Raw genomic sequence first — 72,089 nt, forward strand, 5'->3', positions numbered from 1 at the left:
GGGGCGTTCTTTTGTCCCCACCTCTTTTCCTGCGACCTGCCAAGTTGCATGCTCGGATAAGGGTCTGGTATGGATTTTTGGGGGGACCCTCACGCCATTTCTTTTTAGATTTTTGTGCAGGGTTCCCCTTAAAATCCATACCAGACCTGAAGAGTCTGGTATGGATTTTGAGGGGAGCCCCCGCCATTTTTTTTAAATTTTGGTGTGGGGTTCCTCTTAATATCCATACCAGACCTGAAGGGCCTGGTATGGAATTTGGGGGGACCACCACGCAATTTTTTTTTACATTTTAGTTCGGGGTTCCCCTTAATATTCATACCAGTCCCAAAGGGCCTGGTAATGGACGGGGGTGATACCATGCCATTTTTTTAAAGACTTTTATCTGTATTGCTGGGACCGACAATCCATTACAGCTGCGAGTACTTTTAAATTACTTTTTTTCCTTTAGAAATGTCATTTTGTGCAGGGGCTGTTGTAAACACGGGAAACATGCGTCACTTTACAGGCATACTATAGACACCCCCAGGTACGAAATGTAGAGGAATATTTCACTTTTATTGTTTCACTTTAAGCGTTATTAAAATCACTGCTCCTGAAAAAACTTCAGTTGTTAAAACTATTTTTACATTGATACATGTCTACTGGGGCAGGACCCAGGTCCCCAAACACTTTTTACGACAATAACTTGCATATAAGCCTTTAAAATGAACACTTTTGATTTTTCATGTTAATCTCCTATAGACTTTAACGGTGTTCCGGCAGCTTTCGAATTTCCCCAAACTGCAGAACAGCCGAACAACCAAAGTTCGGGCTGAACTTATGCTTGTTCGCCCATCCCTACTAAGCACCAGTAGACTGAGAGGGGGAGATTTAATAAAACTGGAGCGCTCAGAATATGGTACAGCTCTGCATTATAGCCAATCAGCTTCTAACTTCAGCTTCTTCAATTAACTTTTGACAATAAAACCTGGAAGTTGATTAGTTTCTATGCAGAGCTGCACCAGATTTTGCACCAGTTTTAGCAAATCTCTGCCAGAGTGGCCATCACCGAGGCAGGTCAACTGAGCAGTTAACCCTTTACACACACACACACACACACACACACACACACACACACACACACACACACACACACACACACACACACACACACACACACACACACACACACACACACACACACACACACACACACACACACACACACACACACACACAGTGGCCCCCAAAACAAAGTCTGAAGGGTGTGTTGTAGGTTTGTAGAGCATTGTATAATGCACAGCAGTGGTGATCTTAACTGCCCTGGGTTTGGTTTGATCAGGAGTTTGGATGCCAAATGCAAACCCCATTGAAATCAATAGGAGCTAAGTCTATAAAGTTAAAAATGCATATTTTCTGGGCTAATAGGCAAGCACATCCTACAGCAGAATGAAAAAATATTGCATAGAGCCCCCCCAAAATACATATCATCCCATAAAAATCCTTACTAGACCCATATTTAAAACAGGCAGTCTGGCTGGCCAGGAAAAGGAGAGGGACAATTGTGTGCCCCGCCTTCTGAACCATGCCAGCCAACATGCCCTGACAAAAGTATGTTGCTGCCTATGTTGATGAGGAAAAGAGCCTCTTTCCCACCACCCTTACCCAGCGGTTGCAGGGGTCTGCAGGCAGGAGGCTTATCGGAATCTGGAAGCTCCCTTTAATAATGAGGGCCTCCAGATACCAACCCCCCCCCCCCCCCCCCCCCCCACATAGAAAAAAAAAAACAATTGTATGGATCCTAGTAGTGTTGTGAAAAAAGTGCTTATACCCTATTAAATGAGGGGAGGTGCTTCCCCTCGTCTTGTCCAATAAATACAATTTTGTATTAAGATCGATTGCCATTAGTGTTGGGAGAAGTGATGCTGTGATGCTTTGTGATTGATGATGATATGCCTATGTATCATCATTTTCTGGTAAGCAGATTGGATTCACATTTGGGTGTGGTGTTCTTTTCCATACACACTGAAGCTGGTGAAGGGTTCTTTCATATCTATCCCTTCTTGGAAGGCTATTTGAAAATAAGCGCTGCATTTGGACTTTTACATATATTTTACTGTTCTTGCAAAGTTACCAGAACAAGTAGATGAAATTTGCTGGTGACTGTGAAGCAATGAAAGAGTATTTTAAGGGGAGGTAGCTGTTAACACATGGAGATGAGAACTAGATCTCCCTATAGTAAAATACACAATACCAAAACAAAAATTAATAATTTATTGCCTTACAGTCTTAATAAATAGTTGCTAAAATGTACTTTTGCACTGAGATTGTAATAACAGTTACTATTACTATATATATGTTTATTTTGGAAAAATATTATTTTTATTCATTTTTATATACAATATAATTGTGCTTTTCTTTATAGCTAATGAATGTGTTTTTTTATGACATAGCTTAAAAAAAAGACAAATATTATAACAGAATACATTATAACATTTATGATCAGTATTATATTTTTAACAAAAGTGGAATTCTTTTAAGGAGGCACCGTAACTGTGCTCATTCAAGTAAATAGCAGCCTACAGATATTCATCTCTGAACAATATAGAGACCCATTATATATGGCACCACATCCAAAAGAATATGAAAACCAAAAACAGAAAATGTATAGGGCTTTACTGGTTGCCAATTATAATCCCGGTGGGCGTCTCACCTATTCCCTGTGAGGAAGTAGAAGCTAGAGCCAGGATCGGCATGGACAAGTTTAGATGCTAAACACATGAGAAGGCAACTATACATGGAACCATTTGCCTATTTGGGACTGTACATGTTTACCTCAACGATAACCTGGAGTTAATTTCTTACTCGTCTCCACAAGCGTAGGCTTTTCCCTAAGTTGATTCCTCCTCTCTAGCTGCACTATCCCTAATACATACTTCTCCCAGAGCTGATTGTATGTGACCTTTTTTTCCCACAATGCTGTGGACCAGGCACTCCATGTTTCTTCACTTTGGCTTAGTACCAATAGGCTCCCCTAAAGAAGCCTTTGGCTAAATGCGTAGCAATCTATATTGGTTATGCTACATTGATCCCTTCGTTGGGCCTTGTATATGGAAGATTATCGCGCATCCAATTGTTCATCTAACTAGGCTGTGAATACTAATGGGCCATCATAACAGGTTTCTCTGTACAGCCATACACCCTTATATGGCAGAATGTTGTATCAAGGTATTCTGTATATAACTTTTTGATATGCTTTTATGACATTTTACTCATTTTATCATAATACATTTTGTATTTTTTACCCTCATCAGTACTCTCTTTTCCTATTTGGGATTATAAATGCCAACCGGTAAAGTCCTATAGATATTCATCTTTCTCTATTGGTCCATTGATGCTCTTACCTCAGTCACAGGCAGCACTAAAATACCCATGGTGGTTGGTTTAAAAGGAGCAGTGGCCTTTCCACTATCATCATGTGACAGACAGTGCTCATCCCTAGTTACTGGCTGCTAGAACTGAGCTAGAACTGAGCACTGAATTATGGGTTGAGGTCACAACAGGGACAGGAACAGTAGGAAATCATGTGAGGGGTTGGTATCAGTGGGTTGGTGATGGAGGCAGCTTTACACTTTTACTGTGCCACGAATGGGCAAACTATCAGCTTCTAGGTTTTATTGTCAAGGCTTTCCTTAACAAGCTGAAGTTTGGTTACTCCACAGTGTACCTACATTACAGTAAGCATAACGGAATAACTGAACATGAAATTCTTAATAAATTTCTCTGTGATTTGTGGATGGTCTCAATATTTCAGTAAATATATTATCTGGATTATGTGTGGTTGCAGTGGTGGCTGGTGCTCAATAATTTTTGGGGGTGGCAAGCTAACTACACCGCTTCCCTTTGTGCAGGAGATAGACAGGAATACGGCGATCAACTGCCCCCCCAGGGGGGTGGACGGACAGAGACCTCCTTATCTTGAGAGGCAGCTCCGGGGCTATTGCTTCTCCTCTCAGACGAACAGGAAGTGGCTCCCTTGGCTGGGAGTCCTAAGACTCTCTGGCCGATCGGGTCACAGGACCCGCTCCATGATTGGCTGGGAGGAGAATTAGGAAGACGATAGTGAATATTAATTTGCTATTGTCACACAACTGGGTGGGCTCACTGCGCCCTGAACCCACCCTCTTTATAAGCCAATTGAAGCCTTGGGCTCTAATCACGTGCTTTAAAAAAAAAAAAAAACATGCTTGTTGATCAGTATGGACGAACCGCCATTGTGTGGTTGTAAAGCCTAAACTTTTTTTTTTACCTTAATGCATTCCTTTCAAAAAAGGTTAAAACTTTTAGGGTGGTAGTATCCCCCCTTACCACCCATTTATATTTGCTTGAGCCCTCATTTGATCCAGTGCTGTGTCCATCTGCAATGGCTCTCTCCCCCTCACTTCCTGGTCACACATGTGTTGCTGAGGCAATGGGAGCCAATGGCTAAGGGATCAGGAGGCAACAGTCTAAGCCAGCAATGAGGAAATGAGGGGCGGTTCTGAGCCCTGCTATCTGTGTCTATAGAACAGGGCTCAGGAGGGAGTCCGCATGAGTGCCCCCATACAAAGCAACTTCCTATGGGGCATTCATGCCAGAGAGGATGAGTCAAGAGAGGGACCTGAGAAGCAAACTCTATGCAATTCCATTGCATAGAGCAGGTAAGTATAAACCTATTTGTTAATTTGTTTTGTTTAAATTTGCACTTACAATCACTTTAATGGCTATATATGTATATGTAAACATGCACAATATTGATTTCTTTCACATTTTCTGATATACAGTATAGTTCAGACTTAGACATGAAATATAACATTATGGAAGCAGTATGACTAGTTTTGAATTCTATTTTCTTGTTGAAATAGTCTTTTCCAAGAAAGATTTTCTTTACACTTTATTATCCACTTATTGTAGTGATGGGATCTTCATTTAATCCCCATCTGAATGCCAAATGGGGGAAATAGGACTGAACCCAGTTATTCTGTGCTCGCATGGATGGTCTTGATATAGTACAGATCTGTAAGCAAGAAAAAACAGGTTCAATAAAGGATAATTAATATTTGCACTTTGACAACCAGACTTATTTGAAGTGGCTGTAAACCTCAGACATGAAATATGAAGAAAGTGTACATACCCCTCTATAGTGTGTACTTGTCTCAGTCCAGAACACTGAGTGTCATTTCTGTCTACTGCCTCATTCCTCTGTCAGTTTTCCTGACACCAACAGATGAAAGGTGACAGGGGAGGGAACTCCAGCTCTGTTCATGTGAGCTGTGTGAAGGGGGTGTATCTCTTCCCTTCAATCATCTCTCAGAGCTCTCACTGAGCACTGCTGTGTATAATTTTTATCTCACTTCCCACTGCTTTATAATTGCTCAGATAATCCTTATAAATTCTGCAGTTTGAGCTGATGTAGAGAAGAGATGACTGCAGACAAACAGATACAACCTATATAGGATTTGTTTCATCTCTGTGCCTCACCTGAGGCCAGTCACTTGGGTGTATGAAATGGGGTTTACAACCACTTTAAAGATTGTCCCATCAGCTGTTAAGTGAGCTCTATAAAGTCCTAATCATAGAGGAACTACACTATATTGCCAAAAGCATTGGGACGCCTGCCTTTACACACACATGAACTTTAATGTCATCTCAAGAAAAAGAAAGTGGATTTTGGGACAATAGGACCCCCTAATTACATGAAGTGTGGATTAGTGATGGCCGAACGGTTCGCCCGGCGGTCGTTTCGCGGCGAATTTCCGACATTCGCGGTCCGCACGTTCGAACGCCTTTTTCCGTCGTTCGCCGCGGCGGACTTACGTGTTTAATGTATACAAGAACTTTAACCTTTGGTGACACGTTTATCATGTGATACAGGACAGCCAATTGAGACATGACAGCACATGGACACTTGTACATTCCCCCTAACCTATAAATACACCCGATCCGGTGGCCATTTTACATTCTTTCTTCTGTTACGATAGGGACAGGTTCCTGTGTGGAGTAGGGAGAGATAAACCACTAGCTATTTGGTACACAAAAGTTCTTTTCAGGACTGGTATAGGTGTTAGGTGTTGATAGGTTTGCTGTGCTGCTGATTCTTGCAGCAGCCTGAGTGTCTTTTGTTAGTTTAGAGAAAGGGAAAGGACGGTGTATGCTACAGGGACAGCCAGATTAGTCTTTCATCATCATCATCATCATCATCATCATTAGCTGTTACTATCAAGGTCCACAAAAGAGCTGTTCCAGTAACCACTAATCGTTCTCTTTTTTTGCCAATTTGTATAGGGACAGGAAGGAAGCAGTGTTGTCAGGCAGTGAGGGTAATTTTAAAGACTTGCTGTTATTATTAGTTCCACAAAGGTTCTTTTCAGGACTGGTATCAGTGGTACAGTAATAGGCTTGTACATGTATAATATTCTTTCTTCCAAATATAGAAAGGATATTATACTTGACTGCTGCCCTTCTGCTGCAGTCTGCTAAACATTCACAACTCACTTGTTCCACAAAAGTTCTTATAAGGACTGGTAACTTGGTATAGGGTGCTACGGTACATAGGCTTGAGTGCGGTACAGTCTGCTGTTCTGTAAGGACCGCTATCGGTCCACAATAGATAGGGTTGACGTGCACCACTGCTGACCGCTGCCCTATACTGCAGCAGTCCTTCAGCGGTATAGGGACTGACGTACAGTCTGCTAATCACTAACACACAACCTGCTTGTTCCACAAAAGTTCTTATAAGGACTGGTAACTTGGTATAGGGTGCTACGGTACATAGGCTTGAGTGCGGTACAGTCTGCTGTTCTGTAAGGACCGCTATCGGTCCACAATAGATAGGGTTGACGTGCACCACTGCTGACCGCTGCCCTATACTGCAGCAGTCCTTCAGCGGTATAGGGACTGACGTACAGTCTGCTAAACACTAATACACAACCTGCTTGGTCCACAAAAGTTCTTATAAGGACTGGTAACTTGGTATAGGGTGCTACGGTACATAGGCTTGAGTGCGGTACAGTCTGCTGTTCTGTAAGGACCGCTATCGGTCCACAATAGATAGGGTTGACGTGCACCACTGCTGACCGCTGCCCTATACTGCAGCAGTCCTTCAGCGGTATAGGGACTGACGTACAGTCTGCTAAACACTAATACACAACCTGCTTGGTCCACAAAAGTTCTTATAAGGACTGGTAACTTGGTATAGGGTGCTACGGTACATAGGCTTGAGTGCGGTACAGTCTGCTGTTCTGTAAGGACCGCTATCGGTCCACAATAGATAGGGTTGACGTGCACCACTGCTGACCGCTCACCTATACTGCAGCAGTCCTTCAGCGGTATAGGGACTGACGTACAGTCTGCTAATCACTAACACACAACCTGCTTGTTCCACAAAAGTTCTTATAAGGACTGGTAACTTGGTATAGGGTGCTACGGTACATAGGCTTGAGTGCGGTACAGTCTGCTGTTCTGTAAGGACCGCTATCGGTCCACAATAGATAGGGTTGACGTGCACCACTGCTGACCGCTGCCCTATACTGCAGCAGTCCTTCAGCGGTATAGGGACTGACGTACAGTCTGCTAAACACTAACACACAACCTGCTTGTTCCACAAAAGTTCTTATAAGGACTGGTAACTTGGTATAGGGTGCTACGGTACATAGGCTTGAGTGCGGTACAGTCTGCTGTTCTGTAAGGACCGCTATCGGTCCACAATAGATAGGGTTGACGTGCACCACTGCTGACCGCTGCCCTATACTGCAGCAGTCCTTCAGCGGTATAGGGACTGACGTACAGTCTGCTAAACACTAATACACAACCTGCTTGGTCCACAAAAGTTCTTATAAGGACTGGTAACTTGGTATAGGGTGCTACGGTACATAGGCTTGAGTGCGGTACAGTCTGCTGTTCTGTAAGGACCGCTATAGGTCCACAATAGATAGGGTTGACGTGCACCACTGCTGACCGCTCACCTATACTGCAGCAGTCCTTCAGCGGTATAGGGACTGACGTACAGTCTGCTAATCACTAACACACAACCTGCTTGTTCCACAAAAGTTCTTATAAGGACTGGTAACTTGGTATAGGGTGCTACGGTACATAGGCTTGAGTGCGGTACAGTCTGCTGTTCTGTAAGGACCGCTATCGGTCCACAATAGATAGGGTTGACGTGCACCACTGCTGACCGCTGCCCTATACTGCAGCAGTCCTTCAGCGGTATAGGGACTGACGTACAGTCTGCTAAACACTAATACACAACCTGCTTGGTCCACAAAAGTTCTTATAAGGACTGGTAACTTGGTATAGGGTGCTACGGTACATAGGCTTGAGTGCGGTACAGTCTGCTGTTCTGTAAGGACCGCTATCGGTCCACAATAGATAGGGTTGACGTGCACCACTGCTGACCGCTGCCCTATACTGCAGCAGTCCTTCAGCGGTATAGGGACTGACGTACAGTCTGCTAAACACTAATACACAACCTGCTTGGTCCACAAAAGTTCTTATAAGGACTGGTAACTTGGTATAGGGTGCTACGGTACATAGGCTTGAGTGCGGTACAGTCTGCTGTTCTGTAAGGACCGCTATCGGTCCACAATAGATAGGGTTGACGTGCACCACTGCTGACCGCTGCCCTATACTGCAGCAGTCCTTCAGCGGTATAGGGACTGACGTACAGTCTGCTAATCACTAACACACAACCTGCTTGTTCCACAAAAGTTCTTATAAGGACTGGTAACTTGGTATAGGGTGCTACGGTACATAGGCTTGAGTGCGGTACAGTCTGCTGTTCTGTAAGGACCGCTATCGGTCCACAATAGATAGGGTTGACGTGCACCACTGCTGACCGCTGCCCTATACTGCAGCAGTCCTTCATCGGTATAGGGACTAAGAGTTTTGTCACAGGGTCATTTAAAAAATGACAGGCAGAGGAAGAGGCAGGCCCTTCCGCAGGGGTGGTAGGGGTAGGGCAGGAGCAACAGGCTTGAGCCAAAGTGGGAAGTTGCAGAAGGTGCGTTCAATTACTTTAAAGGATGCACCAGACTTGGTTGAGTGGCTCGCTCAGCCTTACTCTTCTGCACCCTCCTCATCCTCTCGATCTGCACCCTCTTCTTCACTCTCTGCTATGTGCACCCCCAAAGACACTACCACCAACAACACGACCACCACCACCACCACCACATACCTTCCGCTTGAGTCACTGGAATTATTTTCCGATCCATATCAAGAGGACATTTCTGATGCGCAGCCACTCTTGGTATTGGATCAGGAAGAGGAGGTAGCAACAAGCGCTACTCAGCAGTCTGACGCCAGTACCCAGATCAGCCCAAGGAGGAGGTTGGTCCCCGGTGTTGCTGCCTACTCCGAGATCTCTACTTATAGCGGTGGGGAAGGTGACGTTGATGATGACGTGTCTAGTGATGTCACGTGGGTGCCCACAAGAGAGGAAGAGGAGGGGAGTTCAGAGGGAGATATGGACCAGCAGATAGGGAGGAGAAGCAGCAATGACTTACATTGCACAGCAGGGACAAAGCAGACTGCAAATGTATCAGGAGCGAGTCATCGACCATGTACGGTCACATCTGGCGCTCCCAGGACACCGGCACATGGCTCCGCAGTGTGGGCTTTTTTTAACCTGTCCGCTGCTGACAATAGCGTTGCCATCTGCAATCTTTGCAGTCAACGCGTTAGTCGCGGTAAGCCCAATACTCACCTAGGGACGACCGCCTTAAGAAGGCACATGAGCAGCCATCACCGAGCCCAGTGGGAGCAACGGAACACACAAAGCCACACTGCAGGCTCTCACCGTCCAGCCTCGTCTTCTACTTCTCCTTCTCCTCTCTCCTCACAATTGTCCTCCACTCCACCTTCCATCACGCCAAGCTCACATTTTTCTGCAAAAAGGCAGGCTTCCGTGGGCCTAATGTTTGAGCGTAAAAAAATGATGACGCCGGATAACCCTCTTGCCCAACGGTTGGCGGCTGGCTTGTCAGAACTCATAGCCCGCCAACTACTGCCATATAAACTGGTGGACTCGGAGGCCTTTCGCAAATTTGTGGCCATTGGAACACCACAATGGAAGGTCCCAGGAAGGAAGTATTTCTCAGAGAAGGGCATCCCAGAGCTATATGGCCATGTTCAGCGGCAAGTGAATGTATCTCTGGCACACAGTGTCGGTGCCAAGATACATCTGACCACAGACACGTGGTCTAGCAAACACGGGCAGGGAAGGTATATCAGTTTTACTGCCCACTGGGTGAACCTTCTGACGGCCGTCAAGCATGTAACCCGTGGCACCCGTGTAGATTTGGTTTTACCGCCACGGATTGCATGCAGGCCTGACTCTTCTTCTCCTCCTCCTACTCCATCCTCCTCCCTCTCCTCCTCAGCTGCCTCCTCCTTTTCCGCTGCTAGCGTCTCTTCCACTGCACCGCCCAAGCTCCCCAGAACCTATTCCACATGCCAGGTGAGACGTTGCCATGCCGTGCTGCGTCTGTTGTGCCTGGAAGCAAAGAGCCACACTGGCCCGGCACTCCTTTCAGCTTTGCGTTCACAGGCAGATGAGTGGCTAACACCGCTCAATTTGACAGTTGGTAAAGTGGTGTGTGACAACGGTGCCAATCTGCTTAGCGCATTGAAACAGGGCAAAATCACGCACGTGCCGTGCATGGCACACGTCTTAAACTTGGTCGTGCAGCGATTCCTTGTCAAATACCCTGGGGTCCAGGACATCTTGCGGCAGGCAAGGAAAATCTCGGCCCATTTCAGAAGATCTTACACGGCCATGGCTCGCCTTGCTGACATTCAGCGGCGACACCATCTGCCGGTCAGACGTCTTATTTGCGATTGCCCGACGCGATGGAACTCAACCTTCTATATGCTTGATAGGCTGCTCCAGCAGAAACGTGCAGTTAACGTCTACCTGTATGAACTCTGCGAAAGAAACGGTTCTGGGGAGCTGGGTTTTTTTTCACCGCGCCAGTGGCTGCTCATGCGCGACACATGCAGACTTCTGCGGCCATTTGAGGAGATCACCAAACTGGTCAGTCGCAGCCATGGCGCCATCAGTGACATGGTACCTTATGCCTTCTTTCTGGAGCGTGCATTGCGTCGTGTCATTGATCAGGCTGTGGAGGAGCAGGAGCGGGAAGATGAGGAAGTCGCAATGCTGGATGAATTCCCAGGGGGGGCTACTCTATCTGAGACAAGTCAACAACAGGAGTCTGATGAGGAGTCAGAGGAGGATGGTGCCGGGGCGGATGAGCAGGAGCAAGAAGAGCATGCTTTAAACCTTTCTGGGATCCCTGTTGTGCGAGGATGGGGAGAGGAGAATGAAGAGGACGACATTATCCTGGATGATGAGCAGGAGCCAGGCCACCACACCGCTTCCACTTTAGTGCAAATGGGGGCCTTCATGCTCCAGTGTTTTAATAGGGACCCCCGTATAAAAAGCATGAGGGTCAAGGACCAGTACTGGGTGGCAACGTACTTAGACCCCCGGTACAAACACAAAATGGCGGAAATGTTACCGCCGTCGCAGAGGGCTGTCAGAATGCAGCACTTCCAGGCCTTGCTTCGAGAAATGCTGCATTCTGCTTTTGCGTGCGCTGGCAGAGGAGCAATTCCCACTCCCAGAGAAGGATTTGCGGGTACCAATCCAACAGCGCCTGCAAGAAGAGGCCGGTTTGAAGATGTGTTGGTGACTTCGGATATGAGGTCATTCTTTCAGCCGACCCATCGACAGGTGTCATCCGGATCCAGCATCAGGGAACGCCTAGACCGTCAGGTGTCCGACTACATTGGGTTAACGGCCGATGTGGACGCTCTGAGGAGTGATGAACCCCTAGACTACTGGGTGGGCAGGCTTGACCTCTGGCCAGAGCTTGCCCAATTTGCAATCGAACTGTTGGCTTGCCCCTCATCCAGTGTCCTGTCCGAAAGGACGTTCAGCGCAGCAGGGGGGATTGTGACCGATAAGCGTACTCGCCTAGCTCACCACAGTGTTAACTACCTCACATTTCTAAAAATGAATGAGGCATGGATCTCGGAGGAATTCAACACATGTGACCAGTAGACCATGTATATGTCTATAAACTATTTTTTTAATCAAGCACACAGACCTTCTTAATTCATTTGGCTCACTTCCTTGACCCAAAAAAGCACACCGTACTATATGCCCCTACCCTCCTCTTTGAAGAGGTTGAGCGGTGTCATATTTCTACTGGGGCTGCTTATGATATCCCTGTGCTGTGCTGACTTCCTCCTGGGGGTTCTTATTATGAAGGGATCACACTATCCCTGTGCTGTGCTGACTTCCTCCTGGGGGTTCTTATTATGAGGGGATCACACCATCCCTGTGCTGTGCTGACTTCCTCCTGGGGCTGCTTACGGTGCTGCTGTCAGTGCTGTATGTCACGGTGCTGCTGTCAGCGCTGTATGTCACGGTGCTGCTGTCAGCGCTGTATGTCACGGTGCTGCTGTCAGCGCTGTATGTCACGGTGCTGCTGTCAGCGCTGTATGTCACGGTGCTGCTGTCAGCGCTGTATGTCACGGTGCTGCTGTCAGCGCTGTATGTCACGGTGCTGCTGTCAGCGCTGTATGTCACGGTGCTGCTGTCAGCGCTGTATGTCACGGTGCTGCTGTCAGCGCTGTATGTCACGGTGCTGCTGTCAGCGCTGTATGTCACGGTGCTGCTGTCAGCGCTGTATGTCACGGTGCTGCTGTCAGTGCTCTGTATTACGGTGCTGCTGTCAGATGCCTCTATCACGGTGCATGTGTCATTCCGGTATGTCACGCTGCTGGTGATCATCTCCTGCACCCTCTTCTTTGCCTACCCTGGTCCCTGACCTTCCCTCTCCTCCATTGCCTTCATTAGCTCCATAGTCCTGAATTGTTAGAACAATTTCCCAAATAAAATAAAAATGCTTGTAGTTATCGATCCCAAATTCACCTCATACATGTATTATGTCATTGTCCAGATGGTGGGACTACGTTTTACCCCCTAATAATTACCACGTGGCCGCAAATTCGACATGAAGGTTTGCAAAGTTCGCCTCCCATTGAAGTCAATGGGGCCCGCGGCGAACGTTCGGTTTCGCGAACGTTTGGGTCCGTTCGCATTTCGCGTTCGCGAAACGTCCCGTCGGAAGTTCGTCCATCACTAGTGTGGATTAGGACCCATAGAACCTCTCCTCGTGTGTGGAGTGAACTGCTGGCTTGTCCTGGCTTAGGTATCCACAAACTGGGGCGTGTCCCCGCCAACGTCATGCATTAATGCATTGGTTACGTGTTTGGATGGAGCAAACAGCCGCCTACGGTGCAGGGACCTCAGCAAGAGTCCATCCCATCCCCCAGGCCATGCGAGATGGAGGGAGCACTAACACGCAACCCAGCGTCAAGAAACATTGTGCGTGTGGCGTGCTTGCATGGCGCCCATGCATCAAGGTCCGGTCCCGCCCCCATCGCCAAGTGGAGATGGGCAGGGGAGGAGGAGCTGGGCGCATCGCAACCCCGGGAGAAGAGAGACCAATATTGACAGGACCTCTCATCCAAATGGCTGGACGAGCCAAGGGTAATAGGTAGAAAATAACTAAATTGCTGAAATGTAAAAAAAAAATGGTAAATAGAGACAGGAATGTAATAGCCTATTATCTAAGGGGAAAAAAATCAATATAAAGCCAAGTGATGATAAGGACTATGGGAAGAGATGCCAACATGTGAATTATCACAGAAGTCTATAACTGAGAGTATGCAATCATTTTGATGTGTTGGGTCTATTTATATATTCATCAATTGAATTTAATTTATTGGATTGATTATTTAGAAATTTCTTTATGGTTACATAGATCTCCCCTTAGGGACTGTGACAGTTAACCTATTTTTAGGTATCCTATATAATTCCACACACATATCCATGCTTCATTTAAAGTCCCAAAATCCACTTTCTTTTTCTTCTACATTTATAGGGATGGAGGCATGTTTATGTTGCATTTGGGTCCAAACAGGTCACTTGCTTTTTATATAATGTCATCTCAGTCTCGCCGTAGGGTTCAATATTGAGTTGGCCCACCCTTTGCAGCTATAACAGCTTCAACTCTTCTGGGAAGGGTGTCCACAAGGTTTAGGAGTGTGTCTATGGGAAGGTTTGACCATTCTTCCAGAAGTGCATTTGTGAGGTCAGGCACTGATGTTGGACAAAAACGCCTGGTTCGCAGTCTCCACTCTAATTCATCCCAAAGGTGTTCTAATGGGTTGAGGTCAGGACTCTATGCAGGCCAGTCAAGTTCCTCCATCCCAAACTCACTCATCCATGGACCTTGCTTTGTGCAAAAGTCCCAGTACTTTTGACAATATAGTGTATATTCTGCTCTAACATCCATAGCTTTGTTCTAATTCCACCTCTGAATTCTTTGATATGGCAGAAAGATGGTATACACATTATAGCTAATTTAATGAAGCTCCTTGAGGATTTGTTTTTCCCCATGAAACAATAGATAAAATATATTCCTGGAGAAATGAGTCAGTTCACTGCTCCAGGTGAGTATAATAATCCACCAGAAAGGAAGGGCGGAGTGCTAGCTCCGGCTCATAACCGTGAACAAGTAGACCAAGTGAGATTAACTGCACACCAACACCCGTCCAAAAGGTTTATTAAAAGGCTGCCACCAGGACTAAAATAACAGACCAAGCGGTAATGCCCCTGTTGAAGACCCTTAGTGTCGAAAACACGTCGGGCCAGCATTTCATGTACCCCACATTGCTTTTATCCTTCAATTTTATTTTGTGATCACTTTCATTTTTGTGTCATTTATATACTTTATGACCATTTCAATAAACCTACTGTTTTGTTTTGACCTGCACCATCCGGATCCCTTTTTATTTTTCTCTTTTTCCCACATATCTTTTCCATGAGTTTTTTTTATAAAATCTCTTTCTCTATACATCCCATCCCGAGTATCTGCTTCTTTGGAGTCCGGAGACGGATAAGTGTGGATCCCCCACCAGGAGTGCCTGTCCTTTTGGAGTTCCAAGCCAGAGAAGTGAGGAACCCCCATCAGGATCCATTCAATTTACATCACAATGCCCGACTGGGACCAATCGGGATCACAAGCTTGACTGACTCACTGTCGTACGACAGGTGTGTCCAACACCAACGGTAAGAGTACCCATTTTTATTTGTGAAAGATTGATTGTCGATACACCTTCAGACAACTGTCCATTTTTGCCGTTTTCGTTGTTCCACACGGTCCTTATACCTGTTTGGTGACACCTCACAGGAAGATTTCCATCTACATATTTGTATTTGCATTTTATGAGGACTGTTTCAGTGGAAGAATTAACGGAAGTCCATTCCTTCAGTACAGGCTATATTTAGTTTTAGTTTTATTTAATTGTATATACCTTTTTGGGGGGATTTCAAACCCCCTTACTATTTACTTTTCCATTTGCTTCTTAGCAACATTGGCACTTTGTATGTACAGCCACACTTTTACACAATTCTTTTGCACAACACAAAAAGGAATGTGGCTTGGAACAGGGCCTGGCAAGAGGGTGAGGGGGCACTATGCGTGCCACATTACTATTCTGTTTGGAGCACCCAAAGGTGTCCCAGGTCTGTTGCAATCTTATAGTGTATACTAAAAAAAAAAAAATGTGTGTGCCGCTAAAGTATACGAGGAATAGGGAGGAATTCTGTAGCCCTAAAACACTTTTTTAACTTGACTGATAGAGATACTTCTCCGTAAATACAGCATGGTATGTGAACATCACCCTAGAGCAGAAAGTGAGTTATAGACAGGATCAACAGGTGAAAATAAGAAAAAACAATGAATGTGGCTACCACATCTAAGGAATGGTAAGCCACAATATATAACATTTTTGTTCTTGGCTTTAGATACACTTTAAGCAGATGTGTCTTATGGAAAGCTTCTCTCGTTTAGGTCACTTACTATGCAAAGGAGGCACCATAAAGTCATCAAGACCAGAGCACAGCCCAATGAGATGAGAATAATGGACCAGAATGGAAGGTCTTGTTGACTGGCTGTAAAGGAGACATTCAAATCACGTTAAAAGATGTTCAGTACAAATAACACACGTACAAGATGATACAATCTTACGATATGAAATTAATTATGAAAAACGTATGTTATTATTGAAATTACTTAGGGATTTATTTATAAAAAGTATATACAATTATTTAAAAAAAAGGAAATAGAAAAAAAGAAATAGAAAAAAAAAAAGATATAAGAATGTATTAATCCTGTGAAACTGCATGCACATTTGTTCTGTGCGATAGAGGGTGAAGCCAAATGTTATTAGGCTATTTTCTTTTCAGTTTGAATGTGTTAATCAGGAAAATACCACATTTTGGCCACTAGATGGAGTTGATCATCATAGTAAATAAATACTGATTTATTATGATCATCAGTTCCATCCAGTGACCATAATGTGTTATTTTCTTGTTTCACTATATTCTGTATGAATGAAAAGTGTTTAACCTGGAGAGGCCTAAGTTTGAGTTTACATATTGTTGTTACATATACTTGTTCACATATACTTTAACCACTTGCCTACTGGGCACTTTCACCCTTTTCCTACCCAGGCTAATTTTCATCTTTCAGCGCTGTCACACTTTGAACGGCAATTGCACGGTCATGCAATGTTGTACCATATGACATTTTTATTGTTTTTTTATATTTCAATGTTTTTATTAAGATTTAGGTGTATCTAGTAAAACATAAAAAGGATAACAGTAATTGCCATACATCAGGTCGTAATAAAGAGTTACATATGGAAGGATATATATGGCAGAGCATAAGTAACAGTCACAGAAAAAACTATTGAACCATTTTCATATTTATTTTCACAAAAATAGAGCTTTCTTTTGGTGGCATTTAATCGCCACAGTTTCTTTGAATTTTTTGCTAAATAAACAAATAAAAACCGTAAACGCTGAAAAAAAAAGTTTTCATTGTTTGTAATAAAGTTTTGCAAACAGGTAATTTTTCTCTTTCATGGATGTGCGCTGATGAGGCTGCACTGATGGGCACTCATGAGGTGGCATTGATGGGCACTGATGGGTACTGATGAGGCTGCACTGATAGGTGGCACTGATGGGTGCTGATAAGTATGGTAACACATTCCTAAGGTTCACATGACCAAAAGCCTAAATTGTTGGTCATGAGATTACACCTTTACAGATTAAAGGTGAGAACTAGAATGCACATTGTGTAATCCTCCCAAGCAGTCATGTGACCAAATGCCTAACCTAGAATGAACTCCAAGGAAGAAGTGTAACTGTAAGCATTTAAAAATGTTGGTCCTTTTGGAACTTTATCTTTTTTTCATTCAAGCAAGGCAGTTCATATTTAAATGTAAAAAATAGATCTGTCTTAAGAACTAAAACAAATTTGTAGAAAAGTAGAGCCTACATTGTACGGTTGGTAAAAGAGCAAAAATTGCAACGACCAGAAAATCCAGAAATGTGTCTTGAAATTCAGAATATTTAGCTACTCTATTTCTGTGACAGACTCACCTAGACAGAGGCTTTTGGAGGGGACTGAATGATAGCCTCTTGCGTACCGATTATGGGCCTTGGCGTTTGGGGGAACTGTGCTCTTTGTGAGCTGAATGCCTGGGGATCCTTGAGGTGGTGTTACTTTAGATTCAAGTCCATGTCCCCCCAAGACACACAGACTCTGGGGACCCTGTATCGGCCATATTATAAATAGTGACATTCATATTGTTGGGGCTCATAGAAGATGCTGATGTCATCAACTCCAGCCATCTGCCTGTTGTCTGTTATAATGTGTTTATTGTGAATCAGGCTAGTGTGGGCTCTAAGAGTCTTTCACCCATTGTTGTTTGTGTTAATTAACTCTGCTATTGTGAGAAGGTTTTCTTGGATTTGCCCAAAGACTATTCTTGGTTGTTAATTCTGAACAATACATGATCATTGAAAGACCTGATCAGATTGCCTTCTGTAGACGGACTGTCTGGTCACCTATGCTCTCTTAAGTGCTGTGTTAATTAACATGTTAATTATATAATTGTCTTTTAAGTTGTTGCTAGAGGGGAGGGGGGAGTATCCATGAGCCAGCCCTACCTCGTTATCTAGCCCCTTGTGTTAAAAGTGTATAAAAAGGCTGTATTCTGTCCAATAAATCATTCAAGATTCTACAAGCTATTTTTGGCTAGACTTGTATTCAATGCAGCTATAATAATATATCTCTCTGATGGTCAGACTGGAGGAAGCGGGATATACTGACGGAAGCACTCAAGCGGAGTGTGGAATAGGATACGTTACAGTTTCCTACTGTTGTTAAATGTTACCATTGCTTTATTATAAAGTGCCAGCGATGACTTATTCCAAAGGCAAAGGCACGGTCATGCAATGTTGTACCATATGACATTTTTATTGTTTTTTTATATTTCAATGTTTTTATTAAGATTTAGGTGTATCTAGTAAAACATAAAAAGGATAACAGTAATTGCCATACATCAGGTCGTAATAAAGAGTTACATATGGAAGGATATATATGGCAGAGCATAAGTAACAGTCACAGAAAAAACTATTGAACCATTTTCATATTTATTTTCACAAAAATAGAGCTTTCTTTTGGTGGCATTTAATCGCCACAGTTTCTTTGAATTTTTTGCTAAATAAACAAATAAAAACCGTAAACGCTGAAAAAAAAAGTTTTCATTGTTTGTAATAAAGTTTTGCAAACAGGTAATTTTTCTCTTTCATGGATGTGCGCTGATGAGGCTGCACTGATGGGCACTCATGAGGTGGCATTGATGGGCACTGATGGGTACTGATGAGGCTGCACTGATAGGTGGCACTGATGGGTGCTGATAAGTATGGTAACACATTCCTAAGGTTCACATGACCAAAAGCCTAAATTGTTGGTCATGAGATTACACCTTTACAGATTAAAGGTGAGAACTAGAATGCACATTGTGTAATCCTCCCAAGCAGTCATGTGACCAAATGCCTAACCTAGAATGAACTCCAAGGAAGAAGTGTAACTGTAAGCATTTAAAAATGTTGGTCCTTTTGGAACTTTATCTTTTTTTCATTCAAGCAAGGCAGTTCATATTTAAATGTAAAAAATAGATCTGTCTTAAGAACTAAAACAAATTTGTAGAAAAGTAGAGCCTACATTGTACGGTTGGTAAAAGAGCAAAAATTGCAACGACCAGAAAATCCAGAAATGTGTCTTGAAATTCAGAATATTTAGCTACTCTATTTCTGTGACAGACTCACCTAGACAGAGGCTGTTGGAGGGGACTGAATGATAGCCTCTTGCGTACCGATTATGGGCCTTGGCGTTTGGGGGAACTGTGCTCTTTGTGAGCTGAATGCCTGGGGATCCTTGAGGTGGTGTTACTTTAGATTCAAGTCCATGTCCCCCCAAGACACACAGACTCTGGGGACCCTGTATCGGCCATATTATAAATAGTGACATTCATATTGTTGGGGCTCATAGAAGATGCTGATGTCATCAACTCCAGCCATCTGCCTGTTGTCTGTTATAATGTGTTTATTGTGAATCAGGCTAGTGTGGGCTCTAAGAGTCTTTCACCCATTGTTGTTTGTGTTAATTAACTCTGCTATTGTGAGAAGGTTTTCTTGGATTTGCCCAAAGACTATTCTTGGTTGTTAATTCTGAACAATACATGATCATTGAAAGACCTGATCAGATTGCCTTCTGTAGACGGACTGTCTGGTCACCTATGCTCTCTTAAGTGCTGTGTTAATTAACATGTTAATTATATAATTGTCTTTTAAGTTGTTGCTAGAGGGGAGGGGGGAGTATCCATGAGCCAGCCCTACCTCGTTATCTAGCCCCTTGTGTTAAAAGTGTATAAAAAGGCTGTATTCTGTCCAATAAATCATTCAAGATTCTACAAGCTATTTTTGGCTAGACTTGTATTCAATGCAGCTATAATAATATATCTCTCTGATGGTCAGACTGGAGGAAGCGGGATATACTGACGGAAGCACTCAAGCGGAGTGTGGAATAGGATACGTTACAGTTTCCTACTGTTGTTAAATGTTACCATTGCTCTATTATAAAGTGCCAGCGATGACTTATTCCAAAGGCAAATAGGGATGTACAGTATGTACATATTGCATTAAACCAAATCAACCAATCAAAATTCTTCTTTCAGTTTTCTTAGTGCACTAAATTGACATCAAATGCTTTTGGTTACACACTTTGTACATCATTTGCATTTTCCACCTCCTCTTTGATAAAACCTAGTACTATTTTGCATTAAGATGTATGGTGTCATTGACGTGATATTTTTCTTACATCTATCACAGAGCACAATTCCAGCCTGAGCAGTGTATAGGACTGGTTAGGTCAATATTACACACACAGGATTTAGGTCATCAGACTGATTAAGGATGAATATGTGTCTTTTGAAAGCATTAAAAGATTATAAGTACTCATGAATATTCAAAAGTATTCACTAAATACCTGGCATGTCTAAGCCACAAAAAGTTTATGCATTCCAATCATATGTATGGTATGAATTTATCATACAGCAATGCCTGTCAGAATAAATCAACAATAGAGGAAGTATGAAGGTTGGTAAATAATAAATGTAAAGAAGATTGTGTCATGCAAACTCATTGATTAGGTAAACCATATGTCTAGGCCAAAGGAAAAAAAAAATATGCAGTACATTTCTGCAATACAGTGGGTGCCGTCGATATTGTGTCAATCTTGCCGCTGTTATCTCATGGTGAGATTGACACCGTGAGCCCTGTCGCGGGAGCCAGCGCCGAGCTATGTCGAGCCCCCCGCTCGCCGCCCCCAATACATTCCTATGGATGTGTGGCATCTCGTGGGGGAGGCGAGCACGAGAAGCACATCACACAGCGGTGATTTCCAGCGCGATCCCATTGCACTGGAAACACAATATTGGCGGCACCTACTGTACATGCACATTCCCTAATGTGTTATATATTAAGGGACCCGAACATACAGAAAAATACCTGGAAGATGGCTGGTTTCTATGCAGAGCTGCACCAGAGTTTTCACTCTCCAATTTTAGTAAATCCCCCCCTTATTTCTTAACCACTTCAGCCCCGGAAGAATTTACCCCCTTCCTGACTAGAGCACTTTTTGCTATTTGGCACTGCATTGCTTTAATTGCGCTGTCATTTCACGTTGCACCCTAACAAAGCTGAAAAAACATTTTTTCCCACAAATAGAGCTTTCTTTTAGTGGTATTTGATCACCTCTGCGGTTTTTATTTTTTGCGCTATAAACAGAAAAATAGTGACAATTTAGATAAAAAACACAATATTTTGTAATTTTTGTTATAATAAATATGCCCATTTTTTTTTTTAAAAAGCTAATTTTTTCCTCAGTTTAGGCCGATATCTTTTCTTCGACATATTTTTGGTAAAAAAAAATCGCAATAAGCGTATAGTGATTGGTTTGCGCAAAAGTTATAGCATCTACAAAATAGGGGATAGATTTATAGCATTTTTATAATTTTTTTTTTTACTAGTAATGGCAGCGATCTACAATTTTTATTGTGACTGCGACATTATGGCGGACACATCGGACAATTTTGACACATTTTTTGGTACCATTGGCATTAATACGGCGAACAATGCTATAAAAATGCATTGATTACTGTAAAAATTTCACTGGCAGTGAAGGGGTTAACACTAGGAGGCTTTAGAGGTGTTAACTGTGTTCCCTGGGAGGTGATTCTAACTGAATGGGGAGGAGACTGACTAGAGGAAGTGACGGATCGTGGTTCCTAGCTAATAGGAACGTATGATCTGTCATTCCTCTCAGAACAGAGCATGGAAGTGTGTGTTTACACAGTATAACTGCGGCTGCTGGTCGGAATGCGGTTAAAGTGATTCTAAAGTCTTGTTTTTTTGTTTTTTAAAAATAACAAACATGTTATACTTACCTCCTCTGTGCAGTAGTTTTACTGCACAGAGGAGGGTCTCCCTCCTCTGGTCCCCCCTCAGGTCCCCCTCCAGCGCTCCTGGCCTCTCCCTCCTGCATCACCGGGTGGCCCCGTCCCCCTCTGATGCTACGGGGAAGCCATAGGGATGTTCCAGTGCTTCAGAGGGGGGCGGGGTTACCCGGCGACATCACTGTGTGGCCTTGCCCTCAGTTATAAAAGAACTGTCACTTGAAAGGATGGTCATTATGGCGGGAGCCTCCCATAGAGGTCGATCGGTGGCGGCGTGCAGGTTTTTTTTTTATTTTTTATTTTTCAGTCCATCGGCGGAGCTAGAGAAGAGGAAGAAGACTTTGTGCGACATTTTAATTTTTTTATTTTTTTAAAAAGAACTTGTCCCCAAGCAGTGTCATGTCATTTTACCATTTTCACATTTTTTAAAAAAAATGGTAGGAGTACATTTGTACCGCGTTACCATTTCACATAGGGGATGAGGCCGGGATCTGGGGGACCCCTTGTTAAAGGGGGCTTCCAGATTTCGATAAGCCCCCCGCCCGCAGACCCCCACAACCACCAGGCAAGGGTTGTGGGGATAAGGCCCTTGTCCCCATCAACATGGGGACACAGTGCTTTGGGGGACTACCCCAAAGCACCTTCCCCATGTTGAGGGCATGTGGCCTGGTACGGTTCAGGAGGGGGGGGCGCTCTCTTCCCCCCCTCTTTTCCTGTGGCCTGCCAGGTTGCATGCTCAGATAAGGGTCTGGTATGGAATTTTGGGGGACCCCCACGCAATTTTTTTTTTGAAATTTTGGTTTGGGGTTCCCCTTAATATTCATACCAGACCCAAAGGGCCTGGTAATGGACTGTGTGGGAATTCCATGCCATTTTTTTCAGTGACTTTTATGTGCATTGCCGGGACAGACAATTCATTATAGTCACAAGTAGGGATGAGCCGAACACCCCCCGGTTCGGTTCGCACCAGAACTTTCGAACGGACCCCAAATTCGTACGAACTTTAGAACCCCATTGAAGTCTATGGGACTCGAACGCTCGAAATTAAAAGTGCTAATTTTAACGGCTAATATGCAAGATAATGTCCTAAAAAGGGTTTGGGGACCTGGCTCCTGCCCCAGGATGTTTTTAAAAATGGCCGTTTTGGCGGGAGCATTGATTTTAATGACGATTAAAGTGAAAAAAAATTGAAATATTCCTTTAAATATGGTGCCTGGGGGGTGTCTGTAGTATGCCTGTGAAGTGCCACGTGTTTCCCGTGTTTAGAACAGTCCCTGCACAAAATGACATTAAACGGAAATAACATCATTTAAAACTGCTTGCGGTTTTAATGTTATATCTGGTTCCTGCAATATGGTTGAAAATCATTGAGAAAAATGGCATGGGTAGCCCTCCCTGCCCATTATCAGCCCCTTTGGGTCTTGTACGCATATTAAGGGGAACCCAGTACCCATATTAAAAAAAGGAAATGCGTGTGGCACCCAGGCCCTATATACTCAGAACAACAGTATACAGGCGGTGCAAACAAGACAGGGACTGTGTAGGTTTGTTGTGTTAAGTTGAATCTGTTTGTAATTTTCAACTGGTACATTTTTAAAGTGTAGCTCCAGTCAAAAAAAATATTTTTAAGCTTTTTGGAAAACATAGGGAAGGGTTATCACCCCTGTATAATTTGTTTTGTTGTACATCTTTTTTCATCTCACTTGCTGTTGTCTCTTTCCGTTTGCAAGTAGGAGATGTTTGTAAGTTGGATGTTTGAAAGTAGGGGCCTGCCCTATATGCTCTGCAGAAATGGCGGAACAAGGTGTTGGTTTTGCCACAACATTGTAAGCCCTGAAAGTGACTCTTGGTGGGCGCTGGAGCGCCCTGCTGTGAACGATTATATCAAGAATTGTAATTACATGACATTGTTGAACAGTGGTAGAAAAATTGACCTTTGGGAGTTGTGCTGCTGGTGCCACAACACTATAAGTCCTCACAGTTACTCTGGGTGGGCACAGGAACGGGCCCTCCTGTGAAATATTATATCAAGAATTGTAATTACATGTCCCTGTTAAACAGGGGCAGAAAAATTGGGCCTTAGGCACTGGTGCTGGTGCTACCACACTGCAACCTCTCCCATATACTCTAGTTTTATTGCAGGAATTAGCCCTGCTGCAAAGCATTGCATCAAAAATTGTAATTAAACGCCCCTGTTAAACAGGGGCAGAAAAATTGGGCCTTAGGCACTGGTGCTGGTGCCACCACACTGCAACCTCTCCCATATACTCTAGTTTTATTGCAGGAATTAGCCCTGCTGCAAAGCATTGCATCAAAAATTGTACTTAAACGCCCCTGTTAAACAGGGGCAGAAAAATTGGGCCTTAGGCACTGGTGCTGGTGCCACCACACTGCAACCTCTCCCATATACTCTATTTTTATTGCAGGAATTAGCCCTGCTGCAAAGCATTGCATCAAAAATTGTACTTAAATGCCCCTGTTAAACAGGGGCAGAAAAAAAGGGTCTTAGGCACTGGTGCTGGTGCCACCACACTGCAACCTCTCCCATATACTCTATTTTTATTGCAGGAATTAGCCCTGCTGCAAAGCATTGCATCAAAAATTGTAATTAAACGCCCCTGTTAAACAGGGGCAGAAAAATTGGGCCTTAGGCACTGGTGCTGGTGCCACCACACTGCAACCTCTCCCATATACTCTAGTTTTATTGCAGGAATTAGCCCTGCTGCAAAGCATTGCATCAAAAATTGTACTTAAACGCCCCTGTTAAACAGGGGCAGAAAAATTGGGCCTTAGGCACTGGTGCTGGTGCCACCACACTGCAACCTCTCCCATATACTCTATTTTTATTGCAGGAATTAGCCCTGCTGCAAAGCATTGCATCAAAAATTGTACTTAAATGCCCCTGTTAAACAGGGGCAGAAAAAAAGGGTCTTAGGCACTGGTGCTGGTGCCACCACACTGCAACCTCTCCCATATACTCTATTTTTATTGCAGGAATTAGCCCTGCTGCAAAGCATTGCATCAAAAATTGTACTTAAACGCCCCTGTTAAACAGGGGCAGAAAAATTGGGCCTTTAGGCACTGGTGCTGGTGCCACCACACTGCAACCTCTCCCATATACTCTAGTTTTATTGCAGGAATTAGCCCTGCTGCAAAGCATTGCATCAAAAATTGTAATTAAACGCCCCTGTTAAACAGGGGCAGAAAAATTGGGCTGATGGCATCACCCAGAACCAGAAATGTTCTTCCAACATATCAGCGGAGGAGGAAGAGGATAGACAATCAACATAACAGGACAGTCACTCAGCATCAGCATAGGCAGTCTTGAAGGGATGTGATATTTCAAAAAAAATTATTCGGTTACATCAGCTTCAGGTGCTTGGTAGCTGTGGGTGATCCAAGACTGATTCATCTTGATGAAGGTCAGTCGATCAACTGATTCGGTGGACAGGCGCACCCTGTGATCGGTAACAAAGCCACCAGCAGCACTGAAGGTGTGTTCCGAAAGAACGCTGGATGCAGGACAGGCCAGTAGCTCAATTGCATACTGTGCAAGCTCTGGCCAGTGATCCATCCTCAAGACCCAGTAAGCCAGAGGATTTTCGGTGGGAAAGGTGTCCAAGTCTGACCTTGCCCCTAGGTATTCCTGCACCATGTAAATCAGACGCTGGCGATGGTTGCTGGAACCGATCATACCTTGGGGCTGCGGACTAAAAAATTGTCTGAAAGCATCAGTCAGACGGCCACCTTCTCCACCGCTCCTTCTGACCGATGCCTCAGCAACACGTTGTCCAGGACCAGGAGTTTGTAACCTCCCAGTCTCTGGGAACGCGTTGCACAGACCTTTCTGCAAGGCCTCCCGGAGATGTCTCATCCTCTGCTCCCTCTGCGATGGCAAGATAAGGTCGGTAACCTTACCCTTGTATCGTGGATCAAGGAGAGTGGCCAGCCAGTAATGGTCCCTTTCCTTGATCCGAAGAATACGAGGATCCTTCCGCAGGCTTTGCAGGATCAGGGAGGCCATGCAGCGTAGGTTAGCTGAGGCATTCGGTCCGGAGTCCTCTGGGTGACCAAGGACAACATGATCCGCAGCTACCTCCTCCCAACCACGTACAAGTCCACGTGTTTCTTGGGACTGTAAATCATCCCTACAAGACTGCTGCTGCTGATGCTGAGTGCCAGCCTCCACCTCCATGCTGACACAATCATCCTCCTCCTCCTCATCCTCTTCCTGTGTGATGGGTGGCACAGCAGGAACACTGTCTGGATAAAGGGGGCCTTGAGAGGCAAGGAAGTCCTCCTCTTCCTGCCTCTGTTCTGCCTCAAGTGCCCTGTCCATTATTCCACGCAGCGTATTCTGCTCCAAGAGGTGGACAAGAGGTTCAGTGTCACTGATGCATGCACTATCACTGCTCACCATCCGTGTGGCCTCCTTAAATGGTGACAGGACAGTGCATGCATCCCTGATCATGCCCCACTGGCGTGGTGAGAAAAAACCGAGCTCCCCTGATCCTGTCCTGGTGCCGTAGTCGCACAGGTACTCATTGATGGCCCTCTGCTGCATGTGCAGCCGCTGCAGCATGGCCAACGTTGAGTTCCACCTGGTGGGCATGTCACATATAAGGCGGTTCTTGGGCAGGTTCAACTCCTTTTGGAGCTCAGCCAGCCGAGCACAGGCATTAAATGATCGGCGGAAATGCACACAGAATTTCCTGGCCTGCTTCAGGACATCCTGTAAGCCGGGGTACCTGCCGAAGAACCGCTGCACCACCAGGTTAAGGACGTGAGCTACACAGGGCACATGGGTCAGTTGTCCCTGTCGGAGGGCGGAGAGGAGGTTGGTGCCATTGTCGCAAACCACCATTCCTGGCTTAAGCTGGCGTGGCGTCAACCACCTCTCGGCCTGCCCCTGCAGAGCTGACAAAACATCTGCCCCAGTGTGGCTCCTGTCCCCCAAACAAAGCAGCGCAAGCACGGCATGGCATAATTTTGCCTGCGTACTTTCGTAGCCCCTGGAACGCCTACGGAGCACCGCTCGTTCTGAGGACAGAGCACTGGAAGAGGCCATGGAGGAAGAAGAAGAGGAGGGGGTGGAGGAGAGAGGTGTGTCACAACCAATAGTAGCATTTTGGAGGCGTGGTGGCGGAACAACCTCCAACACTACTGCACCTTGTCCTGCATCCTTCCCAGCTGCCAGAAGAGTGACCCAATGGGCCGTGAAAGATAGGTAACGTCCCTGTCCATGCCTGCTGGACCATGAGTCAGCGGTAATATGCACCTTACCGCTGACCGCCCTGTCCAGTGAGGCAAGGACATTGCCTTCCACATGCCGGTAGAGAGCCGGAATCGCCTTCCGTGAGAAAAAGTGGCGTTTGGGGACCTGCCACTGAGGAACTGCACATTGTACAAACTCACAGAAGGGGGCCGAGTCTACCAACTGAAAAGGCAGCAGTTGAAGTGCTAGCAATTTAGCCAAGCTAGCATTCAACCGCTGGGCATGTGGATGGCTGGGAGTGAACTTCTTTCGCCGGTCCAGCAGCTGGGGCAGGGACATTTGCCTGCTATAATCGGACGTGGGTGTACTGCTAGCAGAGTGCCCGGAAGCACTTGGCTGTGACACACCTAATTCTACACCTTCATTCCTCTCAGAGCAGGTTTCAGAGGACTGAAGGTCTAGTGGGGTTGGAGATGCCAGCTGATGAGGAGCAAGGAGAGGTCCACTTTGTTCTTTGGTGTGGGTCTTTGAGGTACGCTTGCCAACGAGCTGCATGGCAGGTCAACATATGTCTGTTCAAAGAATGTGGTGCCCAAGCGGCTGATGTTTTGGCCACGCGAGATACGCTTGAGACATATGTTGCAAATAGCAGCGGTGCGATCTGATGCACTCGTCTCAAAAAAGGCCCACACCAAAGAACTTTTAGAATAATGCGCAGTGGCAGCGTCCTGCACAGGCGGAGCTCTGCGGTGTGATTCAGTCGGTGTGCTGCCCCTAAGCTGGCCCCCGGAGGGCATCCTGCCTCATTGGACATGTGCCTCCTCCTCCTCTCTCCTACCAGGCACCCACGTGGAGTCAGTGCCCTCATCATCCCCTCCCTCTTCATCGCTGTAGCAAACCTGGCAATATGCTGCAGCTTGTGGAACATGACTGCCAGATTGCTGTCCTTCTTGAGCATCCCCTCTCTCTGCATTCACGCTACTGCTTTCCTCTAGCTGAGTGTCATCATCAGAGTCATCATCAGAGCCTACAAAACACGGATACGTTCGTATGTTCGTCTCGAACACGAAGCTCATCCCTAGCGACAAGTACTTTTAACTGACTTTTTTTTTCTTTAGGAATGTCATTTTGTGCAGGGACTGTTGTAAACACGGGAAACATGCGCCACTTTACAGGCATACTATAGACACCCCCCAGGTATGAAATTTAAAGGAATATTTCACTTTTATTGTGTCACTTTAAGCATTATTAAAATCACTGCTACCAAAAAACACGGCCGTTTTAAAAACGTGTTTTGCATTGATACATGTCCCCTGGGGCAGGACCCAGGTCCCCAAACACTTTTTATGACAATACCATGCATATAAGCCTTTAAAATTAGCACTTTTGATTTCCCCCATAGACTTTTTAAAGGGTGTTCTGCGGCTTTAGAATTTGCCGCAAACACCCCAAATTGTTCGCTATTCGGGGAACAGGTGAACACCTTACATTCGATTCGAACATTGGGTTTATCCCTACATAAGATTTTTTTTACAGCCGCTGTACTAACTATGAAAAATATATATAGGAATCTCCCCCTGGTGAGCCGTTATGTTCTGACAGGGGGACGGCCCCCCGCCAGAACACTCATATTAGCGTTCTCTGCCATTGGCTGAGAGCGCTGATCAGGAGTTAATTGGTTGCTGTTTTTTCTGCATGCACGCACCACAAAAGCCGGCCATACGTTCGGTTTCTGTCAGACCAATTGCCTTTAATGCAAACTGAATGCCGGATGGTTTTTAATGAACCACCCGATGTCGGCTGGCATTGAGCCTGTGTGCACAGGGCTTTAGTCGCTGAAGGGAGGGGATCATGCTGTTTCATTATGTCAAAGTACATGTTGGCATTTATGGTTCCCTCAATGAACTGTGGCTCCTCAGTGCCAGCAGCGACCCATTACCCAGAAGACGCAGCATGGAGGAGAGAAGACAGAAGATCTCCGCGGAGGAGGAAGAGGCAGATTAGGACGATGTGCCTAGCAACAGGCATTTCTGGTAAGTTAAAAAAAAAAATTCATTTTTTTTTTCAGATTTTTTTCTAATTTTTAATGTATTTTTTTTTTTCAGGGTGGCCCTCCACTTTAAAATATATGTAGGTCTGTCTGACATATTTTGAGCTGATAACTCCCTGTGCTCTCTGAGCCGCACTCTTATCAGCTACATTGTTCCCAGTTATCTCTGCTGAACAGGGAACACCTTCCACTATGTTATGGAGAAGCAAAGATTGGGAGGTTTTCCTCAATGCTGTCTAGAGTGATAATGCAGCTCCTTCATAGATATAGTATAGTGAATGCTTTTTTATGCCTTTGGACATGAAATGCATTACTGGCAGCATCACCAGTTAGAAATAAAGGAATAAATGACCAAAAAATGGAAATAAACCCATCATCACATCTAAGTACTGGCAATCTGCAATATACAGCTTTACATTCTTGTTTTGTGGTTTTCAATTAATTATGTAGTGTCTTACAAATGTACTTTTACAGAATAAATTGCTTACCTGCCGCCACAGCAGTTCTGCTCAGCACACCTATAACAAATCACATTTTTTTTACATTATCAGGTTTACACAGTAAGATGAAAGTCTTATAGCAATAGTCTCTATGATAAATGTGTCCTTAAAGGATACCTATTGTGAGTAAAAAATGCCTGGGTTGCCATTGCTGACCTAATGAAAGTACACATTCTCTGCCTGTCCTTGTTTTAAAACTTCACCTCCAGCAACTGGATTTAAAATATCTGCATAGCCTGCGTATTTTGGGGGAAGACATTAGTAGGGAATGAACATACCATTATGTTTACATGTTTATTGAAGAGAAAGGTTCCATTTTAAGCTGGGTTCACTCTTGATTCGGATGCAACTGATAGCAGTGGTCCGCTGCTTCCCTGTTCTCCATTTCAGGAACGAATTAGGCCCAAATGTGTGCCTGAATTCTGACCTGAAACGCACAGGACGCCTGTGCAATCCACTCCGCTGCCCCCCGGAGATGTGTGATCTAGTTCCATTGAGAGCCTGGCACACTCTCCTGTCATGCAAATTGGATGCAGTGAAACCCTCCAATTTGCATAAGTGTGAACCCAGCCTAAAGTAAAATTCCAGTATTACCTTAGCCTTAAAGTGATTGTAAAGTCTTGTTTTCTTTTCTATAATATAACAAATATGTCATACTTACCTGCCCTGTGTAGTTGGTTTTGCACAGAGCAGCCTCAGTCCTCCTCTTCTCAGGTCCTTCTTCGGCTCTCCTGGCTCCTCCCTCCTGTTGAGTGCCCCCCACAGCTTGCTATGGGGGCACCCAAGCAGCAGCTTTGTGTGTCCATTAAGACATGGGGCCCCAGTTTGGCCCCAACCCCTCTCTCTCTCTTGATTGACAAACTGACTTTGATCGAGTTCTATTTGCACTTTAACACTAGGTGGCAGCGCACAATTATTTTGATCTTTGTATTACTTCCTTTGTATGAAATACCTGGTGTTCCTGCCAGTCTCTCTGTTTCCCTGTTCAAACTGACCACACTAGGCACGAGAGCACATCCATATCAGTGGGGTCAGTTTTCTGGTTGTGCTAAGAGAACAGCCTGCCTGTTCTCCAATGGTCAGACTTATGTTGTCACTGGAAAGATCAGTGTAGTTTTGTTTCTCTACCTCTCTAAAGCCCCATACGCACTATCAGATTTTCTGCTGATTTTTGTCTTCAGATTTACCAAAACCATGTGATGCAAGGGCCTGTCTGATTGCATATAAATTAAAACTCCTAAGGTTTGACCTCATATTATATGGTTTTGGTGAATCTGAAGGAAAAAAACAGCAGAAAATCTAATAGTGTGTATGGGGCTTAATAAGACCCTTATGCAACTCAGAACAGAGATTATGTGATCACTTACAAAAAAAGAAAAACAAAAAGGTATTTATAATGTGTTTTTTATATGCACACACAAATGTTTTGCCTTTCATTGATATTTTAACCACTTTCAGACTGGACCATTTTGCTGGCCAAAGACCAGAGCACTTTTGCGATTCGGCACTGCGTTGCTTTAACTGACAATTGCGCGGCTGTGCGACATGGTGCACAAACAAAATTGGCGTCCTTTTTTTCCCACAAATAGAGCTTTGGTGGTATTTGATCACCCCTGCGGTTTTTATTTTTTGCGCTATAAACAAAAAAAAGAGCGACAATTTTGAAAAAAAACACATTCTTTTTTACTTTTTGCTATAATAAATATCCCCCAAAAATGTATAAAAAACATTTTTATCCTCAGTTTATGCCGATACGTATTCTTCTACATATTTTTGGTAAAAAGATTGCAATAAGCGATTATTGATTGTGGTTTGCGCAAAAGTTATAGTGTTTACAAAATAGGGGATAGTTTTACAGCATTTTTATTAATATTTTTTTTTTACTAGTAACGGCGGTGATCATCGATTTTTCCATAAAAGATTTTATTGAAAGATTCACAGCATCCAAAAATGCGAGACAGGTAAACAAAAAGTGCTGCCACGACTCTTTCGTACCAAGGGAAAGATATCACTGTAACAATGCTGCATTGGTCGTAGTAAATAGAACATTGCTATACCAATATAGTCATAACTTGTCAACAAAACGTATAATCAATATGATGATGTATTAGAAGAGGTGCACTCAAGTCGGGTGATCATTATGGAGGACACATGGGACATTTTTTGACAGTTTTGGGACCATTGTCATTTATACAGCAATCAGTGCTATACAAATGCACTGATTCCTGTGTAAATGATACTGGCAGCGAAGGGGTTAACCAGGAGGTGGCAGTGTAGGGGTTAAGTGTGTCCTAGGGGCGTGTTACTAACTGTGGGGGGCGTGGCTGTGTTTTGCACATCACTGATCTCTGCTGCAATTACAGGGAGCAGAGATTAGTGTCACTGTTGCTAGTCAGAATGGGGAGATGCTTGTTTACTTTAGCATCTCCTTGTTCTTCCTCCCGTGAGACGATCGCAGGTATCCCCGCTGCGATCGAGTCTGTGGGACCCGCGATCGAACTCACAGAGGTCCCGACCGGCACGTGCACCACCATCGGCGCGCACGCGATGGCACGGCGGCACATTTAAATGGACGTACCTGTACGCCTATGTGCCTGTCCATGGCATTCTGCTGATGTACATCGTTGTGCGCCTGTCGGGAAGCGGTTACACTGAATGGGTTGTTTTACAAGGTAAGGGTTTACATATACTGTAACTAGCAGTAAATGATCATTAACCTCCATGGCAGTATGATTAAGTCCGATTTTTGATGCTGAAAGCGGTACATTGTTTTACATGGAAATTTGTCATTTTATATTGTAGGCCTGTAATTCTTAGGAATAACTCACTTAAATCTGTCCAAACAAGAGTCTAGTCTAGTCCGAGTGTGATAAAGTTTTAAACACAAAATCATAAATTATAATATAATAAATACCTATAAATAATTATCAAAAATAATAATATAATAATAATAATAATAACATTATTCAATAATGTAATCAACTCAAAAACACAGAAATTTGCTCAGTTGCAGAATTGTCGCTGCCATTACTGTCAGTGTTTGATGATGAATTTCAACACTAATCACTATTGCTCAATTCTGCAAATGATTCTAATTCACTATTGCTGTTTTCTAGCTGGTCTAAAACCGCTTTTGACGTAAAGGGACACTTTATGTTCGCCATGGGCATTCTCCAAGGCCATTCTCCAAAGCTTTCTCTTAGCATCTAAATAAGATGTGCATTGTTTGACATAGTAAGAAGGAGTATTTTGTAGGCACAAGGACTATATAGTATATGCATGCAAAGTATAAAGCGACTAGGCACAGATTCTGTTTAATCGTCCTATTTAACCACTACAATACAGGGCACTTTCACCCCCTTCCTTCCCAGCCCAATTTTCAGCTTTCATCGCTCTAGCGCTTTCAGTGACAATTGCGCGGTCATGCTACACTGTACCCAAATGAAATTGTTATCATTTTGTTCGCACAAATAGAGCTTTATTTTGGTGTTATTTATTCACGACTCCGTTTTTTTTTTTTTGCGATATAAGCGCAAAAATAGCGGAAATTTGGAAAAAAAACAATTTTGTCATAAATTTAAGCCAAAATGTATTCTGCTACATGTTTTTGGTAAAAAAAAAATCCGTTAAGTGTATAATAATTGGTTTGTGTGATCACGGACATATGTACGCAAATGATCATGTACATATGTGTGCAGGTGATCACGTACATATGTGTGCAGATAATCATTGGGACATGTGATTTTAGTGGGACATATGTGGGGGACATGTTTTTATTATTAGGGACATGTGTTTTTATTATTTGGGGACATGTATGTTTTGGGGACATGTGTGTTTTGGGGACATATGTGGGGACTGTGTTTGTACTGTGTGGTGTGTTGTGTGTTTACACTACACTGATGATCAGTGAGTAAAAAGCTGTAAAAAGCAGCCCATACTCACTGATCATCAGCCGGCTGCAGCGTTCTGCTCTCCTCTCCTCAGCGGTGACTTCCGTGTGAGGAGAGGAGAGCCGATTGCCTAGCAACCGGCTGTTTGTTTACATCACATGACGGCCGTGATTGGACACGGCCGTCATGTGTTCAGGAGGGCCAATCACAGAGCCCTCCTGCCGATCTGAGATGTGCCGTGTCCGGGTGACACGAGCACATCGGGATTGCGCCGCTGCGCGAGCGCGCGATCCTGCTACTCCTGAAGGACGTTCCTGAACGGCCTATCAGGAGTAGATGGCTCCCACCCGGCCGTATATATGCATTGGCCGGGTGGGAAGTGGTTAAAGAGGAAGTAAACCCTGATGAGTTTACTTCCTCTTTGATTCCCTGCAAAGGTAAAGCATAATAAACTACTATGCATCGCATAGTAGTCCATTATATGTCATTTACCTGACACAGGAGCCAGCGATGTCACCGCTGTCCCCTGTAGTCCGGCGCATCCATCTTCTCGGTGGGTCTCGCTGCTCCAGCGCTGTCATTCAGTGAAGCCGTGATGACGTCACTCCCGCGCATGCGCACGGGAGCCGCCACTCACGGCATATCGCAGTTGATCGCGGCGCGCTCAGTGCGCCTGCCCGCCGCTGTCTATGGCACATGCACCGTAGAGAGCGGTGCCTGTCTTTCGGAAAATATCTCCTAAACTGTGTAGGTTTAGGAGATATTTCTTGGACCTACAGGTAAGCCTTAATCTAGGCTTACCTGTAGGTCAAAGTTGGTTTGTAAGGGTTTACAACCACTTTAAGTTTCCACTGTTAGGCAAAATCTGTCCTCTGCCTCACTTACTACTGACCTCTGCCTTGCACCCCACCGACTCTGTACATTGCCCTCCACCTCACCAACTCTGTACATTGCCCTGCTGAGTCCTGTCTCTCACACTGCTAACCCCTGTAGACTGCCCTACAAACTGCTGAGCCTATCCGCTGCCCTGCTGACTTTTCATCCTCTGGCTCCTTGACATGTTTTACTGCACCCTCACATTAGACATTAGGTTAGTTCCAGGCCTGGCACCAAACAAGAGAAAGCAGACGGTGTGACATTTCCTGAACCATAGAGTGCCTCGTGCCTCATCCCACCTGCACCCCCTCTCTCCTACAGCTCTCTTGCTGGATTTAGTCCCAAATGCCCAGAGGTGACCAAAAATAGTAAATATCATCAACAGTGAAAAAAAAATACCAAATTGTGGGTTGTCCCCAGAACAGTACTAGGGGGGGAAATCCCATTGTGGACACTAGTTCTGGTGATCTTGGTGACAACTAGGGATTCCCTCACTTTTAAGGGATCTCTCTCACTTCCCATCTTGGCTATTGGGCAGGAAGTGAAGGGAATTCACCCCAATTGGACAAAATGGCAAAAATAAAACCACAAAAAAAACTAACAGGGGTTATAACCCTCCTTTACACCATCCAAAATGATAAAAAAAAAATTGTTTTTTTAAATAACAAACATGTTATACTCACCTGCTCTGTGTAATGGTTTTGCACAGAGCAGCCCAGACCCTCCTCTTCTCGGGTCCCCTGTCAGTTCTCTTGGCTCCTTCCTTCTGACGGGTGCCCTCACAGCAAGCAGCTTGCTGTGGGAGCACCCAAACAGGCACACTCCCGAGCCGCGGCTCTGTGTGTCCATTCACAAATGAAGCTGTGGCTCGGCTCTTCCGCCTCCATATCCTGATTGGCTCACTGGCTATGATTTACAGCAGTGAGAGCCAATGACTCCCGCTGCTGCCAAAAGCCAATTAGGTGTGCAAGTCCCTGGAGAGGTAAGGCTCTTGTGGACCTCACTAGATCAAGAGGGGGGGTTTAGGTAAGTATTAGGGGGGCTTGGGGGGCTGCTACACACAGAAGTAATTTTTTTTTATCTTTATGCATAGAATGCATGAAGATAAATAACCTTGTGCCTTTACAACCACTTTAAAGCAAAACTAAAGGTAGTAATACCCACTTTCCCCCAATAGTCCCTGTCCCTTGCCAGCACTGCCATCTTTTTCTGTGTGCCAGTTGTCAGCCATCTGCATTGGCTGGCACAAGATGAAATCACTTCTACACATGTGCAGGAGATAGTCCTCCCGGCACACAGGGATCAGGCCAGCCATATTTTACGTACTGGAGATGCATGAGCCAATGATGTTGGCGTCTATAGTAAATATCTCCTAAACAGTGCAAGTTTAGGAGATATTTACAATACATACAGGCAGTGGCGTAGTGTGGGTTATCAGCATCCGACCAGCCAGATTCCTACACTAACCTACCTGCAGTGGCGGTTGGTAAAGTTTTAGAATGGGGGGATGCCAGACCCTATCCTTCCTTTTTGACCCCTCCAACTTCTCTTAAGCCCCATCCCTTATAGAATCCACCCACTCCATCCCCTGTATTTCACATACTTCCACCCATAGTTCCAGGAGTATACAGCTCAGCATCACAGGACAGAGTATATAGCTCATCCTCACAGATCAGGGTATACCCATTATACTGTCCACTACAATGCCCACTACACTGTCCACTACAATACCCACTAACTACACTGACCGATACAATACCCACTACACTGTAAACTACACTACACTGTCCACTACAATACCCACTACACTACACTGACCACTACAATATCCACTACACTACACTGACCACTACAATATCCACTACAATACCCACTACACTACACCGACCACTATAATGCCCAGTACACTAAACTGACCACTACAATACCCATTACACTACACTGATTACTACAAAACCCACTACAGTACACTTACCACTACAACACCAACTACACTACACATGTCCAGAAGATGGTGGTACCTGCGGCACGGGAGGATGTGGGGCCAGCTTAGGCCAAGCTGGGGGTGGGGGGGGGGGGGTCTGCCAAACAGAGCCTTGTCTATGGAAAGGGAGGAACCAAGGACCAGGTGAGCCGAGCTGAGTCGAAGGTGTCCAGCGCACTACAATGACATCAGCGCCAAGCCGGAGATGGAAGAGGACTGCCCCATTTGCAGGGGCAGTCTGAAACGAAACATGCTGGCTGGAGCTTAGGCATGGGAGACACAGGAAATAGAAAGTTTGGGGGACAGAGGCGGGATTTTGCCCCCATAAATGTTGTGCCCGGGGCCATGGCCCCCCTCGCACAACCCACGCTACGCCACTGCCTATAGGTAAGCCTTATTATAGGCTTACCTGTAGGTACAATTAAAGATGAAGACTCTACCTCCTCTTTAAAAGTCTTCCTGTTCACAGTGAATAACAGTAGATCTGTAGTTCCACTTTAAGTCTTAACATAAACATCTATTGTGCTATCTTGGTTAACAAATTATAATTGATCCTTCATTTAAATAATATTTCCGATGACCTTAACTCTATGAAGCCCTTTTCAACAGTTACACCCTGGGAGTTAGCCAGTTTCTACAATTTTGCCTTTTAATAGTATAACTATAACATACATTGTTAAGGAAAATTATACTTATAGTTTGAATAACCACAAGATTTAAATCGATTTCTGATAACAAAAACACAAGATCCAACAATGCATACTAAACTAAAAGGATCTGGCTAAGGACTCCAAGAGACAGTGCTGATTGTATTAATATAACAAGAGTAAAGGAGAACATACAACTGTGCTTCAATTTAAAGAAAAATAATTATATAAAGAAGGCATCCCATTTGCCACACATAATATAATAATTCCTAAGGGTTCTTACCAAAAAGGACAATGAGAATGCCCCATGTTGTGGTGTACATGGTCCAAGCGATAAGATGTGCTGCTTCTTATCAGGAAAAGAAAAGGTTTGCTGTATGAAGTTTCTACCCTGAAGGGTGACCTGGTCCCTCCCTGCTTATTAAGAACTAAACAGGTCTGATTAACAACATTATCTGTGTATGTGTCATGTGCCAGGCAGGCCAGACTTCATTGTGTACCAATGATGTCATCAACACTGAAGTAGGAAGATAAAAAGATGAGGAAACACTATCTAATTATCTATCTATATACAGTATCTATCTATCTATCTATCTATCTATCTATCTATCTATCTATCTATCTATCTATCTATCTATCTATCTATCTATCTATCTATCCTTATTAATAATGAGTAAATTAGGCCCTTCCCTTCCATTCCCTTCCCTTCCATTCCCTTCCCTTCCCTTCCCCATCCCATCCCTTCCCTTTTCCTTTCCCCTTAACCTCTGCTCTTCACTCTCTATCTCTCTGTCTCGTTTTCTCTTTTTTTGGCAGTATCTATGACACACATCATGATACCTGAGCTGAGTACATCTAGTGTTGAAATTGAATTATTGTGGGGAAGGTGGGCAGCACCAATGATAGTGGGAGTGTTGCGGTGAGAGCTGATTTTTATAAAAAAAAAAAGATTTGTTTATTTTATTTAAACCCTTGGTGGGGGGTTAAAAAATGTCCAAAGCTGTGAAAATTGTTGTCTTTTTTTCACAGCAAAATAAGGGCAGTCACCATCCTAAGAAGGTGTTTGGTATTCCTATCAAGAACTACTCATCAATTCATGCTCATAGTTTCATAGTTAGTAAGGTTGAATAAAGACACCAGCCCATCCAGTTCAACCTGAGTGAGGTGTCTACAATTGTCCCTATCCCTGTATATTGCACACTCACATGATTCCCTACCCTCAAGGAGCCCACAATCCAAGGTCTCCATTGATATACTAGGGCAATTTTGGACAGAAGCCAATTAACCTACCTGCATGTCTTTGGATTGTGGGAGGAAACCAGAGTACCCAGAGGAAACCTACACAGGCAGAACATGCAAACTGGGATTTGAACCAGCGACCCTTCTTATTGCTAGGTGAGAGTGCTAACCACTAGACCATTGTGCTGTGAATTACCCAGGAACCTCTTTGGAAAGTTGGCAGAAGTGTGAACAAAAATAACACCTTTCTCCACAATCTTTAGAATTGCTGGTCATCAGATTATCTTGAGTTCCACTTTGGCTAGCCTGTGCTGCTTGAGTTCCTTGGGTGGAGAAATTCGGAATGTATGATTTCAGTGGATCAAGGGACACATAAACCAGTTTGCTTTTACTACAGGAATCAAATGGAAATTGCACCCCCACCCCCTTAATAGGAAATTGACAACAACATAAGCTGAGGTTCAAATGGTTTCGTACTTCAAAGCTATCAATAAAGAAAGGATACCTTTGGGTTGTTGGTGCATGGATGATTCACAAAGTGTACACACATAAGTTTACTAAATCAGGCTCTCTATGAGCATATGGTTTGTTGATGAGACTGCATGCATAAAACATCTATTGTGTCTGAATAAATCTTCTTCCACGTATTTGTGACAGATAATTAAATACAGATGTTTATAAATATGTTGGCAACAGCTACTGCTTATCAAGGCTTGATATGCCACGAATGAACGTTTAATTTGATTCCTAAAGAGACTTGAAATACCTGTTTAGAAATGTGGACAGTCACATGACTTAGGATATAAAGTCCAACTCTGGACATTTTTTTTCAAAAAGGCATCCCATGAAAACCAGCTCTAAATACAATATTTACCTCCTCTTCGACATTTTCCCCCACAGAAATTTCTTTCCACCGCTAGATTTCCTCAGTCTTCCAGGTTAAATGGTGCCCCGTGTCAATCAACTTGAAAAACAAAGGATATTCTCTAAGTGCAGGGCATCATCATCCCACCGCCTAAGGGGGCCTCACCACAGTGCCCCGCACATACATGCAATGTCACATTAGTGCCACTTTATTCATTATTAACCCTTTTGCTGCCAGAACATGTGCAAAATACAAAATGTCTGAACACAAAAGACCTATAGATTAAATATGGTCCTTGCAATTTTCTATGTCATATGATATTAGCGCAACTGTTTATCAAACTTATATTTTCATTTTCTAGGATAATAGGGATTGTCAAACAAATGACATTGGGGGCTAGACACTGTTCTGGGGGTAATTTTAAAGCAAAAATATTGTTTGCAAAAATTCCATTTGCCAGGGAGCAGTGATTTTAATAATGTTTTAAGTGAAAATTTTAAAATGCAAAACTCTGTTAAATGCCTGGGGGTGTTCCCTGACCTTGCTTGTGAAGTGGCCCTTCTGTGCGATGTATACAACCTACTACAGAAAAACTGACATTTACAAAGAAAAAAGTGTGCTTAGTTGCCCGGCAAAATGGCAACTTGAGTCTCAGCTGCTTTGTTCTGTTTGTAAACAAATGGTCAGGGATTCCATTAATTGATCTCAGACCCTTATCCTAAATAAGGCCCTGGTATGAATTTTAAGGAGTACTGCATGCAGAAAAAAAAACGTATGTTAAAAATATGTGCAGTCCCTCCCAAAATGTCACATCCCATGGAATCCAGTGATGTCATTAACCTATAATGATAATTTTCATATGTGGCCAATAACAACACCCAGGAGACCATGCCCTTTGTATATATCAACTGTCATCCACTGAAGCTGTCAGTAGCAGGCAAGCAGTTGTCAGGTTCATACCTGTGTTGGCAGGAGCTTTTTTTCTTTTGGTGTCATTGGGCACTGGAAATCATGATTGACATGGATTTTTATATGCACTTTACATGTTTATTTGTATGAGTAGAGGTAATATGTACAGCATATGAGTGCCCCTTATTGGTAAAGGGGGCTTCCAAATTACGATAAGCTCCCCACCTGTAGACCCCCACATGCCACGGACCAGGGTTGTGGGGAAAAGGCCCCTAATCAACATGGGGACAAAGAGCTTTGCCAGGGTGTCCCCTCAAGATACCCCCCGTTGTTGATGTTGTGTGGCATGTGGTAAGGTTCAGGGAGGGCTCACGCATGTCTCCCCTTACCTGGCTTGCTGCTGCATGTTCATATAAGAGACTGATGGGTATTTTGGGGGGAGGGTTTTTTCTTGACTTGAGTGGCCAGAAGAAAGCTATTACTTTCAGCAAAAAAAAAAGTCACCTTTTGAGTTTGCGAAAAGGCATGTGGGAGACTCCCAAAATGTATGGAGCAAGGTGCTCTGGTCTGATGAGACTAAAATTTAACTTTTTGGCCATCAAAGAAAACGCTATGTCTGGCACAAACCCAACAGATCACATCACCCAAAGAACACCATCCCTATAGTGAAACATGGCAGTAGGAGCATCATGCTGTGGGGATGTTGTTCAGCAGTCAGGACTGGGAAACTGATCAGAGTTGAGGGAAAGATGAATGGTGCTAAATGCAGGGATATTCTTGAGAAAACCTGTACCACTCTGTGTGTAATTTGAGGCTAGGACAGAGGTTCACCTTCCAGCAGGATGATGATCTCAAACACACTGCTAAAGCAACACTTGAGTGGTTTAACGGGAAACATGTAAATGTGTTGGAAATATGTTGGAATGGCCTAGTCAAAGCCCAGACCTCAATTCAATAGAAAATCTGTGGTCAGACTTAAAGATTGCTGTTTACAAGCGCAAACCATCCAACTTGAAGGAGCTGGAGCAGTTTTGCACAGAGGAATGGGCAAAAATCTAAGTGGTAAGATGTAATAAGCTCATAGAGACTTATTCAAAGTGCCTTGGAACTGTGATAGCCGCAAAAGGTGGCTCTACAAAGTATTGACTTTATGGGGGTGAATAGTTATGCACATTGAATTTTTCTGTTATTTTGTCCTATTTGTTGTTTGCTTCACAATAAAAAAAAGGCATTTTCTGTAAATTAAATGATGCAAACCCACAAACAATGTTAATTCCAGGTTGTGAGGCAACAAAACACAAAAAATGCCAAGGGGGGTGAATACTTTTGCATGGCACTGTAGGTGAATGGTCTGGGTGATATCAGTGGTTGTAAGTACTCAACTCAGATAGCAAGAATAACTTGCCACATATTTATGGCAGTGTTGAATTGTCACACATTTTTACTGGCAAGTTGTACACTTGCAGAGCACTTGAAGCACAAGTTCTAGTTTACACATTTCCAATCTGTAGAAAATTTGCATGGCAAGTCTCTGGCAAGAGAAAAGTCTGTAGCAAGAAAATCCAACCACAGTGACCCCCTGTGGTGGGATGACTATTGCACAACATAACAGAATCAGAACTTGCAGCAGACTTGTAGAATGTTTGCAAAGAAAGTTGATCTGTAGTCATGCAATGTGGACTTGCTGCACTTGTGCAACAAACCTTTTAAGCCTGGCAAGTTTATCAATAGCTTAGTAAGTCATTTTCAAACTTGCAGCAAATTGCTTGCTATCTGGGGAGCTCACCACTTACTGGCTGCAAGCTGAAAATAGCCATATCTAAATGCAAATACAAACTCTATATACCCTGTTAGAAATGTGCTCCTTCAAGAAAAAATTCTCCCTGCTCTTTCAAATTCTCACTGTGGTCACAAACAAACATTTATTTGGCCACCATAAAGATTAGAAATTCGAACAAAGTTTCTGAAAATGAAAATCTTTCAACCAAATTCTACTAGTGTATTGCCAGCTTTAATCATTACTGTTTGTTTATGCTGTGCTTCATGCTGTGTACAAACCAGTGCTTTTGGCAGCAGATTTCAATTTAGTTATAGTATTAGTCTTTTGACTGAAATGGCATTTTAGTTTTAGTCCCGTTTTAGTCTTCTGCAATTATTTTAGTTTTAGTCATAATTAGTTGACTAAATCTCCAATACATTTTAGTCTACTAAAATTGAATATGTTTAGTTAAATAATGCATTAAGCATTTCTCTAGAATTCCAAAACTCATTTTACACTCCTGTAGTAAAAAAAAAACACCTAATATCATGTTATTGTTTATGGTTTGAACAAACTACTGAATGAGTCGGACTGCTAAATCGCAAACAACATGAGATGGGACACAGCTTGCTTCCTAGTTAAATGGGAAAAAGCTCACCTCATTGCATGACCTACTGCTGCCCTTTGCATAGCAGAACATACTAAAACCCTCCAGAGTGACCCCATGTCCATGTCTCTGCCCTCTTTGATCTACTCTCTACTCTGCCACATTGAGGACTTTAAACAGAACACTAGCTACCAAGACCGTGCCACAATTGCACAGAAAATGAAAGAGAATGTAAGCCAGCATGTTTCTTCATTCATTCTTAGATCCAAGTAACTGATGAAATGTTATGCAGCAGCTGTTGTTGATGTGGTGGATGAGAATATTCAGGAACTGCTTAAGAAGGCAGAAAAGTATGCCATAAGAAAATCCACATTGGCCCACTTACAAGATGAGAATCTGTCTGAAAATCAAAAATCGAACAAATGTTCTGAAGATGATGTTTAAGAAGAGGAGAATATTGAAAAATCACAGGAAGTGGAAGAATCACCATCCACATCTAAGCAGCCAGTCTATCAGTTTCTTTCAAAATGCCACAGAAGACCCAGGCAGAGCATCTCCCGAAACAGGCAGCATAGAGCAGCAGATCATTCTGAATGGTAATCCAGTGCATGCAATCCATTTTGCTTTTGCCTTCTCCCTGGCCTCCGTAGCCTGTAAATTTTGTATTTTGAAACACTTAAAAGAGAAGTGCAAATAGTTTGTGGTGGTGCACTGGCTTGGCTTGGCCAGTCATTGGAGGTTTTATGTATCTGTGGTGTTGATCTAGGGGAAATAAATCAAGTTATTTTGACTTTGCTTTTTCTCTCACCCGGCACAGTCAGCTCTAAGTTGTCTCTCTATAATATACTACATGTATGGCCCTTCCTAGGTCTGATCTTAGGCCTTGAGGAGCTCTGTGCCGTGAAAAAATTATTGACAGTGCCTCCCAGTGATCAAATCTCTCAATATATATTTTGGTGAGCTACTTCAATTCTGGGAAAGCAGCAGCTGAGAGATATAATGAAATCACTCCCATGAAGATTCAGTGACTAAGTGCACAACATGACAGACACACAAACAGCTATTACTTCAGAATAAAAAAAGTTATGCAATCTGATTGCAAGAAAGTTTGTTAAAAAAATCCCTGCAATGTACATAGATAAGACTTTGCTTAACAAAAGTGGAGGTGAGTGTACTGTGCTTAAATTTGTAAGATTAGTCCATCTAAAGGTGATATTTCTAAACAAAAATGCAGCTGAACCATCTCTAGAATCCCACTTCCTTGAAGACACCATAACCACTCTAAAGCCTCATACAGATGATTGGATTTTCCGCAGACACAACCTCAGACTTTTGTCCGAAGGCATGTGCCTGGATTTTGTCTTGCATACAAACGGCAAAGAATTGTTGGCCAAACACGAACATAGTGACATACTACGTGATTTTTCAGCTCTTTAGAGCCACCCTTTGGGCTCCTTCTGCTAATTTCATGTTAGTAGAAGTTTGGTGAGTGTTGATGTGCGCTTTTCATTTTGCGCTTTTCATTTAGCGCTTTTCAGTTTATGGTTTTTATTTTGTGCCTTTCAGTTTGTTTCTGAATGGCCGTTCATCAACCAGACATGTTGCAGAATCGTAGAAGATAATGTGTTATTTATTATTGGCCTTGGAGTTATTGCTTTGACCCAAGTTCAGTCCAGGAACAGGAAGAGGAGGATTTCTTGGACCAAAAATTGGTTGCTTTATTAATCATGACCAATTATGTCATATGCCTTTGCTGCAGGAGCTCCAGGAAAATAACCTGGATGATTTTCTGAGTTATCTCCAGATTATGGACCCCTGCTTTCACCAACTCTTGCCATTGTTGACCCCCTATATTAAGAAGCAGGACACATGCATGAGGCTTTTATTTTATTTTTTGGTTGAATAATGATTTGATTTGGTATATTTTCTATATTTTTGGATGCATAGAATGCACTTTTTGGCTACCGTATATACTCGAGTATAAGCCAAGATTTTCAGCCTCTTTTTTGAGGCTGAAAGTGCCCCCCTCGGCTTATACTCGAGTCATCGCTGTCTGCCCGCTCGATCAGCGTGTCGAGCAGACAGACAGCGGCCATTCTATAATTCAAAAGCCGCGCCTCCGGCTCCGCCTTCGCCTGTGATAGGCGGAACACTGAATTTCCCAGCAGCCTGTGTTCCGCCTATCACGGACATCGTATCATCCTCGTACTACGGACGAGGATGATACGATGTACGTGATAGGCGGAACACAGGCTGCTGGGAAATTCAGTGTTCCGCCTATCACAGGCGAAGGCGGCGGCGCAGCTTTTGAATTTTACAATGGCCGCCGAGGCGCCCACGAAGAGGGCACGGGACGGAGGCAAGGCAAGGCACGGCACGGGACGGGACAGGACGGGACGGAGGCAAGGCACGGCGGCGAGGCACGGAGGCAAGGAGGCAAGGCACGGGACGGAGGCTCGGGACAAAGGCTCGGGACACAGGTAGGCTGGACACACACACACACACACACACACACACACACACACACACACACACACACACACACGGATGGATACACACACACACAGGGATGGATGGGTGGATGGAGACACACACACACAGGGATGGATGGATGGATGGATGGAGACACACACACACAGGGATGGATGGATGGATGGACACACACACACACAGGGATGGATGGACGGACACACAGGGATGGACGGACACACAGGGATGGACGGACACACAGGGATGGACGGACACACACACAGGGATGGACAGGCATGTCTTACCCTCGGCTTATACACGAGTCAATAAGTTTGCCAGTTTTTTTGGGGGTAAATTGGGGGCCTCGGCTTATATTCGGGTCGGCCTATACTCGAGTATATACGGTAATTTATAGCATGTCTAATTTTATTTGCTTTCTTTTTTAATGCACAACAAAAAAATTGTGTAGAATAATACTTGGCTATGTGTTTTACTTCAAATGACAGTTTGGGAGTAGGCAGTTACATTTAAAAAAATACAATGTAAAATTGACAAGGAACACCAACATAGTTGTATCTTTGATCTTAAAAACTATGGGATAATGGTTTGGGGGTGACTTGCCCCCCCTCCCAAAAAAAAAGCATAATAATATTATTCTTAATATTACTAGAAAATAAAAGCCTTTTAAAATATGTTTGCCATAACTCCATCAGTATCACCAGCAAAGAAGAGAATGTGCGCTGCATTTCAAGATTTTATAATTTGCCACGTCTCGAATGTTAATTCTCTATTATGAACACTAGTTTACAAGACCGACTGCTTTCAGCTCTTGCTTCCAAGCATGCGTGTTTGTACTTTGAACTTTTGTCTGATGGACTTGTGTACACACGCTCAGAAAATCAGACAACAGACATTTGTCCATGGAAAATTTTAAAGCCTGTCATCCAACATTTGTCTGCGGAATATCCAACAACAATTGTCCGATGGAGCATACAAATGGTTGGATTTTCCACCAACAGCCTGTTATTACACAATTCGGAAAATCTGATTGTCTGTGCACGGCTTAAGACCTACAACTCCGCCTATCCCCAAACCACATACTAGTGTTTTGTGTGGCAGCACGCAGGTAAAGTCACCTGGTTGTATCCAGGATGGGAAATATGTGTGCCCTAGATTCAGGCTTTATGCAGACTTTTACAATTAGAGGGGAAGAGTTAATGAGCCCAGCTGAAGTAAGTGGGCTCATTAAGACCTCTACAAAAAACCCCAGCATGCTTAGGGAGATGCTCCATCCTGGAACCAGTTTTGTGTTGTATAGACTGGGGAGTGTGACACCTGTTCTGTGCGGTGAGTTAACGCCTGTGTGGCAAACCTCTACAACAGAGACAGGGACTGGTGCAGCACAAGGCTGCACTCAGTTGTTAGATAGGGAATCTAAGTGTGTAATTAGAGGTCAAGCTGACCAGGATTTATTTTCATGTTTTATTTTTGTTTGGCTGTTATATGTTTCACTGCATGTAGCATAAATAAACCGCATCTTTTTTTTTTTTTTTTGCACCTACAACGCTGTCTGCTGTGCCTGATTTTGTGTTGTGAACCCATCCAGGGGGTCACACACACCCACTGCCAAGCTAACCCCTCACATTTGGTGTATACTGCGCTGTGATTAAGAAAACTTTGATCAAGCTGCCAACACAGCTTCTAGACAAAAAAGCATAAACAAAATAGAAAATATATTTATAGCGTTATGACAAAGTCAAAATGGAATTATACGTATCACCATATAAATCTCAAATCATATAAATGAGAAACATATTCCCTAGTGATACATGAACATAAAAACCAGGTTCAAGGGCATGCGCGGGGTTTCCCAAGATGGCCGCCGGCATCTAGAGCTCCGCTCCACCGCTGCCCTGCTTTAAAGGGGTTGTAAAGGTAAATGTTTTTTCACCTTAATGCATTCTATGCATTAAGGTGAAAAAACATCTCACACTGCTGGCGCCCCCAGTCCCCCCATTTTACTTACCTGACCCCTCGAAAATCCCGCGCTCGCCCCCGCCGTCCTCTTCGCCGCTCAGCCTGGCCGCTGATTGGCTGGAGTGGATGGATTGAAAGCAGCGCAGCCATTGGCTCGTGCTGCTGTCAATCACATCCAATGACGCAGCGCGCCGGGGGGCGGGGCCTTGTGATACAGCGAGCGGCTATAGCCGCCGGCTGTATCACGGGAGCGCGCCCGCAGTGCTTCTCACCAATGCGAGGGAGCTCGCATTAACGCGAGAAGCACCTGCGGGAGGAAGCAGAGACAGCCACCGAGGGACCCCAGAAGAGCAGGTTCGGGGCCACTCTGTGCAAAACGAGCTGCACAGTGGAGGTAAGTATGACATGTTTGTTATTTTAAAAAAATAAAAAATTTTACTTTACAACCCCTTTAACCACCGGAGCCACCAGAGCGCCCTCACACTGTACCTGACAGCAGATTCAAGTGGGGGAACACTCAGGGAACCCGCGGATGGCGTCCCCGAGCGCCAGAAAGGATTTGTCCGGCCGTATGAAAGCCGAAACCGGCCCTGTCAGTTACGCCAACATGGCGGCGGCTACACGAGGCCTCCCAGTCACAGCTCCCCAGGAAGTTTCCATAGCGGACCAGGACCAGGAACGGCTGCCTTTTCAAGGTACAGACTGTGCCCCTTTACCATCAGTTAACTCTCCCTCTTCCACTGAGTCTTTGCTGGGGGGATTGAGTGCAGGATATCCCACTACACCTATGAGGGATCCCCATACAGGCATGCTGCTGGCAGTCAGTGAGGCACAGGAAGATTTCCCTCCCCCCACAGACTTTCCCTCCATGATGACTGCTTTCTCACATATGCTTTCCAAAAGCCTAGCTATTCAGGCAAATCAGATCACTACCTCTATACATGCAGATCTGCAGCAAATAGGTCTGAGGCTGGACACTGTGGAAGGGAAAACTGACCAGGCTGTATCCCGGATCAATCAGAATTCGGCTAGATTGGAGGAGGTTCAGGACCAACTAGAGACTGCGTTTGCAAAAATCGATGACCTCGAAAACAGGTCGAGAAGATACAATTTTAGGGTATGGGGGATCCCAGAATCTGAAAAAGAGGTACACAAGGTGGTGAGATCTCTCATAAAGAATTTGATCCCTGACATCCCGGATCGCCATCTGGAACTGGATAGAGCACATAGGGCTCTCCAGGCCCCCCGCTCTGACGGTTTACCCAGGAACATTATAGTCAAGCTGCACTATTACTCGTTGAAGGAGGAGGTCATGCGAAAATCCAGATATGCAGAAAATCTCTCGTTCCAGGGTCACAAGATCCAGCTATTCGCTGACCTCTCCCCATACACTATACAGAGGAGACGGTCGTTTAAACCTTTGCTACAAGTTTTGTTGGACAAAGAAATCGCTTACAGATGGTCGTTTCCTTTGAGGCTGAATTTTTCTTACAAGAACAAAAGCTTTGGATTCTCCTCGTTCCAGGAAGGCGAAAAACTTTTGATTCGACTAGGTCTGCTACAATTGGAACCCACAACGGAACCTTCCACCAGGGGTACCCCAGCGTCAACCAAGAGGCCTCCCCCAGCGAGCCCGCTACAGCAGATCTGGCTGACACAAAGCTCCAAACGATCCAAAGAAAATCTGCCACCTTGAGACTATTTTAGTTTCCCCATATGGGGATGAACTTCCTCTTTTTCGGGGATCCCCTGATTGTGGCACGGGCCACGGGACTCGGGGGTCTTTTGGGACTCTCTTGGCCCCCTCCTCTATCTAGAGGGTTGCGGGTGGGAAGTCTTCACATGTTCTGAAATATGTTTTGGGGCCTTCTTCCCCTCCCTATGTTGTCTGATTTTTTGCTCTCCTTTCGCCATGTATCTTTATAGGGGGGGGGGCTTTGACATTTTTGCATCTTTGCATTTTTTGTATTTTTGTATTCTTGTATTTTTTGCATTATAACCTTGGTCCAGGTTAACTTCTTTTAGTTTCAGGTTGAGGTCTCAGGCCTTGCTATTCTGGACTCGAACGACCGGTACAGCGAACTCTTCTCATATCGGAAGGGCCTGTAATGTATATGCCTTATCGGGGATAATATTAGGTTTACTGTCTGTGGTAGCAGGGAATGCTTTAAGGGATATGCATATTTTCATAATCTTTGTTTGAAATAGTCCTTTACGGCCCCTAGGTACTGGTCTGATAAGGGTATGGCCATTTCTCCACCGTCTCTATTTTGGGGGGGGGGGGTGGGGGATGGTGGGTCTGGAGCAAGAAATGGGCCATTCCCTTTGCTATAGGTATAGGAGTGCTGCTCCACTGTTAGAATTCTTGAGGGGCGCTCGGTTTACATTTTCGATAGGAGCCCGTGGCAGCTCCACAGTTTATATAGTTAAGGTGGCGGGGCGGTGGTGGATTTAGTGCTCTCCCCCTGGCTCAGAGGTATTGTTTAAGCTTCTGGGCCATTTTCGGGGTAACCTTTTCTGGGGTTGCCCCTTCCATTTACGGATGAGAGTTGGTTGGAGGGGTTCCGACCGCTCAGGGGGGAGGATGGGGACGGGGTCCCCTGTATGTATTTTTCTGACAACACAATGGTATTGCGACATGGTTCTCCTCATGCTGCTGTTCTTTCTCCCTATGATTGTTTGTCCCTCTTCTTGTTCATCTCTTTCCTTCTCCTTTCTCCTCATGTTTATTGCAGACAAGGCGACTTTACTTACGACATCCGGCCTGCACTCCTGGACGTTTATGGGACCTATTGGTGGTTCTGGATTCGCCCACAGCGTGGCCCTCTTCATGGGAGCGGTGAGTTCTTGTTCAGTTGCGTGGGTCTCCCCCCTCTGGTCCATGGCTGACACACCTGCTAAAGCGCCCACCCTTAAACTTGTCTCGCATAACACTCAAGGCCTTAACTCCCCACTAAAACGTAGGAAGATTCTAGAACATTACCGATCCATACATGCGGATATTCTATTACTACAGGAGACGCACTTCCCTTCCTCTTTCAAACCCACATTTTTACATCAGCACTATCCTCAGTTCTTTTTGGCTTCCGCGGAAAACAAGACTAGAGGGGTGGCAGTGTGTTTCTCCAAACATATAAACCTCTCCCAACCTGAGATTGTTCAGGACCCCCAGGGTCGATATATTCTGGTTTCGGGACACATAGATGGGGAATGCTACACTTTTGTTTCCTACTATGCACCCAATAAGGGCCAAAGCTCCTTTTTTGCATCCATGCTGAGGAAGCTACAGAACCGCCTTCAGGGCACGGTGTTTATTGGAGGTGACTCGAATGTAGCATTTGACTTTTCTCTGGATAAATCGGGATCTGGTGGGTCAAAACCCAAGCGTCCATCGAAACAGAGCATTAGCATTGCTCGCATGCTCCACTCAGGTGGTCTGATTGACTCCTGGCGGGAGATGAATCCTCGGGCGAAGGATTATACACATTTTTCGGCGCCACACCACACCTATGCCAGAATAGATCACATTTTTACGAAACCCCAGACGGTCCCTCTGCTGGTTACTGCAAGGATCTTGGACTCGTCCTTATCGGACCACTCCATGGTGGTTGTAGTGTCCAGGAGACCTATGGGCTCCGGGAGCCACCCATGTTGGCGTCTCCGGGAATCCATTTTGAGCGATCCTGCACATAGCGCAGTGTTGGAGGCTGCTATTCGAGAATACTTTGAGCTGAATGATACCGGGGAGGTGACGCCGGTTACTTTGTGGGCCGCACATAAAACTGTAATGAGAGGCAAACTGATACAGTTGTCCTCTAATCTCAAAGCGCAACACCGGGCTGACACTCTCAAACTCACGGAGGAGTTCCGTTCCCTAGCTAAAACACACAAACAGCGCCCTACGGCAGATTCATTAGCCAAACTAGACGAGGTCAAGGCCCGACTGAATATGTCCTTAACTACAGCGGCTGCTCAACATCTTACTTGGACGGGGGCTAAATTCTATGCACAAAAAGACAGGGTGGGCTCACGCCTAGCAGTAAAACTGACCCCCAAGCCACGATCTCAGTCTTTCCCTAAAATCAGGGTTCAGTCAGGGGACCTCTCTCAGAATCCTGTTAAAGTCATGGACACTTTTTTGAAGTTCTACTCGGACTTATACAAGCAGGGGACTAGTCCCTCCAAGGGTGCTCGGGAGCGGCTCCTGAGTGATCTCCCACTGCCCAAGCTCTCAGAGGATCACAGGGATCTTATGGAGGATCCGTTCACTCAGGCAGAAGTACTTGACACTATCAAAACGCTTTCAGTGGGTTCTGCCCCGGGTCCGGACGGATTCTCCAACGGTTATTATAAGAAGTTTGGCCCTTCTCTGGCTCCTTATCTGGTGAAAATGTTTAACTCTCTCAGGGATGGTACTGCCATGCCTCCGGACATGAACTCAGCATTTATCTCGGTGATTCCAAAACCTGGTAAAGACGCCAGCGTGGTAGGTAATTTTAGGCCTATATCGCTTATCAATAATGATATTAAGATAATGACAAAAATACTGGCGAACAGGCTTTCATGCTTTATCTCCCGGTATATCCACAAAGATCAGGTGGGGTTCATCCCTGGGAGACAAGGACCAGACCAGATTAGGCGCGCAGTAGATATTATTTCACTCCTAAAGGCACAATGGGACGGGGGTTCCCCGCAACAGGGGTTTCTGCTGTCCATTGACCTTCATAAGGCCTTTGACTCTATTGATTGGTTGTACCTTATGGATATTCTGGAGAGATGGGGGTGCGGAAAATACTTTCTTAATCTTATATCGGCTCTTTATTCTATTCCTTCGGCTCAGGTGCGTCTGTTGGGCAGATATTCTAACACGTTCGGTATTGGTAGGGGGACAAGACAGGGGTGCCCATTATCTCCGCTTCTTTTTGCCATAGCCATAGAAACTTTAGCCATTGCCTTACGTTCTAACCCCGACATTAGGGGGGTCAGGTGCGGGTCCTGCGAACATAAATGCGCCCTTTATGCGGACGACCTCCTTCTTTTTGTTACTTCGTCCCTGACCTCCATGCCCATCATTTACCGGACTTTATTAGATTTTAGTAAGATTTCGGGACTCCGGGTCAATATGGAGAAATCTTTAGCCCTGAATGTTACGCTATCCACAGATATGCTATCACAACTTTCGAATAATTTTACCTTCTCATGGGCACAATCCCAGCTTCCATACTTAGGAATAAAACTCACTTCCGATATACACACATTATTCAAAGCTAACTATCCCTACATGGCGCAAAAATGCAAAGAGGATTTAGTACGTTGGTCCGGTTGTGGCATCTCCTGGCTGGGTAGGATTAATGCGGTGAAAATGACTCTTCTACCGTGTCTATTGTACTTGTTCCGTTCACTCCCAATTCCAGTCCCCAAAACATTCCTTCACAAAATACAAACGGACATCGTGAGGTTTGTCTGGGGGAAGAAAGGCTATAGGTGCTCCTCAGCCACACTCTACCGATTGAAATCTCAAGGGGGGTTGGGTCTTCCCAATTTGTGGGGTTATTATCAAGCGGCACAACTGGCCCAGATATCAATGGCTTTCTCGGGTTCTGTAAAACCGGACTGGTTATTGATGGAACGGCAATCTATTCCCCACCACACAATAGATTTCCTGATGGGTAGTAGCCCCAAACGCAGACCAGCGATTCTGGCTCCCACCCTTTCGCATTCATTGGCGCTTAGCTCCAACCTATTCAAACGGGACTCGTTGATCTCCCCACTGAAACCGCTAACACACATTTTTCATAATGGGGATTTTCCCCCGGGGGAAAATATAGAAGCCTTTAAATGGTGGACGGATAAGGGGTTATACAGAATTGGACACTTCTTTTCCCCTTCCGGCCCTCTTTCTTTATCACATTGCAAAAAGAAACTAGATATGCCCGATTCGGAAATGTTCAGATTTACACAAATCTCACACTATTTGAATTCCATTTGGACTTCCAAACCTCTTCCTCCTTTTATAACGCAATATGAGCAATGATGTGCGCAGGCCATGGACCAGAGGGGGGGCATCTCCCTGATTTACGCGGCTCTCATGGGGAAGGACAACAAGCCCCCTTATGCTCTCGCATGGGAAGCTGATTTGGGCTGCTCATGGGAATCGAAACAGTGGTTTGGGGCCTCGATGAGAGCTCACAAAGGTATACTTAATGTTTCTCTAATTGAGGCAGGTATCAAAGTCCTGTTTAGATGGTACTATGTTCCTTCCAGGCTGGCAAAAAATTTTCCGGGTTCCTCGCCAGTGTGCTTCAGAGGTTGTGGTCTGGGAGGAGATATGTTTCATGTCTGGTGGTCCTGTCCACGCATCCGCTCCTTTTGGCGGAAAGTGTTTCGTACGGTTAGTTCCATTACGGGGACTGCTGTACTACCACACCCCAGTTTAGCCTTACTAAATCTTTTCATCCCGGCTCTATCCAAACATTTACAGCAATTGGCGTTTTTTGTTTTCCTTGGGGCTAAAATTACGATAGCTAAGGCCTGGAAGAAACACACGGTTTCATATAAGATGTTCAGATCTAAGGTAACATGGATTATGGTGCAAGAACAAGTAGTGGCCAAGTGGCACGACAAAACGGAGAGATTCCGGTTGATCTGGGAACCTTGGGCGACGTTGTGTAATATTTCTCTTATTCCAGGAGTGCAGCCTGGTCCTTTGTCTTCTAGGGCAGGTAACACTTGATTCAGCTTTTTACATTACCTCTCTTTCTCCTCTCCCCCCTTTCTTTTTTTTTTTCACACGTTTTCTCTCTTCTCTTCTTCTTCACCTCCCTTGGTGTATTGGGATGGGCCCCACATGGGGTTCTACTGGAGATGGCAGCGATGTTCTGGGCTGGTTTTTGGCCCAAAATTCCTTTGGGCATCCCAGGCAACTGAACTTTGTAGGGATGGGTGGGGAGTGTCCTGGTCTTGGCGGGCGGGCCTAGCCCTTGGTCTGCAGCTTGATCCCGTTTGGGGCACCAGGGGATCCGTGGCTCATGTGCTTTGACTAGACATATACTCCCCCACGGGGGCTGAACTGGTTGTTATGGGTACAAGATAATACCAATGTTTTTTCAATGCACTTCCTGTTGGCTTTATAGATTGGTTTTGGTATATTCTGGTCTAGATCCATGTATGTCTAGCTTGGCTTTGCCTATGTACGGGTGGATTTAGCTTGTTTGTATTGAGGATTGTTTATCATTTATGTTCTGATGCAAATCTTCAATAAACATTATTAAAATTAAAAACCAGGTTCAAACAATAGAAAAATGAAATACAAGTGGACATAAAAAATTGAAAATAAATAAATATAAGTGAAAATTAAATAACTAATAGTCCTTCACAAATTATGTGCAAGTGCTAAATAAGTCCCGGACTGTGAAATCCAATATTGAATTTGCAGAAGAAAAAACATTCAAAAGTGTACTCTTCACACATGCATCACCACCACCACCGTGAAAATGGGGGAGGCTTACCGGAAGACTTGGACTTAGCTAGGCGTACGCCCCCAAGTCTCGTAGACTTATATATGGAATTCAACCCATTAGGTATAGGTAATCCACAAACTCAACTTGGGTGGACTTCTTCGCAGACATCGCTTGCTTTTTATACATGTACATGCTGTTTTGATACCTCCAAAATGTGAGTTTTCCTTTATATGCTTATTCATTAAAGTGCCTTTCGTGACAATATTATGCTATGTTGGTTTTCAATTTTTATGGTTACATGCACGATAGCACTACTCCATTTCTTACTGGATACCAATGAATTTTTTCGCCTAATTGACGCGGCGGTGCAAGTTGAGTTCGTGGATTACCTATACCTACTGGGTTGAATTCCATATATAAGCCTACGAATCTTGGGGGGCGTACGCCTAGCTAAGTCCAAGTCTTCCGGTAAGCCTCCTCCATTTTCACGGTGGTGGTGATGCATGTGTGAAGAGTACACTTTTGAAAGTTTTTTCTTCTGCAAATTCAATATTGGATTTCACAGTCCGGGACATATTTAGCACTTGCACAAAATTTGTGAAGGACTATTAGTTATTTAATTTTCACATATATTTATTTAGTTATTTTCTATTTTTTATGTCCACTTGTATTTTATTTTTCTATTGTTTGAACTTGGTTTTTATGTTCATGTATCACTAGGGAATATCTTTCTCATTTATATGATTTGATATTTATATCGCGACACGTATAATTACATTTTGACTTTGTCATAGCGCTACACATATATTTTTTCCCAAACCACATACTAACAAGAGGTCCTTGCCCTCTTTACTAATCTATTCATTCTAGACTGGGAACCTAATAGGGCACTCATCGCCTAACAATAACTATCTTTAATATGATTTCAAGTCCATTTACAATTACAAACCAAGAAACTGGATAGTGGTTTAAAGTGGTTGTAAACTCTCCACTACAACTTCAGCTCATTCTAATCTATATAGAACAGGCAGCTGATCGCTGCCTGTGAAAGTTTACTCAATATTTCTGTTGCCTTAGAAATTGTCCTGCAATCTTTGGTGACGTCAGCCATGCCTGCGCATTCCTTAGATTCTTTAATGCATGCTATCTGTGCCGTTCCCTATCCTGTGCATGCCATCCACTTTCATTGGAAACAGCACAGAGAAAGAAGTCTCGTGGTGCTGGGATCTCATCCTCTCCTTCCTGGTTCTCCCCCTTGTGACTGTATAAGACGTCACACAGGGGGAGTGAATCAGAGCAGCACAGAGAGGGATTTGCTGTTGTCGATGGCTTAGCTCGCTTGCCGTAGTAACGGCAATCGAGATAGAGGCTTGGTTTAGTCTTGGAAAGGAAAACAAAGTAAGGGCAGAAACTACATCAACAAAAGTTTAATCGATCAGTAGTAAAGATGGCACGGCCAATACCAAGAAGAAACAACATTTTAAAACTCATTTTTTTCATATTTAAATGTGTATGGCTTACCAATACATTGCAGGATCATTATATATATATATATATATATATATATATATATATATAAAAGAAAAAACGGACAGGGTTTACTTCCTCTTTAACTCACCAGTATTTTTTTATGTAAAGATTTATCCTATGACACTGATCAATCTTCACAGATAGTCTTCTAAAATGTTCACGTGTAGGAATTATTTTACTGTGGATTTTATTGCTTTTTGCAATGGGTAAGCTGTAACTCTACCACAGGCATTATGATTCAGTCACTTCTGATCTGGTTGAATCGTACAATGTTTCACCTTGTAAAAGCACATAGAATTCTGTGCAGGGAAAAGGGAAATTTAATTTTGTATACTATGCAGTGAAAAATTTTCTATAGCACAGTGACAACTTGTCCAATAGTTTATTAACAGCCAAAACAAACCTTTTACTTTGCCAATGTTTAAAGTGACTTCTAATAAACACCTCATGGTGCAAAATCTGAAAACACAAACTACTCAAATCTGTTCTCTGAGACACTTCCCTCCCTGGACCCTGCCATATAGCTTTTTTCTTTAAGCTTACATTGGTTATATTTTGGTAGAGACTGACATCAACTAGGCTTGCAACATCATCTGCCCTCAGGCAGTGTCCTGCAGCATAGGCACTTGGTTCCCTGCTAGACCAGGACTAGAACACATCACAATTTGTCACCTTCCCAGGATTTGCTCGGTCTTTCATGTGCACATATGCAGTCAAGTCATTATATTTGTTCCAGAAGTCTGGTCTGACACTGGTATTGTTCGGCCTGGGGTCAGTCAGTGTGGAGAACACGTGTGCATAGTATAAAACATAAAAAGTGTCTCCTACAGTAAGTTTCCTCCTAATATTAAACCCTTTCCTACTTGTGCACTTAACCGATCCCTAAACTGTAACTTTAATTCTAACCCCTTTACAACACTTAACACTTAAAATGTGGCCTTAACAGTTAACCACTAATTCTAATGCTTAACCTAACCCTTAAAAGAGACTAACACACTAATATAACCCCTAGCACTGGCCCTTTTCTGTTGCATACTAATCACACCCTTTGCTAACTGTCTCTACGCTGATAGGATAACAAGCAGGAAAACCTGACCTACCTATCTGGGACACCAGGTGGTCACAGAGGAACATTGATGGCACAGCATGCCTTCTTTAGGTGAGCATGCTTACTCCAGCCAGGAGAGGCTGTTACCTAAGTAGGAGCTTGAGAACAACTGCATGGCAGCAGTGCGGGGTGATACACTGATATGATAGGAAAGTAAATCTCTCACATGTCATTCAGTTGAGAGAGCTATATCTTACTAACCAAGGGCAGGTTTAATTGATTGGTAAAATGATAAACAGACACAAGTAAGTATTCATCTTCATAACCCAGTGAACTTTTCAGGTACATTAATTTATCCAGGTTAGTAATATTGTCAGAGTGCAGGCCTTGTGGTGCCTGCAAGTATAATTTTTGATCCTCCTAATAAATTATTTGCACTGCAATGTCGGGCTTAGTGTACCTGTTTATCGTTTTTGAAGGATTCCCCTTTAAGTTGAACCTTCAGTACAGCTAAGTCTAAAAGTTGGCAAGTGGCAGTGATACAGAGCTGCAAACTACCAGATACGTCTGTGTACTGCCAGGCCATCCTCAACAGCACTAAGGCAGTAAAAATCTGTCATTACGGATAGGCATGCCAAGCAGTACATTGGACTGTCCTCTGCTGTACCTGTGTAACAATAGTAGGAAGGTTTAACATAAGCACGCACGGAAGTGAGAGGACTTTAGCCCCATGTATAGACACTAAAACAGAATTATTTGTCATCCTGTATGGGCTTGTACTCCCCTCTACTACTATGTATGCATGACCCACCTGTGAGTTTTGGAGCTCTGTAGTAAAAGTGCATACTGTCAGATTACTCTCTATGAGCCATATTTGAGATAAAGTAGGAACAAGGGTAATTACCTCCACCATGGGTTAGTAGTGGACATGACTATTTTTTCACAGTTGCCAAGGAATTAGAATTATACTCTATACATTACATACAGAGAACCATGTCTTCTCCTTGATTTGAAGGTTATCTCCACTCCACCTTGTTCTACTGTTGAGCCCTAACTTTACATTACACACTCCAATGTGAGAGCATGTACTGACCACTGAGGCTCAGATTTAAAACCATTGACTGAAAGGGAAGGGGCTCCAGGTTATACAAATTTGGAATTTATAGAGGGAAAACATCAATATAATTGAAAGGTACCATTTAAGAAAGAAACTCAATAGTAACACAGACTATGGAATCAGATCTGAAACATTTTTTTTAATTTAAAGATTATTTATATTTACACATTCCAGCAGATAATAAAATACAAAATCCATAGCATTCACCTTCAATTCAATGGTACACATGCCAGGAATTATATTTTAATGAAGTAAAAAATAACTTTTTGAGTAGAAATTAATTCTAGAGAAAGGAAGATGGATTCCACATATGGAGGTAGATTCAAATGAAAATGGAATTCTTCACAGACTGTGCGGTAAAGACCTTCTGAATTCACAGGTGGAGTATCCAGAACAAGACAAGCAAAGACTTAGGACAAATGTAAACACGAAGATTTGTGTGTAACAAAACCAAGATGAAACAGAGCAGAATGTTGTCCTTGCCATCCTTTCTTCTACTATTTGCTCAGAGAAAATCCACAATGACTGTCTCCACCGCTCTTACATAGCAAAGGCTGCAAGGAAGGGAAATAAATTGTGAAAAGTCACTATACACATAATGATGAGGTAAACGAGATTGATATTATTATTCTTATTGTTTCTTAGAAAAATATTGAAGCTGTCTTCAAAGAAGATATGAGACTGCGGCATTTTATCTAGTTATTATTTGTTCAGTTAAAAAAATCAATAAACCTATTTGTTAGGTAGAATTAATATAAGTACCCAAATCTATCTTGATATTAGCTTCCCTGTCCAGCAGCACTCTGATTTGGAGGGGTAGGAAGAGCACTAGGAGCCAATAGGAGCTTTGCTACTTTGCATAGTGTCCTTGATATAAAGGTGTTCTGTTATGTTACTATTTGTAATATCTTGACAACAGCTACAGTATGTCTTGAATATAAAGTGAATGAATGTAGTTTGATATAAAGTAAGTAAATTGTACAGAGATTAGAAGTAGAGGCTCACCCCTTATCAAACTTATTGTTACTTTGAAAAGTAAATGTTAGTAGATAAGGCAAAAATGTATTCACTTTAAATTCCCAGTCATGTGTGAGCGATATCACCATATACTGCCATATGATTGTTTAATTGAACACAACTTTACCCTATGACTATGCTCAGAGGACATTCTCTTTGCTTGGTGAACCGTGTCTTCTCCCTTGGTATATCACCCCCATTAATTGAGGTAAACTTGAGCGAACACAGGGACAATGTTATCCTTGTACTGCTGTTCTTTTGTGTTAAACCACAAACTTCTTGAGAAAATGGATATGAGACAATGGAACCCTATAATTTCTTTTATATGTTATTTTTACTTTATTGATGTCATCCAATAATACAGTCATATTGTAAATGTAGAGAATATATATATATATATATATATATATATATATATATATATATATACTCACCAAAGGGCTTCTACGATTACTTTGGGATGTGATAAGAAAAGGTGAATTGAAAAATAAAGCTCCACACCATACTATGCAAGTCCAAATACAAGTTTATTCTAATAAAAGATTGCTTGATGCTACTTAAAATAGCTGCTAACAGATGTTGTGCTAACTAATAACTGCTAATAACACTCCAATCACATCCAACTACACAGTGGTCATTGAGTCCATATCTACAGTATCATCATTAAAATTTTCAAATGGTAATATGTAAAATGCTGGCTTTGAAAAAAATCTATTGTAGGGATAAACTTGTATTTGGACTTGAATATTACGTACTGCATTGCAAAATGGCTTTGCAGTCCTCAGAGAGGGACATCAGGACCTGATTGTAACATCTACCAAGGGCATCAGTTTCAAATAAAAGCTGGAAAGATTTAAAAGCCCATTGGCAGGAAGCACAGTTCACATATATGCATTGCCACTGTGTATTTAGTTGTCTAGCAAAAGTTATATATATATGTTGGCTTTGCATGTAAAACTGTAACTTTATTATAAACTTACAGTTGAAAATTTATTACATTAAAATTCAAAACATGCATCCACCATGAATGTATTTGAGAAGATAATAACTTGATTATAGCTGTTATTTTATGGTTAGACCAACAAGTAGTTCTTCATGATTGTAGACTCACCAGACAGCACAGACTGCACAGCATTGAGGCCAGGATCAGAGATGTTAACACCAACAAAGCTATACCCCATCCAGGCACTCCTGTGGAAAGAAGAGATCATGTTAACTCACATACCAGAGATAGCGGTAAAAAAGTTGACTTATTATGAAATAATATGCAGTTAAAGTAAACCCAAAAGTTACTGTGTTTCCACTTTGTATGTATTTATAAAGAACACATTGATTTGGTTGATTCATAAACCTTATTAAAGGGAACACCTTTTCTTAAAACACTAAAAGAAGATGGGTTTGATATAAATAATTGTATCAATGTGTATTTATGTGTTAAAAATCGTATTTTCTTTGTATATATGCAATTATGTATGTGCATGGGGGACGACATCGTTGGCCATTATATATGTAACCTATGGTTGGCTTTTCAGGATTGCACTATTTCTTATCCCCAGAGTTATTTAACTATTAAAGTGGAAGTAAACCCATCGATTTAAACAGTTAAAAAAAAAGGCATGCCAGGAATGCTAACTGCACATTGGCTGTGCTCTCAGCCAAACTATTAAACCATCCAATGGCTGGTGTCATAACGAATCACATGTGCAACACCATAGCAGTTGAAGATTAAACAGAGGCAAAGATGGCAGCTTCCTTGGCTGAAAACGATAGGGGTGTTTACTTCCACTTTAAGCAGACTAGGGGCCTTTGCTGGCAGGCTTTTGTATGCTTTAAACAGATATTTCTGTACAAGGCTATAGGAATGCAAAATTAGCTTGAAGCAGGTCAAATGCAGGTCAGAAGAGGGTCAATTGCAAGTCAACTATATCCATCAAATAATTCTGAATGATCTCAGAAGTGTCTCACAATGATGTCATCAACACAAACCCATAAGCTGCTGACAGGCCCTGACTGTAGTAACTCAATTACTGGATGCTAATTTCTACCTTCAACTACATCCCAAACTTATATAGAGCATAGGAATTATGAATGTGCAATGCTGTAATACCGTAATACAGAAGTAATGCAATAGTAATATGGTAATATAAGCTCTCAAGTTCAAATGATGTGGTTGAAGTCAAGAAAGTTGCTAACAAAAAAGTCTCATGGAGTTTCCAGGAAAACATTCCTGTGTCTAAGCTTTTATCAGTTGCTCAACTCATGCAGAAAAAAACTAAGAATTTTAAACCTAAGGCATACGTAAGCAATATACAAGTTTGTAAATTTAACATTTTTAGGAAAAGATTGTCAGGATTTAAAAAAAAAAACAGCAGAGTTAGCATAGCCTAAGAGTCTGAACTACAGCCATGACCACACACAGCAAGGAAAGCCGTCCGCAGGGCTGTAGCACCAAAAGGAGCACATTTTTCCCCTATGTATGCAGCAAATACCAACTTGAGCCTCAACAAAAGGTCTCCCCCTATGTGATAAGCGCAGCTTTTACACATTCAGATACTTTATTCCATTCGCCTCTATACTTAAGGAGACTGTATTCTTTCCCATTTAATAACTTGGTCCGGTATCCATGGACCATCTCTTGATACTATTGATATTGTATTGAACAAGCTTAAAGTTGGAATTTGTGACCACTTACCGCTGTGTGTGATTTATACTCAAATACCTATACATGACTACAGTATATATACCAGTGGTATCTACTATAAACCACATGATATATGTGTATCCCACTACTTTAGACACACATATGCAATCTCATTTTTTCGTTGGTTTGGTCAAGTTCTCCCACACATTGAGCCACAAGTTTACCAGAACCTACCCAGTGTCTGTCCTGAGGAAGCTAATATTTTAGTGAAGCGCATTGACGAGCACGTTTTTGGAGGCATTACTGGATCAAACATTTTTATTTTACCTTGATACAGTATTAAATTTATCTTTGTGTATTAGGTCCAGTTTTCTATAACTTCAATATTGGGTAACTGGTAACTGTGTACATACAGGGTGTTGTTTATATGTTGTTTATATGTTTTTAACTATGTTGTAATAAAATGTATACTTTTTTTATTGATTCTCTCTCTCATTATGTGCCCACAAAGTGCATTAATTTTTTGACTTGGTCATTCCTTGAATGCAGCCATGACCAGTGTTTAGTCACCAAAATACATGATTACCATGCAGTAACCTAATGAAAAACTCCATCAGCACCATAGAATACACTATTTATTGATTCACATACTTACCAGTGTTAGTAGAGTTTGTCTGAGCCTCTGTGGGAATAAGAAAAAAGATTTGAATTAAAGGAAGAGAATAATATAGGCATACATTTACAGGAAGATGACAGACTGGTCAGTAACTAATTTTTCTCTAATAAATTCCACTTTTTATTAATTTACAGCAATAAGTACAATGTTGGTTGGATTCTGATTGGTTCATTTGGTTTACTACACCCTGCACCCTTCCTTTTGCCAAAAGCAGGGCTCAGTAGTAAAAAAAATCAAGCAACACCAAAGAACCAGTCACCAAACATCTCCTGTCTCCTACAAGCTGATTATCATCAAAATTTAACTGGACCATATCTCATATTTATTCTACTTACAAAGAAGGCTCTATAAGCTCTATAAACTTCCTGTACAGTATTACCTTGAATTGTGAGTAACGCAGTTAGCAAGCGTTTCACAATACGAGCTAATATTTTCTTTAAATCCTGGTTTGCAAGTGTTTTCTTGCAAAATGAGCATGATTCAAACCTCTGCGGTGTGCAGTACTGTATTTGGCCAGAGGTGCAGGGGCACCAATGACACTCGTAGCCATTCAGAAGCCACTCGGATGCACTCAGAAATACTCAGAAACACTCGGAAATTCTCAGTTCCTGAGTGTTTCTGAGCCTTTGCTAGGGTTTCCTAGTGCATCCGAGCGATTATTTCTGAGTTTCTCTGGCGCCCCCCACCTCTGGCCACATGCAGTACTGCATACAATAGAAGTCAATGTGGAACAAATTATGTTTGTTTCCATTGGCTTCTATGAGGAAACTCACTTTGATATGCGAGTGCTTTGGATTACAAGCATTCTCCTGGAACAGATGATGCTCATAATCCAAGGTTCCACTGTATTTCAATTTCTAGTTTTCAGCTGGTTCTTCCAAATGACTCATAATTATCCCTGCATTATAAAAATCTTTGGCTTCTACTGCCCATGCGTGAACATTGGATGGAGAAACCTGTACAGTGGATGTAAACACTACAGCCGGCATTGGCAGCAAGAACACAGTAACTATAGAATAGCCCACTTTGGTGAGCTATTTCAGCTTAGAGGGGTGGGGCAAAAAAGGGTAAATAAATGTTATTTGAAAGTTTCATTACCTATTAAAATGTTTATAGATTTAGTTGAGGATCACCAGCTGAGGTGTCAAAAAAAATTGAGGTAGTATCTCAGGTTAGTGTGGGCAAATGACACTCATACAAATCTCCAGGGACAACAAATAGTCTTAACCTAGAGTGGCAAACATGCCCACTAAATGAAAACAGTGATATGTGAGGGTAATAAGGGCAGGAGCAGACAATGATGGTGCAATATAATGTGCATACCACTACAGCACTAACCAAACCCACACTAAATAAAAAAAAAAAAAAAAAAAAAGTTAGAGATACCAATCAGTTTTTTTTTGTAAAAGCTTAATTGAACAAGCTGAAGTTAGAAGCTGATTGGCTATCGTGCAGAGCTGCACAAGATTTTGCACTCTCCAGTTTTAGTAAATCAACCCCTTAATATTTTCTTTTAGTTCAGGTCTACATAAAGATGTTGGGTTACTGGCATTAAATTTTAGTATATAAATTCTTGTAATAGCAATATTTATAGTTAAATACAATAATTTTTCAAATAGTGCAAGTCAACCATTGATAACCAAGGTTACTCCAGAGGTTGCTATGGGGTCCCTTGAGCTGTGGCTAATTAACCTCCCATCTGCATAATCCAGACTCCAATGCCACTTGACAGAACAAGCATGATGTGGTCTTTTTAGCTGCCTACAAGGGTAGCATTTTAGTATTACAAGTAAGATTCAGCCACTAGTTTCACATATACATATAAGTATATAAAGTATGTAAAGCTAATATTTACATATATATATATATTTGTATAGAGTGGTAAGAGGTTGGAATCACTATTGTTTTATAATTTGTTTGGGGACATTTATAAAGCCTGGTGAAGCTAAAACTGAGAAACATATTTTCATATTTTGATATATATATATATATATATACATGCATATATACATGCATGCAGATTGATGAAGAGCAGTGATGCTTGAAACTGTGCAGCTGCTATATTGGTTGTAACTTTGTTTGAAGTTAAATATATATATATATAATTTTATGATGCTATTATTATTTTTTATATTTATACTCTTCTATATATTTTTTTTTCCACAGTGTATTTTTTGCAATTATGTCTAGTTATTATCTTTATATGTAATATATTTTTTTGTGTTATAAAATATCCTCAAAACTCAACTCAAAAAGTAAATTATATGTATAAATTTGTCACTCACCTGCACCCTGTAGGCTCAGAACCATGCAAGCTGCAAGCACCCAAAGACCAACTTTGCACACGAGACGTTCAGATGCCATCTTTAATGGAATAACCGTACAGCTAAAGCTGTTAATGTCAGGAGGATTTCTGAAAGCTTTGATGTCCCGTCTGCTGGAATCCTCAAGCTTTTATATGGCCTGATGACAAGACAGTCACTATGAATTGTGGAAAAGGAGACTCCCAAAACCTGTATGACATTACGCTCAAATTCCCAGGACTATGAGTTGGAGGGATTTGCAGGATTATAAATAATTATAAAGATGTGTGACTGATTTTAATACTTTTAAATATGTCCTTCTATGCATTGTTTATTTATAACATCTACCAAAACTTAACTGACTAAAGGCTTTAGTACAGAAACTAACAAAGAATGGTTCATACTCCTGTCAGTTGTTTTTGTTTTTTTGCGTGTATGTGTGTGTGTTTTTATGGGGTTTTTTATTTTGGTTCGCATTGAGGAGATGGAAGTCATAGAAAAACCTCTTCAAAGTGAGAGAATTCCCGTCTCATGCCGCGTACACACGACCGGACTTTCCGACAGAAAAGGTCAGACGGAATAATTTCATCGGATATTCCGATCGTGTGTGGGCTTCATCTGACTTTTTCTTTCGAAAATTCAGACGGACCAAGAAATAGAACATGTTTTAAATCTTTCCGACATAATCAATCGGGAAAACCATTCATCTGTATGCTATTCAGACGGACCAAAAACCACGCAAGGGCAGCTATTGGCTACTGGCTACTTAACTTCCTTTTTCTAGTCCCATCGTACGTGTTATATGTCAACGCATTCTAAACGATTGGACTTTGGTGTGATCGTGTGTGTACGCAAGTCCGTTTCAGAGGAACTCCATCGTACTCCGTCAGAAAAACCGTCAGAGTTTATTCTGATGGAAAAATCGATCGAGTGTACGCAACATTAGATAAATAGAGCAGGTGAAACTATCCAACAGCAAGGATAAAAAACTGACACGGATTCTAATCTTTATCTACTATTTCCAAAACAATATTCAAAACTCTTAAGTACATTTTAATTGAATTTGACTCTAATGTATTTTATTTTATCTTTTTATTTTATTTTTTTCCATTGTAACAATGAATACATTTCACAAACGTTATAAACTTTATAGCTTGATGTAATAAATAAATAATTTCAGATTACCTAATCTTTATTTTTAAATGTATATGAATTTAGTGTGTGAACTAGGCTTTCTGTTTTTTTATTTTTTTATGAATAGGTATGCAGAAGAGTTGTTTGCTAGAGGGACTCAAAAAATAACAAAAAAAAACAAAAATGTATCTAGTTTATCTTATAACAATGCAAGAACTACAAAAATGAACAATGAATAGCTTGGAGCTCAGGCCATAGGTGTAAATAAATAGGTATACTTGAATATTTTTTAACCAGTCCCTTAATATTTTCTTCTGACATGCAGGTCCACTGGTAAGCAGGTGTATAATGTGTCCTTTTTTATTATAATCTGAACATTACTGGTCTTGTTTAAAAACAAATACAAAGTGTATTGTCCTTGTACAAAAAAGACAATAAGCCCAGCAACCATTAATCTTTCTACCCTCTCTCAATTCCCTCTTTCACAAACACTCTCTTCTTTTTTTAACCCCTGTGCACTACAGCCCTGACTTCTCTGCTTGTCTAGCTTATTCCATGTTATAAATTTCAGTCATTGTCTAGTAATTAACGGGACCCTTGGGCCGCGTACACACGGGCGGACTGTCTGGCCAACTAAGTCCGTCAGACAATACGACGGACAGTCCGTCCTACTTTCGAATGAACGGACTTGACCACACACGATGAACAGACAGTCCGTCGAAAGCTTGCGCGATGACGTGTACAGCACGTACGACGGGACTAGAAATCAGAAGTCCAATACACAGCAATGCAACCTTTCGCCGTGTAAATCCTTTCTGAGTATGCGCCATACTTAGTCCGTCCAACTAGCCTACTCACGAGCGGACTGTCCGCTGAAACCAAAGTTGGACGGACAATATTACGGAAATTCCAAAATACTTAGTCCGCCAGACTGCACGCTGAAAAAGTCCGCTGAAGCCCACACACGAGCGGACTGTCCGCTGAAATGTGTTTCGGCGGACTAAGTTGGACGGACAGTCCTCTCGTGTGTACGCGGCTTTAGACTTTCTACCTTTCATCTATCTCTTCTTCTGCTCTTCCTTCTTCATAATGCCCAGATATCTTCATCGTGACTCTCTTATTAAATGGGCAAGCAACCTACCCAGATAGCAAGTATAAAGCCCCTTTCACATGGGCTGTCCGATCAGGTTGGCCTGACAGTTTTCCAGTCAGACTTGATCGGACCATCCATTCACCCCTATGGAGCAGTGGATGTCAGCAGACACATGTCCACTGGCATGCGCCACTATCCAATCCAATCCTGTCCGCCAATTCCAGACTGATGTTGGCCTTATTTAACACCTTGGTTTCTGTGGCTCTGTGTCCTTTGTCTCGGTTCGTCCCCTCATGCTGTCCCCCCGTTGTTACCTATATGCCTGCATACAGATTTTTTGATTCTTCGGTTCTTCTCTTTCTTTCCCTCCCATTTTTTTCATCTGCCATCTTTTGGAATGTTGTTTGTAAAATACATATTCTTTGCTATACTATGTGGGTCATTTATATTTATATGTATGCATTGCCTAATGATCAGTTTAGATTTAGTGTTTTCCATACACAATTCATTTTGTTTCATACCTTTCTGTTATTGTTTATTTATGTTACTGAATTTATTATTCATCATTTTTGTTTGTGTTTCTAGGTTAGTATGGATACACATCCCCTGGCATTTGTTTGATCCGACTCATTTGGGACATTGGCTTCTTTGTATTTCACGTGCAGCCGGGTAGCCACATTGGCCCTCCCTCGGGCAATATTTGCGGCATTTGATGCACTAGTGTCGAGATAGCTCCTCTCTCCCTTTTCCCCTACCTATTTCCATCTCTGTGGTCACTCTCTTCTCCGATTGTACTTTTATCCAATCGTAACAGTCTTTACCATGTGCCTATGCATTGTTTTTTACAGTGCATACTCTGGAGTCTACACTAGGGGGAGCTCCTAGTCCTGGGCTCCTCAGTGTGGCGATCTTCCCTTGTGATCACGCTTGTTGCAGCTGCTTTACTTACTGCGCATGCGCAATCACATTGGTGTTGTGCGTTCACACACTGCCGGCTAAGTTAGCTGATGCAGAAGTTTCAAAGGCAAGTTGTACACTTGCAGAGCACTTGAAGCACAAGTTCTAGTTGACACTTTTCCAAATTTGTAGCAAATTTGCGCGGCAAGTCTCTAACAAGAGCAAAGTCGCAGTGGTGAGTCTACAGCAAGAGCGCTAAAAGCCACAGTGACCCCTGTGGTGGGATGACTATTGCACAGCATAACTGAACCAGAATTTGCAGCAGACTTGCAGAATGTTTGCAAAGAAAGTTGATTCATGCAATGTGGAGACTTTCTGTAATTGTGAAAGAGACTTGTGAAGCTTGGCAAGTCTAGCCATAGCTTAGCAAGTCATTTTTAAACTTGCAGCTCAATTACTTGGTATCTGGGAAGCACCCGCTGCTTCCTTAGCAACCACTGACAGCAGGAAGTTATCACATTCATCCATGCTAAATGGCCTATGAACAAATAATGCCCAGGCAGAAGGTTTTCTGTCTCAACTTAAGTTCTGGATAAATGTTCAGCTCATCCTTAGTCAAAAACTGATTGAAGATAAAGATTTTTGTCCAGAGCTTATTAAAGATTGAGGATTGAATCTAGAAATGATTGGAGACAAAGTAAACATAACTCCGGCCAATTGTGGACAAAAAAATGTTCCTGAGTTGAAATTATGAACTGATCTACGTTATCCTAAAAACTGTTGGCTTATCCTCACAATGGTGCACCACTGATCACTGTCAAACCAGATGGTCCTGCAGAAACATTTTATTGTGCTTCTTCTTTCTTGTTTTATTTTTCTGGTTGTCAAATTTCTTGAGAGCATTTAGCACACTTTTTTCTCAGCTGAAAACTGCTAGCCTGAAGCTACATTTTTCTAGTCGATTTGCTCCACATACTTTGAAAATGATTTAAAAAAAACGTGACAAGCTCTTCTCAGATGATACTTCTGTAAACTTGAATACCAACGGGAAAAATGTGAACTGGAGTTTCTACAAACCAGTGATGTTGCAAATTGACGTGTAGGGAAATATTTGAAAGAAGATTTTTGTTCCCCCATGCTTAGCAAAATGTAATCTTTGGCACCATTCTACCCTTCCAGATTGCATGTGTGATGTTTAAGTTGCAAACCATGCAAAGCCTTCTAATAGAGGTGTGGGCAGAGCCAACTCGCCCAGAGAATTTGGAGCCTTTTGCTCTCTCTCACTCCTCTCCTTCCTTCAAACTCTCAGGTGCACATGCTCGCTATTGCCTGGGACCAGATGGGACTATGTTCATGTCACATCAACATTATGGCAGCACCCTTACTTAGAAGCGAGCTGTACACCCTGGAGTCTTTGTATCTTAACCTGAAGCTGTCATACCGGTGCCACCTAGTCCCACGATACAAACACCTGCTCAGGACAGAACGGGGTCCTAAAAGACACCAGCACGGACCACATGCATGCACATAATTAACTCTTTTCTCTTCTGTGCCATACAGCTAGGTCCCTAGGGTCTCTGCAACAAGGGTACATTGCTAGTTGCTTGGTCACTGACCATTCAGGTGGTAGGCGATGAACCACACCTCTCCCTATATATGAGACCCATCAACCCTGCTGGTACCACTCTCCCACTGTCTGCCTGTCATGTCAGCCTTCTCTTTACTTTTTGCCCCTAGCAACGGCATGTTACCACTTCATCCCTTGTATGCGCATTACAGGCCCTGTTCATCTACACGCCATTACCACCATGCACCTCTTTAAGTAACTTCAGACCAGGCATGACAGTTTTTCAAACAGTTTATTGGAAACCTCAGCATAACAGTTCCAAAACAAAGTGCAACAGTCTTTTCCCTAAACAAATCCCTAACTTAGGCTTCTGACTGCCTCAGCGTACTTGCACAGGCAAAAGTTCATACACAGAGTCCACAGTGACATATCCCCAGATCTGGTGTTCCTCAGGAAGGACTGCATTGAAGCATTCAGTAGGTGCTGTCCTGGCTGGGAGGGTTGGGGTTATTACTTTGCCCGTTCTTTCAATTCTTTTTGGTGGGCTCCTGTCTGGCACATGCCATGTGCCCTGTGTAACATAAAAATGGAACAGTGATCCAATTCACAGTTGGCCCCGTAGGAGAGAGCCCACAAGAGAGAGAAACCAGGGAGTTTCAGTCCAACCTTGGCTTGTTAGACCCGTAAGAGATGGAGATAGAAGAAGAGACATGTAGGAGTAGGAGAATGTTGCCTGTCTTGGCGTGTAACAGAGACTTTTAACCTGGGGTTAACCATGAAGACATCAGTGCTGGAGAAATGCCTCTGAAGGACTATGATCACTGGACTACACTTATGCAGGTATGCCAGGGAAGCACACAAACCTGTAGTAAGGATATAAGAATAACCTTGCATTTGTATGTTTGGCTGTGAATATCTATTTTAGCACTTTTACCAAGTAAAGTATTGAAATGTTGTCTAAAGTTACCAAAGAGGTGTATCGCAAGTAACCCTCACACACATAGTTCACTGAATAAGTCTTTAACACATTGGGGTATGAAGACATCAGTGTAGAGTGGAGAGTAGAGTGGAGTGCAGCCTCTAACCATCTTCTGTATCATGTCTACAGCCTCTAACCATCTCCTGTATCATGTCTACAGCCTCTAACCATCTCCAGTATTATGACTGCAGTCTCTGAGCGGGAGTCTGGAGAGGAGTCAAGAGTGGGAGCACTGCTGGGATGGGGGTCACAGGAGAAGTGAGACATATGTGGACTGTGGAGAGGAGACTATAGGATAAAACCAGAGCCACCAAACTGGAGCCATCTGTTGGACCCCTGCACGGTGCACCTGAGAGGAGATCAGTAACAGCACTGCCAGGCCAGTCTGTGGGGGGGGGGGGGGGGGGTTGCTGATGTAAGGGGGGAGTAAATACAATAATGTAAGGGGGCACTGATATAAAGGTTCCTCCCCTATATTAGTAACCCCCTCTTTACCTTAGTGTATTTACTCTACAGAAGGTGGTCACTGATATAAAGCCCCCCCCCCCATATTAGTAACTCCCTCTTTACCTTAGTGTATTTACTCTACAGAAGGTGGCCTCTGGTCACCAGAGTGCCCCCCCCCCCCCCCACATTAGAGTTCCTGGTGTTCCCCTTTACATCAGAGTCTGCAGGATTACCCCTTACAATGCAAGTGGGAACACAGTCTGATGTAAGTGGGAGCTTTGATGTAAAGAGAATGCAGTGGACTCTGATATAAGGTGATCTCTGGTCACCAGAGCCCCTCTACATCAGAGTTCCCCCTTAGATCATGATCTGTAGTGTTCCCCTTTACATAAGAGTTCCCTTTCACTGTAAGAGGGATCCTGCAGACTCTGATGTAAGGGGGAACTCTGTTCTGGCTGAGTTATAGTAATCTGACCTTCATGCCAATGGAGAAATATGTTTTTTTTACTTTTCTTTAACTTAAACACATTGCTAGTAGCACTAGCTATATGTTTATAGTTTAAATATTGATACTCGTACTGGTTGGCACTGAACAAGGTCATTTTAAGTACTTTTTTGCAGTGTCAGTAAAAAATGTGTTTTTGTCAGTAAATTTCATGGATTTTTGCCAGTAACAATTTGGTGTCGTTCGTAAATTTTGCCATCCTGGCAGTAAATTTCGCGTCGGGGGGGGGGGGGGGGGGGGGGTTGGCAACACTGCCATGTGTGCGTGCAAAGTTCCCTGTAACAATGTGACTAACATAGCCCACAAGAACCCACGAGGGGTAGGCCTCACATGTAACCCAGTACTGGGCACCCAATGAGTTCATGGGGAACATGAGGACATAACTATCAACAGCAAAGCAGCCACCCCTACAGGCACGACAATCCCACCAGTCTGCCGACGTGCAGGTCTCAGCAATCCCCCTACATGTGGAAGGTTCCTAGATGCAGACAAGGCTCTTTCAGATAGATAAACAAGGGAGAGAAGAAGGCGCTTCTAAGTGCAGTAATAAAACACTTTAATGACAAGGAAGGCTTAAAAACACTTACAAAATGGAAGTGAAAAACAGGCATATCAGTGAGTCCATAACATCCAGCAGGATGTGAGTACAGACAGCTGCAGGTGGAAATTCCAGCCAATCAGCTGTGGAAGCACTGTGTCTCTGATCCAGGAAGGAGAGCCACGCT

General features: G+C 43.2%; 2 long non-coding RNA genes across 2 annotated transcripts; both read right to left on the bottom strand.

Moving 5' to 3' along the window:
• Nucleotides 1-4,656: 4,656 nt before the first annotated feature.
• LOC143979654 (uncharacterized) lies at nucleotides 4,657-37,509 on the bottom strand. The gene is made up of 4 exons (XR_013274065.1): nucleotides 37,409-37,509; nucleotides 29,717-29,746; nucleotides 15,957-16,048; nucleotides 4,657-5,035 (listed from the first exon to the last, which is right to left on the bottom strand). It is a non-coding gene; the product is annotated as an uncharacterized LOC143979654 (long non-coding RNA).
• A 20,715-nt stretch (nucleotides 37,510-58,224) lies between these two features.
• LOC143988684 (uncharacterized) lies at nucleotides 58,225-64,880 on the bottom strand. The gene is made up of 4 exons (XR_013276894.1): nucleotides 64,725-64,880; nucleotides 62,419-62,445; nucleotides 60,234-60,313; nucleotides 58,225-58,659 (listed from the first exon to the last, which is right to left on the bottom strand). It is a non-coding gene; the product is annotated as an uncharacterized LOC143988684 (long non-coding RNA).
• Nucleotides 64,881-72,089: the final 7,209 nt, after the last annotated feature.

This window comes from Lithobates pipiens, unplaced genomic scaffold, assembly GCF_037356315.1.
Source record: "Lithobates pipiens isolate NorthernLeopardFrog02 unplaced genomic scaffold, aLitPip1_a1.2 Scaffold_1, whole genome shotgun sequence".
In the NCBI taxonomy this organism is placed as follows: Eukaryota; Metazoa; Chordata; class Amphibia; order Anura; family Ranidae; genus Lithobates; species Lithobates pipiens.